Raw genomic sequence first — 71,072 nt, forward strand, 5'->3', positions numbered from 1 at the left:
TCAAATGCCAAAACATGAAGATTCTTTTTTTCCAATCCTGATAGAAAGTTTCCTTCCTGACCTCACCTTGCAGTCTCCACTGACACGCAGTACACGGACAAATCTGTCTCCTTCTTGCTGCTTGAGTTCCTGCTTTGACTCGCATGAAACACAGCAGATGTGAAGCGGTTTACTAACAAAGAAACATGGACAAAGTTCATATGGGGCAGTGTGTGCAGTGTCAGAGTGTAACACAGTCAGTGGTGCCCTCACAGTATCAGTAAGTGTAACTGTCACTATGAATTGTGGACACACTTTTCGTCAGCAACCTAAAACAAAACATTGTGTCAAATATAGTATTTTGGGGTGTTTGTTGAATATCAATGTTTCAGTTCTGCAGTGCAGATTTTTGTCTTTGAAAGGAATGTTTTACAAGTCACTAGTCAGGTTGATTCAGATTCAATCCCTGGTGCTGCAGCTCTGTCAAGTTTTAGGCCACCCTTACTAAAACATATGCACTACTAGTACTATGAGGCACATTAAAAATGTCAACCACCACGCACAATTAAAATATCACATTAACAAGAAGTGCTTCTCTTCTCTGTGACAATAAACAGTAAGCGAGTCTGACGTTACACTGAGTACTTTCTGCATCATTATCTACATTAGCATCTGTTTGGTCAGTGTCTAATTATTTTCATCACAGTCTAATGACTGCTGTTATTAATTTATCTTGGCCATCGGAGTGAACGAATAAGCGAGTGGCTAAAAAAACACCAATTACTCATGTGTCAACTGCTGTTAAATGTACTTCAGTGGGTATGACAGTCACAAGCTGTTATGCAAAATTATCAGGTCATTTATTCGTTTTGACTTTACAAATTGCTCAAACTGTGCATGGACTTTCAACACATAATTGAGGTAAATTAGTGTCTTTTAAATAATAGCAGGATGAAAGCAATTGAAGGAGCTGTTTATAGCATGTGTAAAATTGCCTTTCTGTCACTGTCAGGGCTTTATTTAAGGCTATTTCTATGGCAGTTACATCCTCATTTGAGTAAATTATCATGAGGAGTCCGGCTGTCTTTTTTATCCTAATCTCCTCTGGAAATGATAAGCAAGCAGAGAGCTAGAAAAAAAGCTGACTATTAAGTTGAAATGATGGCCTAAATCAAGAATGAAAGCTTTGATAGCAGGACTAGTTTGCAGGTGACTGATTCCCACTTTGCACACTTAAAAGAAATTTGGACCTATAGTGTTGCTTCAGTGGGACATCTGCAATGACCATTTATTCCCTCAGCTCTTTTGGAGCCACGCTGCTGAGCACAGAATATTAACGTTCACTGAAAGCTCAACTTTTCATCCTCCTCTGAGAAGCTTTTGGTTATCAGACTCCCATCCAGGCCAGTGAATTTACCCAGAGCCATGTCAGTCCCTCTATCTGCAGCAGTGCTTCCGTTACCACCCCACTGTCTGAGAATATTGGATTTATTAACTTATTCTGTATTTGATGGCTGTAATCTGATTGTACATACATGTAGTTGATTTAATTTGGCAGGGGTGTTGACAGACTATTAGGCTGTGGCGAGGGGGGATCTCTTAGATGTGTGTGTGTGTGTCAGATGGAGAGTAAGCTGAGAGGGTCTTCTTCATACTGTATTACACGGGGATGCAGTGGCTTTGGTAGATTGGGTTGCTTTGACCCAGAGTATGTGTACCCAGGGGACTCTGCTCTGCTTGAGAGAGACGATAACACAACCTCTCAAACACAGCTAATGAGCTCTAACAACCTGACTGATGACGTTCATGCATTAACCAGACCAATGAATCTGCTCTGTCCCTCTCTGCTCGCACCTCGCCTGAAACAGAATAATGACGCTAATGTAACTGCATTCCACGTTTTTTGTGTGTGTGTGTGTGTCAGTCATGTGCCACGCTTTCATAGGCCAAAACAAAAATGATGTGACAAACATTTGTACTGAGTTGTTGTTGTTGTTCAGGGGAGAATATTTTAATTCACCCACATCTGCTCGCTGGGTTGCCAGGTTTCACATTTAATTTAAAAGACACAATTACTTTTAATTTACAGCTTCACCTAAGCCAAAGCCTATTCATTTTAAGTTAATTAGCTTACACAGTATCAGCTTTTCTGTTTGTTTTTTAATTTAAAGTCAAGTGCTATAATTTCTAAATGGCTTAAGGCCTAAAAGGTTAGAATAGAATAAAACTTTATTATCCCACTACTCACCAATAAAAACAATTAAGAGGTCAAACATCAGCAGTACTGCAATCTACTGTATGTGCAAAATCCCATATATATGTTTCTGTGGACCAGAGGTGTCCTATAACAACATCCAGAAGGCATTAACTCATTTTCAGAATAGAGAGGACGTTTATTGTCATTAATTAGATGTAGATTTCCTGTATAGAGCAGTATTATACTGAGCATTTAATGATCTCGGTGGTGAGCTACAATTTCCCCAGCTGCTTTTACAATCCTTACAATTTGCTTTTATTTGTCATGTTAAACACGAGGATGCTCTTTCCACATTTTGACTGATTCCAAAACTTTGTAATTTCCTGATAAGAAATAATCTCTGACTATCTTTCTAATATAGTGTATCAACATTGTCTGTGAAATTCAGTTTGTTTGAACTTAAATGAATATAAAAAAGCATACATTACTGCTCTTAAAGTGCCTGAGGACAGGGTTGAAAACTGAATGCGAACTTCTTTTTTCAGCTAAATCCCCTCAATGCACACTTAAATCTCAACTCTAAAAAACACCACAGTGTATTAATGGATTTCATGGCTTTGCAAAGGCTACTGGTAGACAACCAAATGATTTTCCAGTTAAAATCATGTTTCTGCTGTTTTTGTTAAAACCTAAAATAGTACTGTAATGTATATCCAGATGCATTGGCTAACTTTAGAAATGATAAACTGGTCAATGCAAAGAGTCCAAAACAAGAGCAGCTCCTGAGACTGTCCCTGCTCGTTCAGTGTGGGTGGTACGGTGTGATAAATGGGAGCTGCCTGACTGAGAGGATTTACAAGACAATAAAAGAAGCTGGTAACTGATGACTCCATTCAGTGTACAGTGATCAATAGCTAAAATGAGTTAGCCGTTTAGATAAGCGCCTGACGTGATTGTTTCCAAACTGCAAAAATAAAGAAACTGTCTTTTACTTTTGGTGTCATTCTTCACTTCTTAGTCTCTTGGACAAACAGTGGCACAAAAAAGAGACCAAGAAAGAAAAGAAATAATAAGAATCTAGGAGTAGAATAAGACAGCATCAATATACTCCACACTGAGAGCAATCTTCATTTCCATTTTACCAGTATGATATCTGATACTTGCTTGCTTTTGAGCCGAGGGCAATGTCATAACTGTAGAGCTAAAGCTTGTTTTTTAAAGCTTGCCTCTCACACTTCAGTATTTCCAGTGAATGTGCCGCTCCGAACCAATATGACACGATCTCTTCTGCAAATGAGCGGATCAAATTAAGAACTTACTTTTTACTCATTTAGACATCAATATGTTTACAACAGCACTGATACCATTACCATTCATGAATATTGCTTTATATAATATGTGTAAATTATGCGCTGATGAGAGCTGAAGTATTTTTAAAAACAACACTGAATTAATCTCTTGTGGTGTAATAACTGCATTTGGCCCGAAGCAGTCAGGGTTCACTCACAGTATTAACTAATTTAGTAATATTTGCGTGCACTGCATTCAGACATAGAATATGAGTAGCTTGGTATGTTAAATATTCATTCACAAATGCACAACCTCTATGCCTCTCCAGCTGTGGCGTTCTGAGGTTCCTGGTGCCCTGATGATAGCACGAGAGCCACTCAGCGGCCTGGAAAGTGTGTCAGAAGTCTGAAGGTGGAGGATAACTCAGTAGATTTATAGCCCAAACACGCACAATTTGTTTTACCACATCAGGACACAAGCCCAGTTCAGAGGCCTCAGGGAGAAAACATAAACTCTACATCCATTGACCCCCCCAAATCCCCCCCCCCCCCCTTCAATATATTTACTCCTTGTGCATAACTGAGTGCAGACCAGATGCTGTTTCCACCACTTCCCATCTTCTTATACCCAAAGGACATTAAATCGTTCCACACAGAAATAAGCCCTGCAGTCTGCTCGATCAAATCGTGTTCTAGTTACTTATTACTTTTCTTAAAGGGCAGCAACCTTGCTAAACAACATCCTGTACATAATGAGTTGTTCAGGCAGACAAGGACATTTCAGCATTTTCCAGTAAATATACCTTCTTTGTCTTCTTAGTTTGTTTTTTGTCTGGGTGAATAATACGTCACACAGGACTCTTACTTTTGGTAGAGGTGTGTATAAAAACCACATTTCATCAGAGTTCAAACGTGCTTTTCTTACATTAATCATACACTGCTAAAAAAGCAGTCAAGACTACTTTACCAGGCTTTTGGAAGTGAAACATGGTCCTTGACAGCATTATGCTTGAAAGAAAGAGACATCAGTGGGATTAAAAGGAATGGGAGCTGAAAACCATGTTCAAAGATGACACCCTTTTCATTCCAGTGAAAGTTGCTCTCCTCAGGCCCACACATGCGTCTTAGTGTCCTTCTCTGGCTGAGCTGGCTCGCTTCCTGCTGGCTCGCCACACACATGAAAGCATGAAAATAACTCACTGCTACAGTCTGCAAGACTTTTTTTTCACATTTTATCTGAACTACTGGCCAAAATTGTGTTTGTGATGCTCAGAAAAATGTATCATTTTTCATTTTACAGCTCTTTATTTTATAACAGTCATGTATGGGAAAACATTTTTTGAGTCAGTGGATGTCATCTGATCTGCAGTTCCAACTATGATTACTATGTCAAAATGTCCTTACAATGCAGCCCCTGAGGGTTTGCTGCCTGCTGGCTGTTAAGAGATCGGCAGGTGATAATCTGACTTCATGTTGCTACCTGAATTGACACTATGAGCTCCATCATTGTTTGGATTTCTTGGATTTCTAAAACTAACTGTAAATATACTGTGTATATTATCAGTGTATTCAGTTGCAGTGCAATAATCCTGTAACACTATAAAACTCACTGTACCTACAAATTATTTGCATTTACATTAGTTTAAAATACAGAATATGTAATAACATGCATACATAACATCATTACTGTTATATATACTGCAGATTTGAGGGTGTATATACTGTACATAACCACCTACTGTATGCATATAAAGTAACTAAAGTAACTAGTAATTAGCAATCTCTGCAGTCTTTCACATATTTTTGCACTGTTTGTATCCTGTTTACAATTTATAAAAATGGGTTTACCTGTATATAGACATTGTATGTTGTTTTCCATTTGTTGTTTCTATATGTATGTATCTATATTTTTACCCGTACATAATAGTGATATGTTTATATTTAATTATCTTTGTTCGGCTTGTTGTCCTTTGCACATTGAGAGCCGCTAGAAACCAGAGTCAAATTCATTGTATGTTTAAACATACTTGGCAAATAAAGCTGATTCTGATATGGCAAATCTATTGTTACCATCTTGTCTGTCCTTTTAGTCTTTAGCTATTACACATGATGCCCTGCTATCAGCAACCACCACAGAGTTACTGCTAAGTTAAACTGAGCACTGTTAGCAAGTCATTGTGGGCTGATCCAGTGGCTCTTGGCCACAATAAGAACAGTGTGTGCTATCAAACAGCACCTGACCCTGGGGTAAAATCAATACTAACCTCTCTTATAAGCCAACATGGCATTCAGCCAGCTGGCAAGCCAGCTAACATCACCAACAAGCCAAGAAAGGTGATATGCACCTGCTTTCTCTTTTTTTTTTATTTTAACATTATGAATACCAAAAGAGACAGCAAGTTAAAACCATTTTTCACATACATTGTTATTTATTCTTTCACCATTTGGACAAAGTTTGCTAAGCGGACACAATATGTTATGAACTGTATACACCTGAACACAGTCAGTTTTCTACTGATTGGTTCCTCACACCAAATATACTGTACAAAACCAACTTTAAGAGAAAATAAAATGGAACATACTGATTTGGATCTTTAAAAGAATACATTCAAACAGAACCACTTTGGTCCAAAAAGGGGAGTGACCCAAGCTGCTGGCTTCAAAAACATACATGGTTATGGTCACAGCTTAAAATACATGTATTAGTCTGAAATAAAATTAGCAATATACTTTGACCATACTTATATAATCTACTGTATCCTATTTTACTCATGGTGCACAACAATCCTTTATTACCATGTCAGTATCCAAACACTTCTCCTGCTCTGCAAAAGAAGAAAAACACTGCAAATTCACCTCTGAGCAACAGCAGCACCAGTGTGTGAATCATACTCCAAGCTCAATTCTGAGTATTGGATATCTACCTGCTCTATTACAATCCTCAGCAGATGTTGATGAAAAATTTGCCTCAACACCTAGCTGAAGTGTAAATGCACAGAGCTATTATCTGAATGACAAACACGCCGCTGTTGTGCTCTAACCTAGCTCTGAGCGACAAAATGACATGGAAGAATCACACTGAGAACAGCTTCCGTGTCCTTCTCATGCCTTTATATGGGCATGACTTCTGAGAATGTCCTGTGGTGTGAGACTGTATATGCTAGGAAGGGACGACTTCTGACCTCTGCGCTCTGTGTGAAGCCGCTTGCGCTGGTTTATATCAACCCATTGCTCCTCTGGCTGCAGCCAGTGATTCATCCAACTGTAACACATCTGGAATACTGAAACTGCACACATTCATACCAACTTAAAAATATGCTTGTGCACACACACACACACACACGCACACATACAGACATCCATTCCATGAAATATATTGACAGCAATCAAATAAATCACCTGTATAAACACATATATACACACACAGTATTTACCAATTATAAATTAACATTGTGCAAATAGTCATACATACAAAGTCAAGTTGAGTTAGTTCTGGCTTAGAAACTCAAAGATGAATCAATGCTCTGCAGGAGGCAATGTGTTCAGAAGCAAATGTACCACTGCTAATTTAAGTTTCTTTGTCACTACAATGCTTACTAGAGAGATTTTGTTCTATTTTTAGGGTGCAGAATTTTGTTCTATATGTCCACAGCCCCTGCGGACAGAATCAGGCTGAATATTAAATACTGGAGAGTAACTGGGCGCATGCAGTCATTAGCACAGTCTGTCTGACTTTATGCACTGATGTAATGGCACTGTGCGGCACGCATCACCGCCGAATGATTCACACAACGTAAGCTCACTAAATCTGTGCAATCTGCATGCATGACAGCCTATATTTAACATAGCAAAAACACCCTTGTGCCAGAGGTGACATGTTATTTTGAGTCACAGTGTTGGATTCATACTTTATGCATGTGCGACTTTGCAGGTCAAGTCTACAGTATATTTTCATCCTTGATTTGAGTGCGCGGTTTCCCGTATTAGCTTTCATCTCGGGGGTAGAGCGAGCTGCGTAGAAGTTCATATACTACACAGAAGACGTGTGAGTCGCACAACATTTTGATGGCAAAGGGAAACAGAAAACATACTGTATTTAATGGCACAGAATTGCAACTATTCCCCTTTAAAACACACCTGGCACATTTACACAGTTACAGCTGTCGTACTGAACTCAGCAATAAGGTTGAGACCTATATAAAAATATTTACTTTTATCGGAAAACACCAAAGTAAGTCAAGCGATGATCATTTTTAGCTTATTTATAATTCATCCGATACCATCTCTTGACCTCTTTTAATGTCTATATGTAAGCCAGGAATGACCTGGTGAGAGCAGCTGCCAATTTCCCATGAGCCCTGGATGGGGCCACTTGAACAACACTGTTGTCACTTTACTGTATGAGGTACAGTCAACAGAATGCTTCTTCTGTACATGTTTCATCAAAATCAATATAGACAAGAAAAACCTTACAGATATCAGAGCAAAGCAAAAAAAGACCCCTGTGTTCCCTACCAGCTTGTTTTGTGTCTCTTATTTGGTCTCTTTTGTGTATGCAGTCCAATGTCCAGTTTGTCTTTAACCTCCAGTACCACAAAACACACATTTGATACTCAACACAAATTAAAGCAGAGGCTTAAGCAAGGACTCTGTGTCTTTTTTTTGTTGTTGTTGTTGTTTTGTTTTGTTTCAGTTGTTGCTATTTGAGGTTTCAGGGTTTTTTTTTTTTTTATCTGGTTGTCCTATTATTTTACACGGCTTATCTGCCTTGAGATGCTGTTGTTACATCATTCAACATGCAGCAGTTTCTTTCACTGTCTGGCAAACATCTACAGAAATCCATTCATGAGGCTTGCAGCACATTAGAAATTTCAGCGTGGATGTCTGCCGTATTGTTCTCCGTTCTCAGGCTGTGGAGAGGGCTGAGTGCCGCTCGGTCTCCCAGTGACACTGATCTCTGGGCGAAGACCACTATGACAGATGACTCTATCAGCCCAGCTCTTCACAGCCACCCAGTGCAGGATGTCAGAGCCAGATGAGAGCGGAAGGCCCTCCATCTTTCTTCACAGAGTTCTTGCTCTTAGTGCCTTTCAAAGGTGGCTCTCCACATTCTCTCTCTGAGCCTCGTAACACTGCCCCTTGTCCGAAAGGCTGATGTCCTCCACTAGGGTGCAGTTACTGATGGTCCCCTCGTGCAGCGGGGACGCACACTGGCCTGCCTCTTTACTGTGGATCACACCATTGTGGCAGCCAGCCACAAGCATGTGCCTCTCCTCAGGGCTGCAGATCGGGGCAGAGGTTTTGGCGATGTCTGGTAGATGAGGCGGCCGAGAGACGTGGTTCAACAGGCTGCCGGTCTTTGAATTGGGGGTATTGCTGTAGGTATGGCGGTATTCCTCCTCGATGTTCCTCCCTAGCTTCCAGCGTTTCCAATTCTTCAGGACCTCGGACTGCACCTGTGGAGACGACAGAGATGAAAGTAGATGTTATTGACGCCATGACTTGAGAAAAGTCAGGGGCTGACAGAAGTGTGTTATAGTGCAAATGAGGAAACTCACTTCTTTGTTGACAAAGCAGTACAAGATGGCCACAAGGAGACCCTGTAGAGACAATCAATTCTGGGTCAGTGCAGGGCAGCTGTAATATTCACTCACAGTATGGCTCTTTATATACCAGGTTTTGAAAATACAGTGTCTGAAGCAATAAAAACATGTAGCCTAGTATAGTGCACAAATCAGTGGATGGGGCAGTTTTAACTTCATTTTATAACCAAGCGCTGAGAGCAACACACACACAAGACTATCATTGACTATGTCAATGATACATGCACAAAATATTCTGTTCTTTGCTCTTATTCCAAAAACAGCAATATTCCTACTAAGCTGTTTACATGGCTAATGAAAATGAATATTCCTGTTTACATGCAGAGGGTTTTCAGGGTTGCTCCAGTGGGAACAGGAATCACAAGATCTCCGCAGGCAGTGAAGTAAACCAAAAAAGTGAAAATCATTAGTGAGCTGCTGCCTGATATTTATAATTTACATTGATATGATTGATGTTATAAATTTACAGTTCCAGGCACATCCAGTCCTTGGGTTGTCCCATGATGTTTACTACACTTCTGAGTGTTTTTGGTGCATCACACTGAGTCATCACCGTCAGTCCATGGCTGCATGTCAGGATAATAACCAATCCCCTCTGTCCCTGTCGTAAAGAAGGCACGCTCTGTTTTTCCAGCCTGCCCTAAACAGCTCTCCACTCTCCTCTCATTCCTCCCCTCTGTCTGCCTTCCTGCTCCAGTATATGTCATTTTGCCTGCACAGGAGTAAACTGGCCGGAGACATGTGACCCGTATTTCAAATGCACTGTATACCTGTCCAAAGAATGCCCCTAAAACCCAAATAATATCGACATATCCCACATGTCTAAATTCGGAAAAAGGCCTAATTCTGAATATCCAAAGGGAATATGCTGTTTACATGACCTGTATCAGACTCGGAATATTGTCACAGTCGGAATAATAGTGGAATATTAGTGAGCATGTAAACGTAGTGTCATGGCTGTCCATCTTTGACTTTAGGATTCTCTTTGCATCCTCCCTTCCCTCTGTCGCTTTCATCATCAAGACAATTCCCCTGGTGGTCGGCTGTAATCTTGACGCATGTCATCTGTGTCCTCGTAGCAGAAAGGTCACTGTCATTGTGTCACAGTGTCACACACCCGGTTAGCAGCATAGACAGCACATTATGTTAATGTAATCCCTCCTGACACATAAGTAAATACAGCATTTTAGAGCAGCATGCTTAACAAGCTCATCTGGCACAACACTTTGACTCGATTGGTCTCCTGTTGGCATGGATTTTTAAATTTGGATTTTATTAGAAGATCATTTTAATTCTCAACAGCAGTCATGTGTCTAACACCATCTTATTTAAGCATCTTATTTAACCCTTTACGTCCTGTGTTACTCAGTTCTCACATCTCTCTCCCCAAACACATTAAATGCTTTCATTTTCAATTTCTGTCTCAGTACAGGTACAACAGGGGGAATTATGGAACCATAAATTGCCTCATCAGTGTCTCAACTCTCAACCAGTTAATTCTCAAACCACTGGACCCCTGATTCACCACCCTGCTAGCCACGACCCAGGACATTCGCTGTCTGGTTGACATCTGGTTGATGATGCTGATGGTGTGGTCATAGATTGTGAAAATAATAAGAGATGCTTTGGTTGAAGACTGAAAGTTCTCACCTGGAAAGAGGAGAAGAAGAGGTCGATGAAAAGCTTGGTGAGACGCAAACCGATTGTGGTCTCGGTGGACTCATCTGTCACAAAAATAAAGACCACCTGATGGATACCCAGCAGTGGGATCAGGGTTAGAGTGGACTTAGCCAACCTGAGATGGACAGGATGAGAGACGAGCCAGAAAGAGAGAGAGAAAGCACAGAATACAGTAAGTTCAGAGAAAGAGAATACACAGCATACACATCAGAGATGTAATAAGCGCTTTAACATTTGAACTCACCTGAACTTGTAATCTGTGTATCTCATTTGGTGCGCTCGCAGTTTTGACACGAGAATTTTAATTATATGGATAAAGATAAGAAAGTTGATCTGTGAAAGACAGACACGAGTGTTAATGATGATAGTTTTGATTGGATGACAAACAGATGTTATCTTTAAGGGTCACTTTACCCAGAACATATTTTCTCACTTCGTAATTTGTGTAGTCATGCAGATAGTTTCGGTTTTATGGGCAAAGTTTTGGACATACCACTATGTTGAAACTTCTGCTTCCATCCAAATACAATGGAGGTGTATGAATTTTTGTTTGTTTGCTGTTCAAAGCACTGGAAACAATACTTGACTCTTTTTCAGAGACAGTGTTCCAGTTACACAGCGTAATCCACAGACCTTGCAGTTAGCTGTTTTCATGGACTATTGCTTCAGTGAAAATTATTTTCAACAAAAATCTCAGAGTTGGATATCTCCAAATATCTCTAAAAGTCAATAAAACCACAACTACCTACGCAGATTGAGACCTCTAGGGTTAAAAACCATGCTTTTTGTGATTGGAGTGAACCAATCCTTTAACCTTATTACAGACAGCAGAAGCACATTGTTATGAGGGAACACTTTCACAGCAACTGGCATTTCAAGAAACAGTGGGTGTTCCCCTGATGAAAATTACTTATGATGTGACCTTTTTAATTTACAACTAAGTTGTTACCAGTAATTTGCAGTTGCTTTGAAGAAAAAATACTGGAGCTAGACCCAATTTTTGCACACAATTATTGGCCAGGTTTTTTTGTTTCACAGTACAAGATAGTGTTCCAGATATAACCTTAACAGCTGTCTCCAGCTCCGTATCCTCAAAATTAAGCACACTCTGTTGAAGTTTTTATTGCTATAAGTGTTTCTACTATGATGTAAAACATTTTGAGATCAGAATAAAGAGGGAAACACTCAAGTGGGAACCAGCCCTGCTGTTCCTGCAACAACTCAAGCACAGGAATTCCTGTTAGATACAGGCCACTTAGCAGAACGATTAATGCATGGAAAATGCCTGGATGTCGATGTAACTGGCCTGACATAAGAGCCATGACAAATCCGACTTATATAAAAGCTCAGAACTGACCTTTGCAGAGCACAACTACAATTAAAGGCCTGGTCACAGTATGGATAGGGGGTAGCTAAACTGTGTATTTGGTCACAGTGCAAAAAAAAAAAAAAAAAAATCGTATTTCTTTAATCCAAAAAAACTTTGAATTTTAACATGTTTCCCAGATGTGAGGCAAAAAGCGTAGACAGCCTTTTACACTTCATGAATAAATTAGGTGTCTTTAATATTGTATGGTGTATGAATAGTAAAAGAAGTAAAAGAAGAAAAAAAAGTAAATGCAAGGGTGGCGGGTACATATGTAAGATTTCAGGGTAAATACACTTATAAAATATAAAAATAGTAAACAATTTACATGGCATGTGTAAATTGGCACAATGGATTATATGGATTCAAGTTTGAGGAATGATCATTACTTTTTAAGAAAACACTGCATGATGAGAGGCATAATGGTCAGCAAAAGCAGGTGACAGAGAAAGAGACATTACCACAACTGCCAGCAGTATTGGAGAACGGATGATCCACCAGTAATTCATGTTTATATTTCGCTCCCAGCACCTGTGAAAGAAAAGCATCGGAGGAAATATCATTAAGAGACAATTAGAGAATACAAGAAACACATGTCATATGCTTTCAAACAAGGCTCACTCTGTCTGATAGTCAAAAGTAGAAAGCTTTCATTTCCTTGTCTGACAAAATGTGAGAGACTGGCAGTCATACGGTTCCACCAGAGTGGGGACACAGACAGCACCACAGTGGCTTTTAAAAACTTTACATAACAACACAATGTGTTGGTGGTTTTGGAAAGTGCGGCCTTAAAATCCATTTCACCCCACTTGCTGCTGAAGTGTGTATGTTAGACACTAAGAGATTGCATAATAAAGTTTGGGTGCTGAATGTTAACATGAAATATTGAGAATGTGCTAACGCAAGTGCCAACCCAAAAGTGTTCTGACATGGTTCCCATATTGGGAAGATAAAACATGCCTGTGTATGAAGTTAAAGTGCATCCAACTCCTCATGTAGTAATTACATGTTAAATTGACCACGAGCTGCCAAGTATCAACATTCATATGTTTGGGAGAGAGACCATCTGCCACCCTGTTTTGATATGCTGTACTATTATTAGAGTGGAATCAACAAGAAAGTGCTAAAATGTTTGGCAGCTTCTGAGATCAACTGCAGAATAGAGAAGAGAAAAAGGGATGGAGAGCACTTTGGAAACTTACTCTTGATTTTCATAAAGGTATTTAGATATCACCCAGGGCACGACGAATATTAACGGGGTACCTGTGAAGAAATGAGGAAATGTCTAAATGCAAAACAGTCATTTTGCACACTGTTGTTATAGCCTTGTACATTAATCTGCTCTGACTTAATTTCCCTTCAAACAGCACATAATTAACTTGCATCCTTATTACTCCAGTTACAGACACACCTGCACAAAAACACACACTCACAAAAACGAGCCAGCTCACCCCAGCCAATGCAAAGGTAGATTTTAAAATAGTTCCTCTCTGTAAACACAGTGATGACCAGGAGGTTGTGGAGGTAGATGCCTTCCACCAGCAGCCAGTAGCTGTTGGCCATAATGCTGTACTGCATCATCACCACGGCGATGCGACAGCTAACCATTGTCTGCGAGATAGGAGGAGTGAGGTTTTGTTTCAGAGAATATCAAGCTGGTGGACGGTAAAACATTATTTAGCTGTGAATGATGTGAATGATGAGATCAGTGCTGCGGCAGATGAGAGCTCCTTCTGCTGACAGAATTCATGCTTTGTGCCTACAGCGATCAAATTGTACAACAGTAGCAACTTTAACCCCAGCCTCAGCCAGCTGTGACCCCCAACATATACAACCCAGCACACTGACCCTCCCCCCTTTTATGGATAATTAGCTGCTACAATTATCACTGTGGCTACCATAATTATTTTCTCTACAATTTGTACCACTATTTTTCCTTGGCCTCTTTATATACACAATCGTACTGTTACACAAGTCATAATTATGGCATTACATATCCTGGTCTGTTTGCTAGGTTAAAGAATTACATTTACAGGGTTTTGAAGCTTTCTAGTTTTGTTCTGTTCCCACTGTGTCAAATTCTTAATAACCACTGTAAAATGATGACCTTTATAGGTTATTATTTACCTGGAGATCACCACTGACCTCACTGTTGACCAGCATCTCCACTGGAGGCATAGATGTCCGTGTGAATCCCTGCTCCTGGTCTCTGCTGAGGTCCTTTGACATAATGTTGGCATCCAACAGAGCGTCTTTGATAAGGATAGACAGCGCTCGCAGGATAAAGGAGGCAAACAGATTCATATGGATGTTGTTCCTCATGCAGTGTAGTTTCCTAATGAATGAGAGGCAAATGATCATTAAGATAGAGCTTAATCTATCATTATAAGACACAGTAAACAGCAATTGCAATACAGCTTTCTACTTAAATGTCATTATTTCCCCTCCTTGCTGTGTCTGATGAATGACTTATACTTCGCTCAATTTCTTTGAAATGATTTCAACGAACAATCATTATTACCTGAAGAATATGAGGATGCCAAGTGCCAACACCAAAGCCACAAGTGATAAGGAATATCCCACTGTGTACATGATCCGAATGTGCCCATAGTACTGCTGCAAGTTAAAACATGTTAGATTTTTTTCCTTTATTTGACATTTCAGTCTCATGTTTCTAGTTTCTTTTAACCACAAGTATTTCTTTCCAAAGAAGAATTTGATATTTCTTACCTGACTTGTATCATTAGGGTCACACTCGGTGGTATTGTTCGTGGTCACCCACTGGCCGCTTGCATTACATTCCTGATACACCATGCCATGCTGAACTGCAGCACACACACACACACATACACACATACACAGCCTTTGTGATTTACTGAAAAGTCCAGTCATAATAGACAGCTGTCTTTCTCTGCAGCATATTTTGAGTTTACTCTGCACCAGCATGACTAACCCACATTGGGCTATTACCTTTATGGTGCCACGGCAGATACCACGGACATGGCACACTGACAGTTGTGTTGGGGAGTCCATCAGGCCAACAGACGTAATAGTCAAAAGTCCTGTTGCACACAAGGCCTGTGGATGAAAAACAAACAAACCATGAAATATGGGTGAGACGCCCTTACACACTGTCCCCTTCTGGCCATGGCCTGGAGAGGTTGAAGTCATGGAAGTCATGGAATACAGTAATATGTCTTTGAAGTGATGGCTGCTGGCGGCCATTATGGCATCTGTACACATCATGGTCTTTCATCTTGGCTTCAGAGTAAAGTGACCCTCCGCTTAATCCACATCTTTCATCTTCGCGGCAAAGGCATTTACTGCATGGATGCTCAGGTGTATAAAGTGGTGTGTGCCCTCTCTGCCACACCTGCTAATTCTCTATTACACATATGGGGTGACAGGCAGGATATAAGAGTGCTGCGGAGTGGGGTGATTTTGCGCGCAGCGTGGGAAGCAGCCTTTTTGAAAGTTCTTTCGCTCCCATATTTGCCGCTCTATCCCACGAGCATAAAACATGCTAACAGACCATAATGCAACTGAAGGGCAGCCACATAGTTAAGAGCCCTGCGATGGAGCGAACTGGAGCCGGTTTTCTCTCAGCGTGAGCAGAGCGAGTGCGGTGCAGCAAATAGAAAACTGGGAGCAGCTGCAAGCAGAGTGATTATACAATGGTTATCAGCAGGGAGCGGAAATTGCTGCTGCTCCATAGTCTGGTGACAGTACGACCTAACCATTACCTGCTCTACTGCATTAGATAGCTGCCACTGTGCCTCAAGCTGAGGGTAAATACTGATTTTTTTTATATGTATATAATGCAAATTATATAAAAAATCTCTTACTTTCATGTTTATGTTTTTCAGGAGTGTTGCACTCAGTGTTTTTCTGGATAAGACCATTACCTCAATGCCTTATAATTGTTATCATTATAGAGATATGTGTTGTTAAACATTGAAAATTACAGTATGTTCAGCTCACCGGTGCTCGGTGGGTCTTGACTGTTGTTGTTGTTACAGTCCGTCATGTACTTTTCCCAACTCTCCTTCAGCTTATCCAGGGTAGCAGCAGGAGACATCTAAGGAGGTGGTGGAGCACATGTGAGGACAGTGCAATGAAAAAGCTGGCTATTCATTGACTTATTGATGTAGCGTAAGCAGGTAGGCAAGAAAAAATGTTGAGAATGTGAGCCTCACACATACCATGAAGACACAATGAGTGCATTAACTAAATTGATGCCAATTTGTTTCACTTCACTTCATTTATACAGTAGCTGTAAACAACCCATCCTCATGCTGGGGATTTAATCCTTCAAGGTGATGCTGTGTCCCACTCTAATGTTTGTCAGTATGGGGGGGCTTGTGTTACTGTATGGACTTGCTGATATAGTGTACCCCTGCACACTCATGTCATTAACAAACCAGGGAAAGACAGTTTGTTTAGACATCCACAACAGGACCCTCTGGGTTGTTTCAGAAGACAGCAGAGCTAAAGAAACAACATCCTCCCCCGCACTGTAAAGGCCAGCGACTAATGGAAGTTCACAGAGTTATATGGAGGCTGTGTGTGTGCGCACGTATGTGTATATGTGTATGTTTGTGTCCTTGTGGGACCCACCTGGATGCTGCTGGAGACAATGAGCGTTGCCAAAAGGAGGAACAGCCGGGACATCCCTTATTCCTGCTGTTGGTGCTGGGAGGGGATACTGCAGGACGAGGAAGGGTTTTCACCTCATAAGGGGGCTTATCTACACTCGCCACACTACCTGGATGACACAGAGACACACAATCCATCAAAGCTCATTGCAAACACACCGCTTATTACCTCGGCTCAACTTGGCTGGGTGAAACAAGACGACCAAAACAGGAAAAGGCTGGGTCATATCTATCACAGTTCAGTTACACCAAGATTTGAAGGCACGAGAACAAAGAGGAAGAAGTAAAATAAAGAGAAAGGTCGAATGTCAGTTTAACTTGCATGCTAATCAAGCCCAGTTAAAGTAGAAGGAAAAGATAACCATTGTGAGCCTGACGAGTCCCATTTCCATCCCGGCCACTCATTCGTACCTTGCGACATGCTGCCAGGCTTAGCCACATTTAGCAAGGGATGGACTACCCAGAATCAGACTGTCCAGAACATCAAGCATGGGGCCAAAAACCTCCAGGAAATGCTGTTTGTACCATCAGTGAGACAGCTGCGGCTCAGCAGAGCTGCACTCACTCTGTGACTCACAGTTGGCTGCTGTCCACCTTAATCTTAAAGCCTGTCAGTGTTTGGTTGAGCATGTGTCAGTGCGTGCCAGGGGTTACTCACCTGTGTATCGATCGTTCCCTCGAGAGATTTGGTTGAAGCCGGAGAACGAAACGAAATCTGAAACGTTTCTGCAAAAAACACCTTGACCATGGAAACATTTTTGGCTAAAACGTTTCAAATTCCATTCTGTTCTAGTCTCATGGCAGGGAGGAGGACGGGTTCGTGTTGATGTGTTTGGAATTTCTTTTGTTTACCGAGGAATTTGCTCAAGAGATAAGAGCACAATGTGTCATGACAGATGTATGTAACATAAGTAGTCTCGAACAATTTAAATCAGAGAGATGTTCAGTCTGTGGTTTGACTGAACATGTCAACAAACTTCTAAAGTCTGGGTTGTTACAGCCAGTCACAATCTAAAGCCAGCCTATATATCACAAAGCTCTACTGGAAGTCAGACATCAGATAATATCTAAACCAAAGGGCCATATTTTCTAAATGGCCTGTTCAGTGTAATGACCACAGGATGCAGTTAACATTAGCTGTAGTACAGACTGACTGATTGTTGGGCGCCTGAGGGATCAGAGGTACTCTTGTCTGGCCTGACATCGGGTCAGGACTGGTCCAGTCAAGATCACAGCACTGACTCTTGTGCCCTTAACTCCATAAGAAACATTAAAGTCACAATCCTGTCTCCACAGCAATTAACACATAAACAAATATCTCTGGTATGAAATGCACCTATTAGATGATGAATTTACAGCTCAATAGGAATGTGAAAGTATGCCAACTACATTTTCTTCGTGTAAATGGCATGAACAGCCAACCAGACTGGACATTAAGCTTTTCTTACCGAGGAAAGTGATCAGACATCATTCTGGGAGTGCATGACATTTTAGCGTCTGTCCCGGTACAGTAGAAAGGCTGACATGCATATGGGCGAGCACATGCTCTTGCTTACGGCATCGAGTGTTACATGAGTGTGTAACAGTTTTTCAAGGGTTTCCCTCTCCCTCTCTCTCTCTTCCCACAAACACATAAGAGACTCATTTCCGAACACATCGGCCTGCCTGCACCACTTTCTGCAACTTAGCACCAAGTAGCAACAATGATTAACTAGACTCTGTAGAGTCCTGCAACAGGGATGATGAAAGAGAGAGAGAGAGAGAGAGAGAGAGAGAGAGCCAGAAAGAGGAAAAAATAGTTTCTCAACCATTCTTATGTCCCAACACTTGTTAACACCAGCCATTACATAGTTGTCAAGTTGTCATGAATTTGATATCTCTCAATATGTTTCCAAGAGCATTGGCAGAGCTCCAAATAGAATATATAACAATTACGACACTACCTGTCTCAGAAATATCCCAAAACTCAAAAATATTCAGAGCCTACATTAGTGTCTTTTTAGCTTGTCCTACATTCCATTCACTAATCTTTAACGCCACACTGAAGACTCATGTTTAGGCAAATTCCATGACCCTCACACCATCTTACCCTCCCTCAACAATTGTCCAAAAATGAACATTCATTAGTTGCTATGCACACCGCTCAACAAGAGCGCAAGGCCAGAACAATAGAGAGACTTTTAAAGACACACGCCCTGAAGACGTATACTTTCATAAATCTCTCATGCTTTATTTGTGCAGATTTGCCTTCGAAGCAGGACGACGGGAACCACATCAGCCATTTGGTGGGAGCTGGAGTGGAACTAATGGGCTTGGAGGTGTGAGGCTAATTAGGCTCCTATATTCTGCGGTTATGATATCTTGCCAGGGCTACAGCTTTGGGCTCCCACCGCTGTGGATCCAGACCAATCAAGGTCCTCTGAAATATGTGTTGTTTAGCCCCTTTAGCTCTCTGTTCTAGGAAATAACCTGGATTTTGTATCACTATTGTTGCACTTTGGATTTAAAAGGTGGAGCGATGGCAGAGCCAGAGGGACCTGTTGGGTTGTGTTTGGGCCTGTTTCCTTTGGTGTTTTTCATTCTGAAACAAGTTACTGAGCCAAAATGTTTCACTCCTGCCTGGAGATGTTTTCAGTGTGTGAAAAATGATGTCATGCTCATTTTGTCAGATAAACAAAGCAATGTTAATGTTTCGCCTTGGACTTAAAGTATCAAGTATTAAACTAAATAGATGCAATTATGCCTCAAATAATAAAGGTCATTGCTCCATTTGATTGATAGGACAGACGGCTATTAATTTAAATAACACCTGTTCATTTACTTATATTTGTGTAAAGAAATACACCAACAATCACAAATGAATGACGCAAATTCCCTGAATGTCGCAATATAAAAAACGTTCTGTGTTCAAGTGCACGTTGGATGGCTCAATACAATGGCCACTAACAATTACTGTTGTTTGTTGGAGGGTACTTACCTTTCATTTGATTACACAGTCTAACAAATAAAATTATAAAGGGGAGTATGCGCGCATGAATGCGGGCAGAGGGGAACAGCAAGGATTAAAAACAAACCTCTTGGAAAACACAATAACTGTCCAGTTCAGAAAGTGCCCCCGAGCAGCAATCTATCATGCAGCTTCCCAGATGCAGAGATGCTGCTAAGAGTAAAAACCTCCCTGCATCACCCATCGTATACAATTTACCTTGCCATTGATGAGGCCTAGGTGGCTCTATGAAATACTGAAGTAACACTCAATAATCTGGCTTTGATTCTGAAATATCCAATAGAGTCATTGATCAAATTAATGATTGCTACAGCAAATATGCAGCACCACTCAGGTTTCCCATGGTTTGACTAAATAAGCTGAGGCAAAGCATGTCACATTCATACCTTAGGGCTGCAGATGTTACAGTGCTGGATGAGAGTTCCACTATCTGATAACGGGGTGAAGGAGAGTTCAAAAGAGACAGAGCATCATGCTGCAACACGTTCCGCGACTTCACTGCTGCAAGGAAGACGGGATATCACTTAAATCTAGGCATCGCATTCTGCTTGACCAAACTGATCTTGAGTTAGATAGCACGCTTATCTGTTACAGTGTAAATGCTCCATCAACTTCAGCTATCTGACTTTTCTCTTTCTGACTTTCAAAATGCTTGAATGTGTATTTCCTGTACAGTATAATTAGAATAGAGTAATAAATAATGTTGTATGCAGAAACCTACAGGCCCACTGTCTATCTCTGTGGTGTTCTGCAACCATTAACATACCATAGATCGCATCTTAATGGATTAGCTCTCCCTTGGATACTCCGTTGACACATTTCAGCCGTTAGTTTCTGAGCAAGTGTTAATCTGATCTCCTGCTACCTGTCTACATTTACTTCAGTTACTCATTTCCTACATTCCTCAGAAATTCTTTTGAAAAAAAAACAAAAACAGCATGCTTGTAATTGCATGCATGGCGCCTTGTATTTGATCTGATTTCATTTATATTTATATTGATAATGGGCACCCATCACTCTCTGTGACCAGATATGCAAGGTGCAAAATTGTCCTTTAGGTGAATGTTTCAGAGAAATTTGAATCACAAAATCAGCAAAACCTAATAAAGATCAAGGCAAAGTTACGGTTCAGATCACTGTGATTCAACAGGAAATTCATCCTGACTCACAGCTTCCTGTTGATGCCCTACTTTACAAAGAGACGTATTAGCAAAAAATAAATAAAACCAGATCTATGATACTGTTTGATCTGAAGTTACAGCACCACACCAACATTTTACAAAAACCAAGCAACTGGGTTCTCCCAGGGAGTTCTTTGTAGCTGGAAGTCCTTCAGCTGAAAAGATAACAATTACACAAATCAAAGTGGAAGCTTTCACTCTGCTGCTCATTGAACTCAGACTATCAACAAAAGCCCTTTTTAAATCAGTACATGCTCTGTAAAGTTTGATATTGCTCAATAAGAGAGCTAGTAATATCATTAACGAATGGCTAAAGTCTAAAGGTAATTGACGTGCATATTTGCCAATTTTCCTCCCTTCTGAGAAAACCGAGATGAGGGAACAGACCAGCCATCCCTCTTCATCTTCAGCCAAAGTACCCATGTGCACCACATCAAGAGAATTGCTGGTTTTAGTGTGTCAACATCCTCCTGCAACCACTTTACAAGACTGAGAAACTGCTGCCAAGGCCTGAAGTTTACTGTTGATATTTTAGATCAACCCAAAAATGCATCATTAACTGACAGAGCTGAAGACATTTAGGATATATATATATATATATATATATATATATATATATATATATACATATATATATATATATAAAAGGCATAAAAATAAAAAACTGTTACCCCTACCTTCAACCTTCGCCTCCTCACCACCTATTATATAAAAGCTATTGCTTGGAGAACAAAATCAATACATACAGTATCAGTTATGAGTTTGACCACACCGAGTTCATGACACAAGGTTTCACATAAAACAAACCCAAACTCCTATGTTTCTTTCACCAAGTCGACATAATCCAGGACATTCCTGTGAAGGACATTATCCCCTGTTATATATGTTGTATATACATTCTGCACTTGCTAATAACCATGTAACCATCCTCTTCCGTATAATGGCCTAATTTGGTCAGTCTGGGGGTTTCAGTTGTCAGGCTTGTTGGATTTGTTAAGGTATATGACATGCACTGCTCAGCTTCTCATTTGCTGCCTGCTGGCATGTCTCTGCTGTATGGTGTTTGGAAAATGTGTCAAGTCTAAGATTTTTCTTGTCCTCGGTCTCTTGTGCAGACTTATATATTTTGCCTTTTCCATGCCTCACTGAATATGATAATGAAATTCTTGCTTGTGGCACAGAGCACTAAAGTGCCCTTTTCTTCCATGCTAAAATATTCCACAATTGGGCCTAAATTGCAATTACATGCATGCATTTTGGAGATGTGTTCAAAAAGTCAATGAGAAATTGTACTTCACTGAATATGCAAGTCAAATGTGTTAGTTGGAGCACTGGATTGCATTTTGTTAAAGGATCAACACAACATTGACTTGACTTGATTATGCAATGGTCATTAAATCTACTAATTTTAGTGATTTCTTCCATATAAGTATATTAACAACATCTATAACATAAAAACATCAGTACAAATACAGTGAATCAAATGTTAATAGCAACACACAGTAGAAGTGTTTTGATTGATCGGAGGTGTGATTATTCATCACCTTTTGTTTGTCTCCTTTCCACAGGTGACGTAGATTACAGCCTCCGGTCAATATGCAATCCAGCAAAAAAACATGACAGGAATAGTGCTGTGTGCGATATATGGTTTTACTGGTTAGTGTCTTCCCTCAACAACATACAAAATGGTGCAGATTTTGCAGCTGTGTAACGTGGCGAACCTCTGAACTGCTCCAAATGTTTGTCATTGACCCTGTTATAAAGCAGGAGAGCAGATCAGAGTGTGACCTATCGACAAAGATGCACACACATCTCCTGTGAACCATCGGCTGGATGCATCTGATGTACGTGGGCGGGAAACAATGACAAACAGTTGTGTAACATTTGAGATGTACCTGTATTGTATGAGAGAGTGTGCAGGGCCTTTCTGTATTGCACATCAGCATTATGTGTGGGAAGTGTTTGGCAGTGGCTGGATGCTGTTTCACACGCTCTTTGATGAGGTGTGTTGGACCAACAAACTGTACCTGCTGTGAAGCAACAACAACCCTACAGGGAGACTTTGATTAACAGCTCCTACACTGTTTCTGCTGCATCTGTGGCTTGATTGATTGTTTAGTTGAGTAGTCCTGTTTAAGGATTTCCATGTACATTACTTTTTAAAAAAGAAAGCTGGAAAACTGAATAAAGTGACTATTTGATTGTGATTTATAACAATGGATATGAGTAATGACTTCATCCTCTTGCTATTCAGTCAATAGTCATGACAGATGACAGAGATTTTTTCTGGCAAACTTGTAATTCTTTTGGCTGTACAGTTGTATTTTTTCTTCTTTCCTGCTGATTGTACTTAGTGTTTGGTAACAATAAAGCCTTGCAGTGCAAATTTGGTGTCAACGGTTACAGTATTTTCTGGAAAATGTCAAAATAAATTACATGGTGCATCAATTCCAATTTGATATACAGTAATAGTAATTCCCTCAATCAATCTCTCATTCCTAATTACATTGTAAGGCCACAGACAAACTGTCCCTGATGTTTGCTGCCAACTGTTAGCTGACCCATTATGTATTATTTTATCACCTGTCAATGTGATACTTTTAGTGATATTTCCATTAGCACAAGAGCCCCTTCACAAAGTTTCCTCCTGGGAGAACCTGTTTCATGGTGGAACCTACTGCGCTCTTCATCATAAAACAGCCATTACACAAAGCACTCTGCTTTTAAAAAAGGGAATTAAAGTGATCATGATCCAAGCATGGTCATGATAACAAAACAAAGCTTCTGCCATGAAATGAACAAAGACTAGTTGTCTGGCAATAAAATCTGATTTTCAGCAAAGGGCTGAAAATCAAACAAGGACTTAGCTTATTTGTCTGTGTCTGTGTACTTGCTGATTCTCACTGACCGAACTGGCACAAAGATGCGGGGGGGAAATATTTACATTGTTTGTATTGCTTGCACACACAGCTTGTAGCTGTGTGTAGCATCCATTGTTTCTGTGGTGACCCATCCACTCCAACTACAGACTTAACATTGAATTTGAATCTCAAAAGCCATGAAGTTTTCCCGCAAATGGGCCTCAACCACTGGCACTGCAGGTTACAAACATAATAGTCTATAATATATGCAAGAAAAAATATGCCAAATGACGCAGAATCAGAGACAATAAAATTAAATTGTCCTTAAAATTGTCCTTAAAATATCCTGGCCCTCTCATGCATGTAAATTAAAGTAGACAAAACTTGATTAGATGATTCAAGTACCCAATTAACACCAAGCCAGAGCGAACAACCTATGTGTGTGTAAGCAGAGGCCCTCTGTGCCTTCAGTCCCACCCAGGCACAGCAATCACGGGCCTCAGTGTGATAATGCTGAACCCACTTGTGCATCAAAATGAGGTCAAACGCATATCTTGAACTAATTCAGCTCATAACAACCCTTAAATCCATCATCAAGTCCAATCAATGACCTTTTTTTACATTCAACGACTGTATTTCTCTGGAGAATATCCACCATATAAAGCACAAAATATGTAAAGCATTTCAGAGTTGTCTCTTGAGAATAAAAGTGCTCTGTCATTGTAATTAATCTCTCAGAGACATTCGCACCAACTGTCTGAGATTTGGTATAAACATACGAGCAAGGAGTGAAGCGAACGCAGCGATTTCAGCTGTCAACACTTGCAGGTTAGCATGACAAGTCAAACACACTTACTCAGCTGTCTGCTAATAGAAAGCAGTGCTTGCTGCGACATTTACTAAAAGCCTTATCTCTTCCAAAAGTGTATGGTACAGCCGTTAAGTTTGTGGTCTCAACGGCCTCAATACGTGAAAGGATGTGGTTTGATTTCCAAAAAAAATGGTGACTATGTTCTTCTGACAGCGGTGAGATTTAATGACACTGTTTTTATTCTGTTATAGTAGAAGTCAGAATTAAGATCAGAAGAAGTCCAGACTGCCTTTCATTTTAGATGTGACTCTCAGGGGCTTTTTTTAAGATGCTCTGACACTGCACAACTTTACTTTTAGTTCTAATAAGGGTTTGAGCTGCTGTTTGACAAACAAACACTGTTATCAGAACCACATGATAAAACTGCTTAATTAAGTCCAATGGGGACTACATCTGTTAAGGGAAATAAATAAATGCAAAGCTTAAAGCAAGACCAAATAAGACCCCTTTCACTTCGTTCAAATTTGTCTCTGGACACAGTTTCTTCCCAAGCAAAAAAAAACAACCCAAAGTTACTGTACAAGCACAATCACACCAGGAAGAATGAAAGAAGACTTGGAAGAAACACAAAGCCAATCTGAAAACTTCACAATCAAAGAGTAATGATCAAACACTTTGAGGAGGCATGAGTACACCGGACACCAAGATTGGTATCGACTAATGAGACTAGCCCTGATAGATGGTGTCTGTACTGCATGATCAACTGATGAGATTGTCAGCAATACTGTAAACATAACATAGGGAGGTAGAAATGATGCTTGAGGACAAAGCAAACAACAGAGAGCAGACAGATAAAAGAGATAAAAGAAACATACACAAAGGATATAACTTACTTTGAGTCCCTTTCAGTGTAGTCACACACAGAGATATGCCCTTATTCACACACACAAACATAAAAAAAAACCTGTGAAGAGCTTTAGCATCATTACTTGATCTCAATATATATGAGCAGGAGAGGAACTCACACAAGCTCCTCCTATAATACTCTCTGTAATGTTTAATGTTTATGAGATAACTCCAAATAGACCTGCTGAATTATGAAAAGGCCTGAGTGATTCCTACGCTGTGTCTCCTCCACGCTGTGCGTATTGTATCCACATGGCTCTACGTTGAGCTGGCAGGGAGTGTTTATGTGCAGTAATCCCCGGAGCTCCTTGAGGCTGCTCTGTCAATCTCTGGAATTTTTCAAACACTCAGAGAAAGTGGAGGTTTGTCATACACAGCCAGTGGCAAAGCTGTGCAGCATAGTGAACACCGTGCATAGCACTGGATGTCTTAAGCCTTATTTAGCCAGACAGTTCAGCCCCCCCCCCCCTAAAAAAGCAAAACATTTTACATCATTTAGAAGGGGAGAGCTCCAGGGAAAGAGGCCATACTGTGTGCTCAGAGGATGCTTAGAGGAACCAAAGGAACATTTGAAGAATGGTAATTAACCCTAACCCTGGGCATTTATGATAATTGTTGACTTGAGAGCATTCATGATGGAGGAAATGCCATCAGATCAGGTAAAGAGTGTCAAAGTCAACAGTAAGGACAGTCAGTGCAGATGACGACTTCATATGTTTCTTCTACATTTTCATTTTTATCTCAAACCAATTGTGGTTGTGTTGTTTCCCCACATATCTCAGCAGCCGTACAGAAGGAAATTACACTTTAGGGACATTAAAGAACCCCTGAAGAAGCTTAGAACAGTAAATCTAAAAGCACTTGTTGGTTGAATCGCTACTGTAATAGAGAGGATAAGGCTGGAATTGTTTTGTTATTATTGTTATCACCAAATCCCCCAAGGAGACCAAAACCAAATAAATTTATCCCACTAACAAGTACTGTCAGTGTAGCTACAATCTGATGTTGCTTGCGTCTGTGTCTGAACCCAAAAACTACTTATAAAGTGCAATCCTTGCACTTGCTGACAAATTCCTTTAATGCAATGAACATTACCTGTTAAGTTTACTTTGAGACAAAACCACAATTTTCTTTCTTTTTCTTTCTCTGGAGAGTAGCTCCATGTCTGGCAGACGTCACAGGGATGACTATGTTCATCATAAAGACAGTCAACCAAATGCATTGTTTTGGCTCTTTTGGGTTTCACTGCAACTGCACAGAAACTACAATACATCAGGCTTTGGTTTAACACACAACACTTCAACAACAACAAGATAAATTCATTGTTGATTCTGTTCTTTTTGCAGTATTTATTGATAATAATAAAAAGATAAAATAACAGATGCCTTAATTTCCAGGAAAAAGTTGGTCCAGCTGGTTACTTTTTAACCTTCAGGCTACTACAATGATTTAGTGAGTATATTAATGTGTGTGTGTGTATCTGTGCGTGTGTGTGTGTGTGTGTGTGTGTGTGTGGGTGTGCAGCGGGTCCTTAAAATAACTGGTGAAGCTGATGTTCCTAAGAGCTGACATTAATGGCATCCCAAGAGGCGAAAAATGAATAATTTCATGTACTAGAAAATTCATATGACTGTTGTACAAAATAGAGGGCAGCATTCTGCCTCAGCAGATGATGATAATGACTTAATTGCCTTCTTAACTATAACACGGACACAAGCAGAGATCAAGGAGGTCTAATGCTGCGATTCTTAATGCAGAATTTGTTGGTGTAATGTAATACGGGGACTTCCATAAAGTAAATCAAGGTGATTTGTCTCGATTTCACTTGGCTCCCACAGCTCCCAACCTTCCTTTTCTGTATTGCTCATCCGCATCTGTGTTATCTCACTCCATTTCCCCCTCTCAGCATCTGTATTATCTTTAATCTAAATAAACTCAATTCCTTACTACCACTTGACAGAGAGTGCAAAACGACTTTATCTGCCGCTCCATCTTCTCAGTTATACACACATAATGCTCTGCCACTCTCTCTGGCTCACCTCTCTTAACACACCCACATACGGACACACAAACACGCTCAAAGCCATCATTATGTTAACTTCGCCTCAAGTACGTGTCTGTAATGCTCCCAAAATAATTTCAGTTTGCCGGAGGTGTCTCATTTGTGCAGTCTATGTGTTGTTTTTTCATGCATACCCAAAGGTGACCCACTGCTTACCCAGTTGATGATTTGTTATTGACTCCAGCTGCTTGTTAGCTACAAGAAAAAAGTGCCTCAGTGTATTTGTATCTTGAAGAGCCATCTGTGCTGCAAAGAGCCAGTGTGAGGCATGTAAGGCAGCTATACGCTAACGCTTCTGTTCTTTTCTGAGCTGCACAGATATCTAAATGGGCCTCAAGTGTTATTTATTCTCCCATGAAGAGCTATGGGTTCACTTGTTGCAGCTTTCCCCACTTGGAAGAATGAATTAACCACACAAACAGTCCGGGTCACCACAACAGACGTTATCTGCAAACATAAATCAGCTCACTCAGCCTGAAATACAGTAAAAAGCAAAACAGAGATCTGATCCACGAACGTGGACTGTACGTTGTTGAGTGCTTCTGGCCTGGTTTTGTTTTCAATCATCTCATTAGGCAGACAAGACCTACAGCGTTATCATTTCCCATGTCTGTACACTGGAGATACAGTTTATAGACTGTAAAATAACATATCCTGCCTCTCATCACCAAGGAGGACTGACATGCACTGTGCAGCATCAAAATCTTCAGTCATTCATGAGAAAGTGTGGTGCAAGGCAAACAAGATATTAACATGTCACGCAGCAGTGAGCAATAGAGTGAGCGAGGGAAGGAAAGCAGCTCAGTAGCTGTAGATGTAATGTAGGTCAAGAATGTTAAGAATAAACCAATCTACAGTCTCATCTGTGCTGCTATAATAAAGTCATGTCAATTTAATATACTGTATGTAGTGTGGACTTTCTTTACATTCTTAATAAACAAAACATAAGTATTTCACTAAATTAGTTCAATTACTTTTGTTTATCTTTATCTTCTTTTAGTATACTTTCACCTGTTCAAACCAAAAAATACTAACATGGAAAGTAAACTAGGGAGATTCCTCAAAGAAAGGTTAGGGTTAGGGTTAAGGTCCCTGGTATTTTTGGAATTTAAAAAACAGGTAAAATTGAAATGATGGGCTTTGGACGTAGTATAAGAGAGTCATAATACTGTAAAACAGTTGCGTCACAGCTGCAGTTATGTCAGCCTGCAAAAACACACCTGTTAGAAACGTTTCGGTGGCTATGTAATGCAGGTAATGTAATCAGCAAACAGAGGCTAATTAGGCAGTAAAACAGATGAGCACACAAATATACACACACTCGCTCACTCACACACACACTCTTGCACTCCTGTCCTTATGAGGACCCTTCACTGACTAAATTCACTCCCAATCTGCTAGCCCTTCACTTAAAGGAATAGTTTGACATTTTGGAGCATGAGCTTATTCGTTGTCTTGCAGAGAGTGAGAATGACTTTGCATGAAGAAGGCAACCTGCTGTTGAAGTGTAAAAACTATTTCTTGACTGAAAACAGTTTCCAGGCAACCAGCAAAGACTCCAGGAAGTTACTGGCACATATTCCCCTGTAAAACAGCAAATTTTGCACTTAAGCTTTTGCACAGATTTTACAAACATGATATATCGTTTTAATTAGTGAGCTTTAGAGGAGCTGTATGCGGATTTTGTTACCTTTAGACTGAGTTTCCAGTTAAGTTAAGATAAACAGCTGCTGGCTCCAGCTACACATTTACTGTTTACAGACATGAAAGTGAATAATTAAACAAAATGTCAAACTATTCCTTTAGCCATCAGTGCTTCAAGTCTAGTGTTACCATAAGTACTGTACCGTCTAATTCTCACTTTACTCATGTCGTAAACCTCAAATGTCGTCTTGAAGAACTGAGGACTGACCAGAAATAACCTCACTTTGCCAAAACAATTTAACTGCGGAAAGCTAAAACTGTCAAAATGGCTATGACAAACCCAAAAAGAATCACACACAGAAAGACTTTAAGCACATATGACAACACAGTACCTCTACTGTAGATGGATTTATGTACTTAAGAGAGTACAGCTTCTCTGGAGAAATGTCACAGCCTGTAGCTATAATAACCTAACAGACCAGAAAAGGGCATACAAAGAGAGGTGGGATTATGCATAAGAGGGATAGAATTTAAATGTGTCTGTCTTCCGTTTACTCGTATGTTTAAGATCTGTTATGCTGATAGCCAAAAGCCTGCAGTCAAACCTTCTGCAAAGAGCGGCTGGATGGATGTTGTGTGAGGTCGTCTTGAGCTCTCGATAGACCTTGAGCAGTTCAACACAGGCCAGTGGTGAGAGCATGAATATAATACTCCGTAGCACTAGTGTGCTAGTGCATAATGAATATTTGATGTGTTTAGTTTATGGCTCAGGGAAGGGAGGAGAGCATAGTTAATGGCAGTTCTTTAAAAGAGAGGAGGAGATGAGGTTTGACAGGAGAGAGCTTTAGAGCAGAGGTGATGAGCATGAATCACTACGCAGAAAGAAGCCAGCGACTCACTCAGCTGCGGACAGGTTCAGAGGGTCATGAGAGACATATAAAAGCCGTGACATTGCTCAGTTCTGCAAGCCTTTACACAGCACATGGTGATAAAATGCCAGCAGATGGTAAAAATTATCTGTCTCATATATCTCAGTACAAATTCAATTTGAGAGGAAATTAATGCATTTCACAGACTAACTGCTTAGTTAGTTATTATCAGAATAATATGAGGGTTTGATGACTGAAAACTGATGCTGTTTGATGCGCCACACCTTATATTTTCCTACTGATTATTTGTGATGTTGTCAGATATTTGCTCCTCAAACTGTTCCCACACAAAAAGAAACATTCACATTATGCAACATACAGTACAGTGACAATAGAGTCTATTTCCAGTGCATTGTACATCTATTTTTAATGCATGTTGGCCAAAAAAACCTACATTTTAAATGTAAAAGTCTTTCCTCAACTATTGTTTTTACAGAAACTGAAACATGAGGGGCAGAGTGTGATCCCATGTATCATCCCACTAAGTGCAGAAAACATTTGAACACTCAAGAGAATGCATTTAATGAGAGTTTTATCACATGTGCGCAAAACACCACTGACAGCTGGCAGTGCGACATATCTCAGTGATACATGCATAAATTATTTTGCTCTATAAAAATTGCTCTTGGCAAGCATTGTCAACAGAGGCTTTTGCACAGAGGGTTGATTAAGTCACTAAAACCAACAGTAAACCTTATGGGTGTTTCCAGTGTTCTTGTGACAGCCCTCAGCAGGGAGTGTGAGTCTGCATGTGTGTGTGTGTGTGTGTGTGTGTGTGTGTTACATGTGGATGGAGGTCAATGTCTCCCGCTGTGTACACAGTATGGAGGCCCATGTCCAGCCATCCCAGGTCAAAAACACACCGACATCAGCAGTCTTTTCAGTGACGCAGGAGGACATGTTGTTTTTCAACTCTAACAATCCACACCACTGTAAACTGTACGGAGAGGCTTCATTCATTTGAAAGGTGAAACAGACAAAGACACTCCTCTGGAAGATATTAGTCTGACACGGTCTGCAATTCAAATCCGTTCATTTGTGTGCGGCACTCATTCCAAGCCGTTTACCTGTTACAGCACTAACAACAAGCACACACTGCAACAGTGTTGACTGCTGCAGTTGCTTTTTATTACATTTGGTTCTGTGGAGGTAGATGAGTGCTGTGTTGTTCACTCAACACTTTTTTTTTTAAATATGCACATCCGATTCTACTAACGGCAGACAGGAAAAGTTGAAAATAAGAAAATTAAAAGCTGATATTCAAAACTGCTTTGAGATGGTTGAAGATTTTTATATAAAATCAGGACAGAAAGAATTTTATTAACAGTATCATGTGAATGTTATTCTATATTTAACACTCTTTGCTTTTCTGTATCAGCAAAACAAAGCTTTTTTTCTTCCTCATCTTCCAGATGTTCTTGTATGTCCTATATTCTCATGCCTGTAGAGCAGATATCCCAAGTTATTACACGGTATTGTGACTATGAGCCTCAAAAAAGACACTTTGTACTATTTCTCCCAGTTGTGGGAATAGTCTCCACTCCTGTGGATACTGTATGCTGCAGTAGCTCATCACGCATGAACTGCACTGACTCTACAGTTAGGGGAATTATATCTTGTATCAAAATTCACATACTGTATGTTAATCCTGAAACCAATGACTACTTTAGTGTGTGGACACATCTCTCCCACAAAGCTGTACGCCAAGATTCCCTCTGTGGTTTCATTGTTTTAAAAGGAATAAGGGTGACCCTAACTCTATAACAAATACTTTGAAGTCAAGATTCATTTTTGAAGGCTTTGTGGATAGGTTGTTTGGCTTTACAGATTTCTGAGATGATGAAGACTGAATAAGAAACATAGGACATGTATCCACTGACTAATTTTACCTTTTACAGTTATACAGCCTGTTGGTCTTTGAGATCCCAGATGCGGTTGAGCCTTTGCAGTCAGAGCCCCCAAAATATGTCATTAATCTTGATATGTGACACAGAAAATGTCTTAAACATTCCTTCCTACATTTTTATGTAAAAGATTTGGACAGATATAAAACCATTGCAGCTCATTATTTTAGTTAGCAGCTCATTATTTTTATTTTAGAAACTGTAAAAATACCATTAGCACCACAAACACTGTGCAGCTTAATATTGCTTTCTTTCTGACTTTGTTTGTTTTTTTCCCTGTTTTTCACTTCACTTTCTATTACCAAAAGCAATTTCTTGTCACATGAGGACCTCATTTACAGTAAACTAGTGATTTCTTCTTTCCATTTTTTTCAGACGGAAATATAACAACATATGACTCCCTGGGGACATAAAATCTGTATCAGTTTGCTGTTTTTAATGTGTGTTTTTATTCACTATTATTGCTTGTCTTTGCTTCTGCCTTTGTTTGCATGTTTTTTATTCCTCTGAAGTCTTTGTAATTTAAAGAAAAGAGCTTTTAAAATAGAGATTATTATGATTTTATATACATGATGAATGATTATAAACATAAAATAGTCTAAAGAAGATGTTTTAGTCAGACATTCACAACTTTCTCTCCTCATATTTGTTTAATCAACTTGAAAAAGGAGAGAAAAACAAAACCTTTCATACTGTAATGACCGTATACTTACTGACCGTTTGTTTGTGGCTAAAGAAAAGTTGTTGTGTGCAGCCCAAAGGCCACGGCAAAGGCATGGTTGCGACAGTTTCCAGTTGAGCAGTTGCAGAGATAAAGTGACTGTTGTTTGTGCTCTGTACTGTGATAATAGGCTGTGTTGGGGAGCAAAAGGAGCAACACTTGACCCTCGACCCACACACGTTGCAAGGGAGGAGGGGGTATTTTTAGTGCCTCACCAACGTGGATCTGCACAAACAGAAAATGGCTCAATACCGTTAACTCCTCTAGGGGTTTACAAAGCAGTTCAGAGAAAAGCAAAACCTTGTGTTCTTTTATCTCTTCAATCCTTTGCTGCACCTCTACTGGTATTGATTCTTTTGTGATAAAGCGTTTTTTTTGCTCCTGTCTCCACCCTACATGAAAATGAGTGCACTGAAGAAGAATTTACTTCCCACAGGACGGGCAGGTTAACTCCCCCACTGAGTGAGATGTGAGCCAGACATGTCCACAGCTGCCACCTTTCAAACTCTAAAAAAAATCTGATCCACAACTTGTCCAGCAGTGACCCCCGAAGAGTCACGTGCACATGGCCTCTGTTCAGTCGACACTGGAGCGTGTAGGTTGGTCATTAGTGAGTAATCATATAAACCACATTGAGCCTGATTGTGTGATTCATCTTGGAGCAAAGCAGCACAAGTGATGTGTTTCCATCATCACAACCCACTGATTTCTCTCAGGCCGACATGACTTATCTGAGCCCTTAAAGATAATTCCAGTCACGACCTTCTGAGAACATCTACAACACATGAGCTCAGACTTAATTTAATGGGCAGATTGATTGTCTGTAAAGCGCTATTTACCAGTGGTCCTTAGAAGTTAGGTTAAGTATTAACATATGGGAGGGAGCACTAAATTATTATTATGCCACATCTGTTGAGCTCAAATATCAAAGACGGTTGGCTCTCCACTCTCATTCCCATACCTTGTTCATTTTATATAATAAAGGGTGTTGACAGCTTAATATATGTGACGTCAAAATCAAAATCTGGATTTTGTTTAGGCGATATCTGTCAAGAATAGACAACAGAAAAAGTCTGGATTTGATTTAGACGAAATCTATCAAGAATAAAAATCCCCGCTGGCTGGTTGAAATCATGCATAAGAAAGTCACTGTTTTGATTCAATCTAACTAATATTTTATGCCAGAGACTTAGGAGCATCCTGATACCTCTTACGTGTTACAGTATCTGAGATATTATTGTTTTCATATAATAATAATACTATAAAGTGAAAAGGGGCGTTTTCTGCAGAAGTGCATTCTCTGTAACAGCTATTTTAAACAGGATTTCATTTTGAAGGATCAATGGGTTGGAAAAAAAAGTCATTATTAATGACACCAACAACAACAGCGAGCAGGTATTGATTTCAAATAATGAATGAATTCTCTCTACTTCCCTCCACAGAGCCAGCTCTAACTATCAGACAGTCGTCTTTACGTGAACCTTGTAATCCTCCAACTATTTCTTGTGGGACTTTCTTGAGCTGATTGAGTGAAGACAGGAAGGATATGATTTAAGTATTTCAGTGTCTGGCTGATACCCAAAGGGAATGTGGTGAATCTCCGTGCTGTGAGGCTGAAATAGCAAAGCTCTTACAGAACCAAGAATGAAATAACACGTTGGGTCTCTCCAGAGCGCTGCTTCTCTGGTTTTGCTTTATTTACTATTTTATAATAGATTTCTTATGTCCAGTGTGTATGAAAGTGGAAAAAGGAATGGCGGAATGTTTTCTGACCATGGAAGGACACACACTTATTAAATAAACCAAACAAAAACACTTTTCTACCATCTTTGTGTTGACAGCAGCTGAAGCTCAAGTGCAGATCACTCTTGACCCGCGCTGCAGAAACAATTCAGTCTATCCAACTTGAGGGGACGTACGATTCTTTTGGCATGTCAAATTGATTAATGTCGCTATTTCCCCACTGCAGTGCAGGCAACATCAAAACATTGTCTGGATTTGTTCACAGGGGCAGGAAGGTAAGATATTGGCAGCCACCCAGACCGCAGAAAGTGATGGAATGTGCGGCACTTCATATCTGATTCTGGTCATGGTACTGAGCGGAGAACGTGGAGGGAAGGCAACAGACACTACCCAGAGACCAGAGAGCCACATCAGGACGCGGCTCAGATGGGCAGAGAAGTTAATGGTTTCCAGCAAACACATTAGGTGTGCACACATCCGCAAAGAAACAAGAACACAATTGCTCTGAGCTGTCACCTATATGATGAAAACTAAACGACAAAAACAGGCAGCCATGGCTGAAACAACGAAAACAAACAAAATGGAGAAGCACTGATACTTTTAGCCATATTCATAACGTATCTCAACAAAAAAACCCGTCAAAATATGGAAGAGTGTCACCAGTTGCAAGTGTATCAGCTTATTGCTCTATAAAAAACTAACAAGTAATTCAATTTTCTTGTTTGGAAGAGGTTTCATTAAAGGAAGAGACAGTTGCTCTGCTTCTGGCACACTGTTCGGTGTACTTGGGAAGATGTAATAAACTCTTAACTTATCCATTTAACTCAGCACGTGCCTGAAAGTTGGACAGCAAAATTACCCATCAAATTGTGACTCGGAGCAACATGGGAGTCGATGTCTATTCAATAAGCAGTAGATGTTTCCTGCCGCTAACAGGAAGGGTTAGGTTGGTTCTGATCCTTCCCGTTAAATTGTGTATATAAACACTGTGTATGTGTACATATACAGTGTGCGTGTGTGTGTGTGTGTGTGTGTGTGTGTGTGTGAGAGAGAGAGAGAGAGAGAGAGTGAGAGAGAGAAACGGAAAGAAAAGGAAAGAGCGCACAGTGTGTATCCAGGTGCGTATTCTGTATGGTTGCAATGCAAAACATTTTTTTTCAGCAAGTCGTTTATTTTAGTGAAACAAGGATATATTTAGGCAGTTTTAAACTTATTCCTATAGTGGGTGTGCTTGTTTTATATTGTATAATTTTATATTGTGCTGATATTTTAATAGTGTAATATACTAATGGTGTGGTAAGCCTCTTCGTGGGCAATATTACATGATTCAAGAAGCCAAGCTACATAAAAAAACAGGTGAAAATATCTATTTTTTTGTCTCCCCACAACAGAAACTGAATATGAACTGCAGATTGGCACCAGTTTCATTTTTATAATATAGAATATCTTTGATACTACCAGTTGGCTATTTACAAAACTGGTGAGAATGATGTGTATCATTGCTCTTCTTTCTTTCAATCTTACTCAAACTGCCCTAAGAGAAGTACTAGATTTTCTTAATTGCATATACAACAGTCACAGAACCTTGGTTGCTGCCGATCTGATTTTCTTAAGGGAACAATACCGCTCACTGCTCCTTATTGCTTTTTTTTTTATTATTTTTTTTTTTTTAGAAACTGCACAAATTGGCCTAAGGATAGAGAGACAGTACAATGTTTGTTTACTTGTTGGTGTTTGGCTCAAAAATGTGCTGTTTGTATCATTTCTGACATTTTTTGCATGTCTTATAAAATTAGGATTTTGATCTCCTGACCAATTTTTATGCTTTTGCATCCGTGTGAGTGCATGAACGTGCATGAGTGTGTACATGTACGTGTGTGTTTGTGGACAAGGTGTTAGGAGCTAGATGGCACACAGGGCTAAGTGGAGCCCAGCGGCAGTATCCAGACGGACCCTTATCGTCGCTCTGTTACAATCCAGAGTGACAGCTCTTTGTAGTGTGTGCTATTCTTAGTCCCCCCTGGGTCCATCATGGGGGTCCGTTTGAACTGGAGCCTGTAGAGCCACATAGGGCGTCCATGGTCACCTGATGGGTGCTGACATCTACACACCTTCTCACATCTGTCCTCTGCACCCCTCCGGGCCGTCATCCGGCGGAGGATCTCCTGATCATCTCTATCTGTAGATCCTTCTCTTTTGTTTGCCCGCTCAGTCTCTTTGTCTCCATTTTAGTCTGCCTTCTATTTCTCTGATGGTCTCTCTCTCTTCTTCTCTGTATCTTTATCTGCACCGCTGCCAAAGAACTTTGTGGAAACATCTAGAACCACATAAATATAAGCAAAGCCACTGTGTAATCTCTCTTTTCATATATCCGTCTTTCTTTCTCACTCGCTCTTGCTCTCTCTCGTTTTGTGAGGTGACACTTACTCAGGAAACCACAAAAGACAAGAGATATGTATGATTATCCTCTCTCTTCCCCTCTAAGGCGTTACATCTTTTTTTCGCTCACCTCGTTTTAACCTCATTCCTACAGCATGTCAGCTATGTTCCATGCTTTTGACCTACCAAGTGCATTTCAAGTGCTAAATAAAAGTTTCTTTCAGCATTTTTTCAGCTTCCCTCTTTTCAGCATTGAATACTTGACAGTCTATACTGAAAACATCAATCAAAAAGGACAAAGCAGTTGGCGTCATGTACAACGCATCTAATGGTGGCAATTTGTTTTGAAGATGTACAGTACACTTGAGTCCAGAGAATCAATTTATCTCCATCATGTGTCCTCCCCATCTTTGATTTACTCCTAGCTGAATGTCTTCACCATATTTCTGCAGCAGCCACAGATACCACAGACAGAGAGCTGAAAGTTAACAGGCAGAATAACTCTTGTCTTGGCAGCCCGAGGATCCAACTCAGCAAGTTACAGATCAAAGTCATACAGGATGAGCAAATGTTTGTGAACAAGGAAAGCCTGAAGTGTTTTGCAGACAGCACTGTGATATACTGTATGTCTGTTAGACCTGGATCTGAACTGTAGCTAAAGACGTTTCCTATTATTACATTTTCATTTTTCTTCCATTTTTGATTTGTGAATGTTTTCTTAAAAGAGTTGAAAATCTAGCTGCTGCACTCCGCTCCAATATAAATCAACGTTTCTTCTATCAGAGACAGTTTCTTCTTTCCATTTCAGTGCTGTTCTTTATGATCTTACACTCACTTCTAGACAAATTCCTGAAATATGTGTGTTCGTATAGACTCTTTCTTGCTTTACCGTAGGGTATGATATACAGTTATCTAAGTTGCCAGCTGTACCCACCTGTCATCATGTCTGTGACTGAGATAACTACGCGTATATCTTGCTGCGACCACAAAGCCTCATCCAGATAAACCACAATTCCAAAACACAGCATGGGCTCTCAGCATTGGTTTGCAATGTGATAGAACATAAAAGGTAAAATAGAAAAAAAAAACAGCTGAGCTTCAGTTTCCAGATAAGTACACTCAAACTATGATAACAAATTGCAGCGGAGATGATATGTGTGTAATAATGCTGCTGTCTTGCTCAAGCGACAAAATGACATTGCGGACACAGAGAGGAAGGAGTTTAAATATCAGTGCTTCATTTCACACACTCTGATACAAATCCTTCTACAAGACCGATGAAGCCATGAAACACTGAAAAAGCCCGTCTCTTGTGCAGACCTCAGGATGCTGGAGCTGCGCAGTCTCATGTGGTGTACAGTACTGACATACAGTTCTCTGGGGTGTGAAAAGATCAGAAAGCACTCACCGCTTTCAGTTTTCGCCCCTTGAGGCCAGATCACAGTCTGGCGAGCCTTTCAAATGCACAATGTAATGCATGCATATGAGGGTCAAAGATATATGCAACCTATAAACAAGAGCTACCCCAAACCCTGTATTATTATTCAGCAATTTCATCCACATACATAATGGAACTTGAAACCACGAGAAGTTCACCCTGCTGATTGTAGCACCACTTACAGAGCAGAAGATTACTTTATGCAACAAGAGTCTACACTAATCTGTATTTTGCATGCATTGAAGCACCTGTACTGCCCACTAATGTTTTCAAATTACCACTAAAGACAACACACACCGAGGCATCACTCATTCATTGAGTGCACCTGTATACGCAGGGCTGATGCCACTGCTTCACTGAGGAGCATGCATCTCTTATCGCTGCAACAGATGTGTTGTCTTAGTAATGAATATGTTTGTTTAGTTATGTGTGAGTGGTGTTTGCCTAACAATAGGGGCATTTATTAGCCACGCTCTGTGCAGTGGAATACAAGATGCACAAGGGACCAGGGGCCCACATGTTGTTCTATCACTTGCGTGATGCTGCTCAAGTGGGTCTAATTAGGATCAAAATCACTCCTGGACAATTAACTCCCCAAACAATTAAATTCTTATGCGATCAGTGTGAAAACGGGTTTTGCAGACACAACTGGAAACTCTCTAATAAACAGCTGATGTTGCTCATGATTTATCTGCTGCTGCTAATTTGCAGTCCTTTGTTTAGATAAAGTTAAAATCGTCATGTTAAATATTTATTGTACAAATACTTGTCCCAGGCTTGGAATATGTCCCATTAATTTGTGTAAGAAATGCATGTTTTATACAGTGAACAGGGTGGACGATAAGAGAAACACTTTAACGCTTTAATAATGCAGTTACACCACATTTTACAACATCAGAATTTCGTTTAAGTTCTATCACCACAAATAAAAATTGTACTTATTTGCTTATTATGTTCACCCCTCAACAGCTTGATTAATTCTTGCTCTGAATGAAGCAACTACTGACTATAAAATTAAGTATTGCACAAAGCAGAAAAGTGCTTGGACTTTTGTTTCTCTCACAAGTATGCAGCAATAACTAAACGTCTAATTTGAATCATTTAGGGAATTAAGCAGTCAAAACTCTGGATTTGCATTTCACAGTTAATTTGTAATATAAAACATATTACTTGGGGGAAACTGTGTCATTCTATTCGTGCACAGCGCGGGTCACGTTTACCTTGACGTCCACTTGACACACTTGTGGGTTTGACAGACTGGTCAGACCAAGTGCAGATAGGGGATGGTTTAGATAACACGGCATTTGAACAGAGCGATAAGTGACACTAACTACAGTTGCTGGAATTCAAAAATGTAACTGTGTCCCAACATGTTCCTCAGGAAAAATCACAAGCCCTTATTGACTAACAACATGTCTCTGATCCTCACATAAATCGCATTTCGAAGTAAATCATAATCTCCCTCTAAAGTCACAGTTTTATTGATATTTGTGCTGAGATCTTATAAGACTCACAGCAGCCTGTAATTGTGGGTTTTTCCCCATGTAAGTGATGCCACGGCTCAAATGAAGCAAATGTGGAAAAAACATTCAATTAGATCAAATAAACACAAAACAAGTTACCGTTGACAGCACGGGGCTCCGCTGATTTGTCCTTCACTGCTGCTCATCTTCTGAGCAACATCTGGCAGACACAATATTTCCTCTCAGCTCAAGCGGCTCCGCTGTAATCCAACTTTGAAAATAAATTACCGCCTGCCCTCAGCTGCGGCAGGAAATCATCTGTTCTGTTAGCGACTGCAGAGAAGTTGATGTTGCTAGTTTTAAATTTAAAAAAATGGGAAATTAAATCAAAAAAAGCAAAAGTACGCGTTCAGCTCTGCGTGTGTAGTTGCTGTTGGCTTTGTGAGGGCGAGACGCACCGCTGCATGCGCTCCTTGTACCCGTGTGACGTAACGGGGGGGGTGGTAGAGGGCTATCTAAATTGAGGACCAGGTGTGTGTGTGTGTGTGTGTGTGTGTGTGTGTGTGTGTGTGTGTGTGTGTGTGTTATTATCTCTGGTGTTATTATGTATTGACTGTCTCCTTTGTTTGTTTATGTTTTTGTTGTTGTGCTTACCATTTTCATCATCATAGTTCAACGTGCTAGCATGCTCATTTGCAAATTAGCCCTATACACAAGGTAGCATACACCTGCAAGCAGATTTTGCAGGTGTATGCAATGTAAATATTGGACAAATTCAAAAACTTAACTGATAATAAAGCTAGATAAAAAGTCAGGGGATCAAGGTTTGGTTTTTTTGTTGTTTTTTTTAGGTTGTTTTTTTCTTTTTCTTTTTTTTTTTTTTTTACAATATTTATCATCTAGGAAAATGAATGTAGGATTTTCACTGCAATCCATCTATTAGTTATCAAGAAATTTCAATAACGATCAAAAAATGTCATCCTGCTGGTGGTGCGAGAGTCAAAGTAAAGGGATCACTTAAGTCATCTGGGAAACATGCACGTCAGTTGGATTCATCCTCTGGGAAACATAAATGTCTGAACAAAATTTCATTATTATCCCTCCAATAGTTGTTGAGATATTTCAGTTTGGACCAAAGTGGTGGACTAACTGACCAACGACTGAAATTATTATTCAAGTCATGCAACTGGCACGGCTAAACTGAAATAGAGCGATGTTCTTACTGCCATATTTGTATAATATTCCTTTAGGGACTCATAGTGTTTGAATTTCGTGACTTCATTATACCACACTTCCTTTGTATTAGTGTATTGCTATTATATTCTGGGACCTATTGCGTGTGTGTGTGTGTTTCTGAGAGACAGGGATCACTAAACTTTATTCCAATTTCCTAAATAGTTTAGTGGCTGAGTGAACTTTGTCCTGCTCCCTCTGGATGCCTTGTATCTCTGATGCGCGGTTGTCGTTTTGCAAAACTGTTGGGCATCTTTACCCTTGGCAAGGCCATTTCATTCTCTAGACTGAGCAGTGCTCATGATTTTATTAAGGGGATTTTGGGCAGGAATAGTTCTTTACTGCAAATGAAGCATGAATTCCATGTGATCACTGCTAAAATGTCAAGCTGAAGTAATCTATGCATATTCAAACTGACTGCAGCTCAATTTATGTTTTACTCAGAGGATCTATCTCGTGAGAAATGCGGACTGCGTTGTCGGGTGAAGTCAGATGGATGTGTTCACAATGGATTCGTCTGAGCAAGCTATTGAAAATACTGTCATTGTTTTCAGAATTAATTGGGTGATTGTAGTTTTCCCACTATGGATCCTTATATTAACACTCACAAGCTCTTGACTTTCTTGGACTCTTAAGCAATCAGTCAATCACCTTGTCTTGCTATAAATTTGGCTACATACACGGTAAATAACATCCCTTCTATAATGTCACTTAACTGAAAAGAAGGTAGACTGCTGCGTGCTGTTGCACTAAATGCCTGAACAAAACACTGTGTTTCTTCTTGCAAAACACACACAGACACACACACACACACACACACACACACACACACACACAGAGAGAGAGACTTTTTAACATGAACTTTGCCCATAAACAGGGTTCAAGGACCTTCTGAATGTGGCAATAAACTCTGCATGTCAGCAATGATCTGCTAGACAGAACTCTGCCTCAAATATAATGATATTACACACAGTATTCTGCTATCTACAATATACATTCTATTAGTTTACACCATTGTTAATGCTTAGAAAAACTATGGTGCATTTAGATCAGTCACACTTTGTTATTATTCTGTCATCTTATTGCATCTGAGTTATTGCTCTTGACCCATTAACCCTTTCACCTTTTCTTTATTTTGTTAAATAATCTAATTTCTTTATTACTGATAAGAAAAGTCATAAATTCCCAGTAGGAGTGGACAGAATCAGCAGATCAAATTTCTCCACCTACACATGTATTTTTATCAGTCGCGCGCTGTGACAGCTGCTGCTGAAGATGCTTGACTTTGAAGAGGGCAAGAGATTTTGTGACTTTTGTCCTCTTGACATGAAACACGAGACATGCAAGAATAGGACATGACGGAGCTGTGATACTAAAAGAGCCTTGAGCTTTCTGAGGCTGCAGTGTCACACAAAATGAGAGCTTCCGCCAGACAGGCGTCATTGCCTCGATATTGAATTGCTTTTAAATCAGCTGGAAATAATGTTAAATTGTAAATGGACTGCACCCATATATCGCTTCTCTAGTCCTATAGACCACTCAAAGCACTATACATTCACACATATATTCACACACTGATGGCAAGGGCTGCCATGCACGATGCCAACTTGCCCGTCATCACTTTCTATCCAAAGTACATCACAATGTATCTACCAGGGATGTGCAGAGAGCCCAGTATTTGTATTTGTTGAGGCAGCAAAATTATTTGTATTTGTATTTGTATTCAAATAAAATTGGAGAGAGGCTTAAAAATCCTGTTTTTGTACTCATTACGCTTTTAATTTTAGAAAATTAAAGTGTTACAATAAGTGTTCATGAATAAACTACCTTACGGAGGAGGTCCCCAAACCAGGTCTCGAACTGGAGTCTCCTGGATCAAAGATGACTGCGCTGACTACTGAGTTAAAACTTTACTCATCAACTCATTGCAGACAGACCTCTACCTATTTATGCAAAAACAGAGACAGCACACCATGTAACATGTAGAAGAACTTCAAAGGTGATTCTTGCTTTGCACTTTTCATTTATTGCCTATTTTTTACAACCTAACTTTGTGGAAAGGAGAAGAGGATCAACAGGTTATGGAGAGTCCATTTGGGACTTACCCCCGATAGATGTAACAGTGGAGCAGAGGAGAGAAACTGAGATAACGATGTAACCGACCTGCAAACTGGTATTTGACATGTTGGTTTTTTTCCTCCCAAAAACAAATAATTTTTAAAATATTTGTATGAAACAAATATTTGTATAAAACCTACTATTTGTTCTTTGCCGAATAATGTATTTGTATTCGGGCACACCCCTAGTTTCTACGCTCACCTATTCACACACACACACATACACACACCAATGGTGCAATTTAGGGTTCAGTATCTTGCCTAAGGACACTCGACATGTGGTCTGGAGGAGCTGGGGATTGAACCACCAACCTTCTGATTGGTGGACGACCCGCTCTATCTCATGAGCCACAGCCGGCCCTTAATAATATTGAAAAGTTCAGTCAAGAGCGTAATGTACATCTTTCTGTGCCTCTCCCCTGAGATATTATATATAACAGCATCTGAATTAGCCTACTCATCTATTTATAGGCTCTATTTGTCTCTAAATAGCAAAGGCCTCTTGCTCAACAACAATTTGATCATAGCACCATCTGTATCTTTTTTTATAGAGGCACTCTATAAGCTATAAAAGAGAGAAATGACTGATAATTTAATACCAACCGTGAGACATATTCCTTGTTCTTTAAAGCAGACTCCCAGGGCACAAAATGGAAAACACATTAAGTCTATTCACATATGCAAGAGTGTTCTGGCTGAAAATAGAAAAAGCCACATAGTATTAACCAAATGACAGTGAACGTGTGTGTGTGTGTGCGTGTGTGTGTGTGTGTGTGTGTGTGTGGTGATGTGTACGGGGGGGTTTGTGGAGGTGAGCAGTCCTTAGACCATCCAACAGAGGGAGCCAGGGCAACAACACACAAGTGAGACATGCAGCTCTATTAATATTAATAACATGACTCATACCCTTATAAAATATTAAAATATGGCCAATGGTGCATAAATAAGATACACATACACAAAAATGTTGTTCTGATTTCCCTGGTGTCCTCCTGTAAACTCACCCCTTCTCTGTTTTGTCTCTGCAGGCTGCTGTCTCCATATTTTCTATGTACACTATCTAGTCAGATTAGAGCACACATCTGTCAGCAACTGTATACAAGGTAAATATCTGAACAGAGATTAGCCCCACTGCAGAAGCAAAGTAAACGCTGGATATATAATCAATTAATTCAATCACAGAGATAATTGGAATGTTTTCTGGTTTTGGAGCATGACAAGGTTACGAAAAGTAACTACACATAAACACAGAGGAGCTCTGTGTTGTTGTGACGCACATAAAAAAAAGCTTTGAGCCTAATACAGTCCGAACACACCACTGTACACCTGCTGAGATATCTAAAAGCAAAAAAATAGCTTTTCCATTTTGTCAAGATACTTTGTTTACATCAGAATAAAGTGCATATGAAATTTCACCCGTGAGGCATACGGCCGCAGAGACCAACTCTGCTCAAAAAACATCTCAGCTGCACATTTTTTGACTACCATGAAAACGAACAGTGGAGGGAACAGTTGGCGCTGAGGTGACAAAGGTCTACGCTGGCAGTGGGAATAGACAGGTGAGAGTGTGGTAAGTAGCAGTATGGTGTGTGTGTGTGTTTGGGTCAGCTGCAGCCTGGCCTCTGGCTCCACCGAGCCCTCGGACGCAAGCTTGTTTTCATCGTCTGGTCACGCTCTTTGAGTCTGACCATTCAACTGTTACTTGGCAGGATCGTATTTTCCATGCCAGACAATGAGATCAGTGCTCCGTGGCACGAAGAAATTCTCTCAAGTTTTGGACCAGATTGGAGGCTTTTGATGCATGTGTTGGCTTGGTTTTGTTCATAATATTCAGTGATTGGTCAGAAACTTCTGGGTTTACATTCCAGTTCATTTCAAAACAATTACTGTACATGAAGTATATGTAGGTCATGTAAAGAAACAATAAATGGCATTCTATGGATAGTTTCACACTTCACTTCCTTGTTATTCACCGCATTATCTTCCAAAGGGGTTTTAATAGAAGAAGAAGAAGCAATTAGGGCTTTGTCAAAGATCATCTAAGGGAACTGCAACATAAAAATACAGTAAAAGTCTACAATATGCTGTTGTTTGATTAACTATTTTAAAAATGGGTCTTTGCAAAGTTTGGAAAGGAATTCACAGTGTATAGTGCAATATTGTGGATAACAGATACTTTGCAGAATACAGCATCCAAAGCAATTCCTCTTTGCTCACAATCACATAAAAGCTCACTCCAAGTCCTTCATTTTTCAACACATAAGGTTTGAAGAAGAGCAGAAGAATTATGACCAAAAAATGGCATAAAAAAACCCAGGTCCAAGCATTCAAAGTAGGTTTGAAAAATAAAAGGCCTTTATTTCAGTTGGCTAGAGTCATTAAAAAACACACCAACGGGTGTCAGCTTGCACCTTCTTCAGGTTCTTCCATGAACACAGGTGGTTTAAGGGACACCAGCAGCGCTCCTGTTACTTCTCTCTTTTACATAAGGTTCGAGTTCAGCTCTTGTCTTCTTTAAAATAAACTCACTTCCTTCTCTTTATAACAGTCTCACTTATTAATAGGCTTTATGAGATAAAATAAGCAGTTAACCAAATTAAGTTATTAATCAAGTTAACCAAGCAGTTCACCTGTTTGACTTTGGAAAGAGGAAGTACCTGAGCCACAGTGATGGCATGAGGAAAATAGTGTGTTGGGGCAACACGTAATGGAACAACATACATACATTTCCAAACCAGTCAACTTGAGGCAACATACAACAGCCGATCTCTGCATGTCTCCATTCAGGCATTCGTGTGCACTCCTGTGAGTGTTCTCCGGCCAGATCTCCATCAGCAGTAATGGCAGGGTGTTCAAAGACAAGCTGATAGATGTACAGTCATGCTGAAAGGCTATCTGCTCTGTTGTCACCCTGCATCCGCCGACAGGCAGCTGGCCAGAGAATGATTCCCCTCGGGGAGGCCACTACAGAGACCAGAGTGGGCAGTATCCACTATCAGACCTCACTGCTCCCTCCACTGGGTCAAGTGAAACTACAGCACCCTCTCTGAAAGCAGGCTGGGTTCATGGCACCTGGGAGAGCTTTTGTTAAGGATGGATCACAATTATTTAATAGTATCTTTCAATTTTGCACGTACGCATGAGGTAATTGTGCTAAAATGCTTCTATGTAAAATGTTAAAACTAGAATGAAGAAAAGCATTACTTAAAGGTTGACAATGATGCATTTTTCTGTTTATCTAACAGGTTTTGAAATTGTTTCATAACTCCAAGGACTGACCTTTTTCCACTCAGAGAGGAGCTTTTAATTTCTATAATTTAAACTTTTTTTAAACCTATTTTGTTAGCGTTTGCTGCCATGCATCAACTATAATCTATTCTTTAAACCTATTCTTACCCAACCATGGCTACACAAGAAAGTCTTCCTCACTGACAGGGCAGCTCAAAAAGTGTGTATAATTATTCTGAGAACAGCGGCAGCTGTTTATTCCTTTGGACTATGGAGATACAATAGAGCCCAGCAGCTCATGTCACAAAGTTGGACCATGTCCCTGAGTGTAAAAATAGCCATTTGGCAGACGGTGTTATCTCTCTATTCACACAACTACTGACCAACAAAGACATTACTCTTTTACTCCCCCCACTTCACTCCTTCACGTCGTAAACTCAAAGCCATGCCAACTCTCACGTACATCTAGTTTGCCATTTTGCCCAAAAATTACTGTGAGAGAGGATCCAAAGCAGAGTCAGATTCAGTCAGAGAGTTGAATAGCGATAAAATGGTTTATTAGTGTCCAGTAAATACTTCAAACAGACAAAAGAGCAGCCCAGGGGGATTTCCCCATCTCTCATGTTCATTAAAGAATGCTTTCTGGCAGCATTGGAGATATTTTGAAATGTATTCAATGATTCAATTTTTTTTTTTAAATGTCTATGGTTTGGCAATGTCGAGCTAGAGTTAACATCGATTTAGAAACCATAATTCATACGGGGTAAGCTTTGTTGTGTATTCATAAAGCTCCCATGATTGAATAATTCAGTCTACCTAATACATCTCACAGTCCATTTCAGACATCCCAATGTAAGCAGCTAAGGAAGTGCCTTTGCTAACAAATTATTTAGCAAAACATTAGGAAGCTTATGTACTTTCGAAAATATGAAACATTAACAGCCAGACACAGTTTAAAAGTGCATTTAGTCCTTTAATATGCGCCAATGTGGGATGTATCTGATACTGTTGTATTCATGTTGGTTTGTACAATATTGATATTTATTGAAGCTCTTCTGTTCAAAAAGCTCAAACATTCAACAGCAAGAGTATGTGAGGTTTCTGCTTCCAAAATGTGTTGTAGTGGTTTGATGGAAACTAAAACAAATAATTTATTCATTCAAAAATGAAGTTTAAGAACTGTACATGATATTTTAAAATGAATAATACTTGTTTTCTATTTCCACTCATTTATTCAGCAGTGTTACCAACAGTTTTTGTTCTGTACACAGCTGAAAAGTACATTAATACTATGAAAACACGTCAAGAGTTTCAGATTTCAGTGCATGCTGGAACTCTTCAATCCCACATTGGTGTAAATTTAAGAATTGACTGATGGGAGTTGGAGTGGTTTATAACATATTAGAGTCTAGACAAAAAGCAGTTCATAAAAATAGATACACATGACATCTCATGTCAACATTCTGGAAGATTTCTGAGTCTCAAATGGATGAGCAAAGTAGTTTTTGTGAGAGGTAACCACTCCTACCATGTTGTGCCGCTTAAATGCTGACAATAAAACAATTCTGCAAACAGTTGCAAACGGCTATTGTGTATCCAGTCATCACAGGAAACTGAAAACAATCAGATGCTCAGTTAGCGGTAAATGTTCTTTGTCAGCATGATTTTTGTTTAATTTTGCTCCAAATTACATTATCCAACAGCTATATTATCCAACATCAAAATAGCTTTGGAAATGATTCCAGAAGTACTGTGTTGACTCAAATTATGAACATTAAGTCTCTTATTCTAACTGGCAATTGACCTGAAATTCCCCCACTTGCCATAACACAGTGTGGCTTAACTGAGACACTGCTTAACCTAACTCCTGTGTAAATGGAATTACTGAGAATTTAATTATGTGTGAAAAGTGGAAAGAGCAGATAAAGGCGCAAACAAATACAATAATGAACTGATTGTCCTTCAGAAATGTTATTACTGACAAAGAAGATGTATGCATGGAGTACAATAAAATCCCCATTTCAATACCTGTTTGACAACAGTTTGATACCACACAGCTCTGACTTAATGCTGCACTTGATTAAGATATTTGAACAATTCTACTCTCCCACATCAATTTTATGTTGTAAAACATTGTTGTGGTCCCTGAATTCTCCAAAGCAACTGAGCGCTACTGACAGTAAAGCAGTAAATCATCTCTAAATAGATCTCACGTTCTATTTCTTAAAACAAAAATGTGCATGTCCATATTGATCTGACACGCATCAGCTAATTGGATTCAGGTTTGATAAACCACAAAGCACCTGTTATCATGAGACACTGAGACAAATTTAGCAGCTTATATTGTCTTGTAGCTCCTCACACATTTAATAAACTGAAAAATGCTTAATCACATCTTGTTGTTTGATTCCATAATTAACTCCATTAAGAAATGATTGCAAAATGAAACTCTGGGTTGTTTGTTTGTTGGTTAGCCGCCCCTTGACTAAGGGGCCATAATTATGGTGATTACTGCATATTTAGAGTGGCATAATTGTAATAATGGGTGGAAAGCTGGTGGGCTGCCCATTCTTCCTATTTTGGCTACAGGCCATTCAGTTAGTTCCACTGTATACGTCCATGTCAAAATCCCATTAAAAGGAGTCAGCTCAGTAGCTGCTCACCCTGCACAAATGTCCTTTCATCCAGTGGAGCTCAGCGCATGCAGTTAATGCTGACATTTATATTTGTACAGGAATGGAAACAAAAGCGACACTTTGCCACAATTTTCTGCAAATAAATAATAATGGCATTTCCTGCAGCCTTGACGGTCATGCTGTTTGATCAAATATCATGCACAAAACATCAGTCAAACTTTAGAGCTCTAATTGCTCCCCAGGGATTAATTCTTCTTCATTAACAGAATTTATTTAAAAAGAGGCGTTGACCTGTCTCCTGTGCTTTTCTATCTCTGTCTCTGTCACGCTCTCTATGCTTCTGTTTTGCACTTTCATGCGTCTGAGGCAGCAGGGTTTTTGATTGATGGCGGTTTCTCCAGGGTGTGTGCTTTTGCTTAAGAGTTTCAGTCCTGTTTCTTATTCCAACTCTCTCTGAGAGAGATGACGCACGAAGGTTTCTGTTACAGCCAATTTAATGTCTCACAAACATCACAGCGAACAGACAGAAAAAAGGTTTAAAAAACAGAATAGTTGTGTAATAGTGTTTTCCACCTTTCTGTTATTCAATCATTGGATTCTTTTTCACGTTTAAACATATGATTTCAATAAACACTGGAAAAAAGAGAATAGCTCCATGAATGAGCCACATATTGTACAATGGAAATATTTTTTATCTTTTCAGGTTGGATTCACTGCCACAATATTCCAAAAACATATAAAATCCATGTCTCTACAAAAAAAAATGCCATGGCTGTGCAGGTCCTAAAACAATTATTTACCATAATATATAGTGTTTCCAGGTGTTTGTACAACAAATGCTGTTACACTGTGTACTCTGCCCTGCTCTCATGTTTGTGTGTTTATCTACTGTATGTGTTAGTGTGGGAGTCAGAGTGGGTGGGAGCATTGCAGAGTGATAAAGGGATGGAAGTCACCTGTCTCACTTCTTTCATCCTGAGAGACTGGAGGCAGAACTCTGCTGAATATCTGAAATGCCTGCACTGTGAAAAATGTATTGAATGCTAACAATGTAAACACAAGATATTTTCACTTTTTTTGACCTATTATGTGCTTTCAATTTTTAGAATACCGATGATTCATTGACACACACACACAGCCTTCGAGAGACATTTGCAAGCATGTTTAATTGCATCACTGGTGTTATCATTATATGTTGTTGTTTTTTATGTCTTAGCTAAAGTTTTCAATATGTGGATTTCCAGTGTGTGCTTAGGGTTTCTGCACAGTGTCAATAAGGACTCAAACTCTAATTTTGGTTTTGGTTTTGGCATCTCAAAAGACCTCAGCAAAATGTGTGTGAATGCCTGATCTTGAATGGTAACACATACGGCTCGTTGCCTTCTCCAACAGCGCGCCTCTGCTGACATGAATACATTTGAGACAGGAAATAAGAGAAAAAGGGAGAGATTTCCTAACAGTACAATTTTACAATGTGTTTATGTAAGACATGACTCAACTCTCTTACAATTATGTGAATCATTGAAGCAGCCCAGGATATTTCCTGTGTTCCAGTGCCTTTTTATATAAATAGATTTTTCTTGATTTAACATCAAATTGAAGTAGAAATGTCCAAGATTAGATTGTGCAAGTTTTGGGTGTTTTGTCGTATATTCTTGATTCCACATGAACACACTTTACTTCAAACTGTGTTAGTCGTTGTATGTTCTTCCTTTCTCTGGCACCACTAGCACTGTTTTTTGTGCCAGACGATCATCTTGAATCGACATTTTCAATTGAAAAAACAGAAGTAGAAACAAACACAGTAAGCAGATGAATAGTTTTGGGGTTTTTTTTGAAAGAAATGATAAAGGGATTGTACAAAATAGCAGAGCCCAGAAAGTATTACCGTAATATACTTGAATGTCCTGAAGTACCTGTAGCAGTCACTGCTAAGAACTAAAAGTACAATCCAAAATGACATGCACACTTTGAGATGTTTCATCTGGTTGGCAGTACATCGCGGAATTTGAAAAAAAGATGTTTATTGAATAGAAAGGAGAAAGTAGACCTGAGGGAATTTAATACAATATAAATATTTGTAGTGTTTATATGTCTGCAAAAGCTGCAAATTCTTCTAGTGAGACTCTTCTGTCCTCTTCAAGTATCTAGTATGAAATGCAGACTGCTACTGCCCCCATAGACCAAACTGCAGTAAAGCAAAGCAGTATTTGTTCTTTGAGTCCGTTTGCCTCTCCCTCTCTCTCTCTCTCTCTCTCTCTCTCTCTCTCTCTCTCTCTCTCTCTCTCTCTCCCTCTCTCTCTCTCTGGTAATTTACACATCAATAAGACAATGGATCAATGTGGATTTTGTCTTTGTGTTCACAGGAGAACAGAACATTGGGTTCAACACACCCAAGCAGTGGCTCAAATGCAATTAACCACCCAGTGAAGCAATCAGTCCCAATACACTGTGACACATACTCACACATGGGCGTTACACACTTACAAACGGTGTCTTTTTCCCCCTGCTGTTATTAAGTGATGACTACTTCAGAGAGAGTCTTCACCACCTGTACTCATGCATTGTAATTTTGTTTAGATGCATATGAGAGGCAGAGCATGTATGCATTTGTTTCACTTAACAGCGTTGAAAATGCACCGTAACAAAACAAGCTTAGACAGCATTGACATTTGCTCCAAGGCTGTTGATATTGTTCTTGTGCACCTGTGCTCAGAGTCTCCAGTACCAGAAAGAGAGGATGAAGGGCTGAGTGGGGATGACTAATATGGCTCCAGGAAACCCACTGCATCACCAGACCAGTCCCACAAAGCCCCCTGAATCCACATATCCAGCCCAGACTAGCAACCCAGGAGAGTGACAGAGTGGCAAACACATCTGTAACCACTGGCACAATTCAATACCACATCTTCAGTATCAGATCCCTAAACATGTCTATTTTTTCAATACACTGCCACTGAGAACACGTGGAGGCATCTTAATAAAGAGGTTTTGATTGGAAGAGTTCCTCAAGCTATCAAAAACTCCAGAGGGTCCTCCCCTCCTGGTCAGCGTCAGATCTACGACACTTCAGAGAACTTATAAATATATCCCGAATGAATCCCACAAACAGATACACACTTAATACACTGCACAGAAGAATATTCCACTCTGGTGAGTAAGAACAATCTGAACTTTTACAAAGCTCCAGTAGGTCAATGACATTTTGTAAATTGGTTGCAAAGTTTAATCTCTTTTCCAAGCGTTTCAATCAATGTGTGTCCCTAAATAAGTAAATAATATATGCCTGTTGAATTCTAGTTATCATCATTATGTTATCTTCATATATTGTTAGTTGGACCAGTTTGATATTATTTCCTGTAATTAATACAATTAATTTGTCTACAGATCAGCCTACAGTAGTAACATACTAAAGGGGTTAACTCCATTTTGCAAAATAAATAAATAACCAGATGAATTGAGATTTATCGGTTTCCCCTCATCATCTTACATCCCCCACAACTTCAACATTATGATGTGACTTGAAACATTTTAGACTCTTAATTGATAGATTTAATTTCTTCCTGCCTGAAATTACTATGTTCAGCAGCAAAATAAAGTATTTAAGCTGTAAAAGTGTTTTCCATTTGAAATCTTATGTAAGAATATATGTAATTTAAGTTCAAATATAGATATACTGAAACTCTTTTTTATTATAAATCAGACTGATCAGTGATTTAAAGCACATCAAATGCAAATAAAACATAATTTATAGGACAAAAAAGTATAACTAACGAATAAATGTTTCTCTATGTATACTCAATGATCACAATTACAGATGGGAACATAAATGTTACAAATTAGTTACAAATACTTTCCACCTTTTAATGAAACATACTTTTAAACTTGTAACAAAACATACAAAACATCACGTAAGTTGAGTCAAGTCCCTTTTTGTCCAAGTCTAAACTTAGCTTTGAAATTTTACATGTAACAGTTCATTTTACAGTAAACAGTTCATTATATTGTAGGGTATTCAGCACTTAATTAAATGCTCCAAAATAATATTTAATATTCTGTTTTGTTTATTTCATTTTCAGTAGATATGCCTGCAGAAAAAACACAATTGAATAAGTCTGCCATCTCCAGGGACGAGCATCTTAGGCAAAGAGCTTCACTCCTCTGTCAGTGTGATTAGTCCCACAGGAGTGTGTTTGGCCTGAGGTAGAGCCGACACAAGAGGGAGGCAAGAAACACAATCCGCTGAGGGAACAAGAGAGAGAAAGGTCCATGTTAAACCAGAATAGGCCCCTTGATGGCTGTGCAAAGAACAATCACTGCCTCTGGCTCCAAAAGTCCATTTAGTGGAGGGACCTCAGGTGTACTGCATGTGAAGACGCTCACGTTTTCAATGAGGTTGTGCAAATCAGCCTGACTCAGAGCCGCTGCAAATAGTCCCAGAGTCCAGAACAAAACCTGACATTAAGCGCCTAACATTAGAAATACTGAAGAACTTAAAAAAAAAAAAAGCTTCCATTTGTCGTCTTCCTATGGGGACCAAAGATGGAGACACAGAGCTCAAGGCCCAGGACCTAATGATAATGGCTGTGGTCGTGGTTTTACTTCATGTCTGACTCCAGTTATTATGCCATCAATCCAGCCATTATTAAATTCATTTTCCAGGTTATCCTCCTTTTCTGGTTAGAAATTAGCTTTAGGAATTGCTAAATGTCAGAAACAGGCTTTTAAGAGCTGCAGGAAATGACCAAATTTCCACTGCCCTTCCCAACAATAGTCTTAAACAATGGTCTACGTGCAGAATACTTTGCCATTTTAATTTGGGAATAGCTGCCCTTTTATTCTGCTGTGAAAGGGTTGTGCTTTTATCATGACTCCCTTAAGTATGTTAGATGTCCCTTCATACAGAGCCATGGTTCCCTCGAGGAGCACTTTTTATAACAAGACAATAACAAGATAACAGCCTGAGGAGAAGCCCTGACAGTGTTTGTAACGTGTTTTTGCTCTCTGGAAACTGTCTTGCTTAACTCCGCAGCTAGTTTAAATCTACTGAGACTAAACTTCTCAGCAGATTAGAAACAAGGATTCTAATGAGCAACAGTATATTTGACTGTATTATCAGTTCTGAGCTAGAAAACAAGATTAAGTATTAAGCCTCTTGAGAAACACATGACTTTAATAGGAGACTGTATCATTTGCTATTGATTGAGTGAGTGCTGACTGAAGATGCTAAACCCTGATCATCACTATATATTCTTACTCTTCTCCCATCAGAGTCCTGGTTTTTGCAGAACTAGAAAGATGGAGAAAAATGTATCCTCACCACTCAACTCAACCTTTCACCCAACTCAACTCCCTCTCAATACCACCGCTGACATCAATGCCACAATAAAACCCTTCAGTGTGTTTGATGGGTGCGATCATCAAGTAGAGGGCATTCTCTTTGACCTGACCCTGCAGTCCATCAATGTAATCGTGGGAATCCCTGCCAATGTACTTGTCATTGCGATCCTCATCCATAATCGCAAAGAACCCTCCACTTCAGACATATATTTGGGCTTCCTGGCCTTCATGGATATCTACTTCAGTGTCATGACCCCCATCATCTTCCTTAACCTTTACTACTGGCAGAGCAAGGAGGTGTGGTCCGCCGCTAAGTTCTCCTACGGTGTGAAAGACACCAGTGGTCCGCTGTTTTTCTCCTGTATCTGCCTGGATCGCTTCATGGCTGTGCTCTTTCCTATTTCATTCGGGCAATTTAAACACATCAAGTACAGGTTAAGTCTCACAGTGCTGGTTCTCTGCCTCACCTTTGCCTACTCCAGTGCTAAATGTGTGGGAGGCCTGCCCAACTTTGAGAAGGTGTTCACAGGTGAGATCCTGGCAACATTTGCCTGGATGGTTGTGTGTAACATAAGCATCCTGTGGACCCTGAAGAAGTCCCGTGGTGCAGGGAAAGACGAGATGCACCCCATGAAGAAGAAGGCCTTCAAGATAGTGCTCTCCATCCTTTGTATTATCGTGTTTAACTACCTGCCACCTGTAGCAATGTTCCCCTTTGAGGACTACTACTCCCCAGATGTGTTTCGCTGCTACGTGCAGCCCGTTGGCTTCGCATTCATCAACATCAGCAGCACCATCCAGCCACTTGTCTACCTGTCTCGCCTGGAGAAGGTGCTTTTCTTCTCTGACACCTGTGTCAAGAAGTGTTGCACCTGTGTCACTGCAGAGAACAACAAAACCCCACCTGCGTAGGGTTCAGAAGATATAATAAACATATTGAACCTCATGGATGTTGAGTCCACTTGTCTCCAGAGAAGAGCTGTGAGAGTAAGAACTGGACACTAAATCCAACTGTGGTATTTTTATTTATTTCCCTTTATTTATTTATCTTCCAAATGTATGTTTTTATGGAATAGATGTTTATGCAGAGTAAGGGAGAGCAATCTTGAAAATAACATAAACGTGTTTAGATGAAAATGTTTCTATCTTACATTCATGGATTAGTCTTCACAACAAGTACACAAGTGGAAAAAAATCAAGAATTAATTTCCTGTTTTGATTAACTGATAATGAATTGATTATATTCTAGACAATGATTTTCTCCTACCCCCATGAGATACATGTGTTCAAAGAAATGACGTCCTTTAAAATATTTGTTTGACTTTGGCGCCATCATGTGTACAAAAGAGAGAAATAAAAAGTACCATGTAACCCCTCCACAATAGGCAACCTTTTGATCCACTGAATTTTCTTCATTTGACAAATTAAACATTACTTTATGAAACTGTCATTTAATTACAAAGTAAAGTCGCCTTCACTGTCCAAATTTACACAATAAGCAACGTTTTCTAACAAAAAAAGAAACCTCTCTTTTCTATATGTGTATTTCTTAAGGTGCATGGTGCTGGGTAGGCCTCCATCCCAGTCCAACATAATATGGATGTCATCAACAGTAAAATCAAACACCTTCACAGCAGTATAATTTATACAGGTGTAAGTCAAATGCAGGCAGTGCAATAGAACACAAAGAAAGGTCTTGCAGCAGACCGAACATCAGCTCTAGAATAACCTAAACCTAAAATGAAATAACCAAAAACTTCTTCATAGTTATTTAAACATTTAAATCAAATGCAAATGTCCTCTTCTCTCAGAGAGCAATGCATATTTAGCTACTTATTTTCATATATATTTAGATACAGCTTGTTTTAACAGTAAGAAGATGCCAAATTCAGCAATAAAAAAGAGGTGACAAAAACATACAAGATGTTTTTGAAGCAGCAAAATGACTTGGATGAAGAGTACTTTCATCCATCAAAACAGGATTGAGATTAACTTTTTTTACATAATTAATAAATCACTCAAACACTTATTGACGCAACATTGTGACAAGTACCTTCTCTGGCAGTATTCTCAATGGATGACTGCTCTGTGTATAAAAGTAAGGTAGTAACGTTTCTCTGAACGTGTCTGTGAATGCATAAATGAGTGTGTCATCAGCAGAGTCAACAAAAGACACAGTCCCTTTGTTGTAATCCAGTTGCACTTTGACTTGTTGGGGGGTTCTTGAAACAGTCAGTGGGGTGGGTGGAGAGGTCATTGCCCTGAACTCTCCGTCCCGGAAACACAAAGTCCAGAAGCCGTTCTCAGGCCGAGCAGAGATCTCACAATTCCTAGGTACAGAGGAAGAGGCCACGCCCAGGAGCCAGTCCTGATTGCTTCCTGTTTCCACGACCCAGTGGTGACTTCCTGAGCCTAGTGTTGTCATGCCTACCACTTCAGCACTCATGTGGAAGCGCTCTGGGTTGTCCGGGCAACAACTCGGCTCCTTTGAGTAGTGGAGGGAAGTCAGATCGTCTGACAGGATGAGGCAGGGGTGTGCTGTGTTTGGGTCCAAAGTCACAGGACCTAAAATACAGGAAATTAGCCAAAGAGAAAGATTTATATGTCACACACAGTTTCGTTTACTCTTCCAGCGTATGAACATGAGGAAAATTACAAATAAGCCTATGTCGACTCACTATAATCAATGTGATCCAGCATTTTCTCCCAGATTCTATGCTTGAGGTTGCTGAGATGCTTAGTCACATCAATCAGTAACCCGGACATGATGTCTGAATTCAGCGATGTGCTTTGGCTTCTGTGAACACAACAGATACCCTCCACTCAGAATATGTCACAGTCAATACAAAAAAGTGTGCAAATCCATCATTTTAACATACCTGTCCTGAGTAGCTTTAAAATTCTAGAAAATATAAAAAAAACTCAGTCAAATGTGGATATTTTTTGGAAATGTTTATTTAAAAAATGATAAAACTGGACTGTACAGACCTTCAACAAGACCATGTCATCTTCTTTCAGCTCCTCCTGTATGACTGCAATGGTCTCTGTGAGGGACAGCACCTCTGCTGAAAGTTCTTTAAACTTATCCTTCATTCCTGCGATCTTCTCTTCTTCTTCTTTCTTCACAGCTGCCAATCTGGCTGATTCTTCATGGTAGAGGACTTGATGGAGCTGCTCAAACTGGCTCTTAATCAGTCTCTGTGTTTCCAGCGTCTGACTCTGAAGGAGATTATTGCAAATATTGGTTTATTTGAGCTTTTTTTTTTATTCATAATCTAATATGTAAGATCTGTCATCTCATACCGGGTTATCTTTACCTTAATGTGATTGAACATATCTGTAGAGCTCCTGTGAATTCTTTTGAGGCAGTTCAGTTTATCTTGCAAGGTCTTGAGGGATAAAGCAAGTTCATCCTGGAAATAAAGGACATCAGCAATAAACAGCAGAAATCTGATATCTTAATGGAATGATGTTTCAGTAGTTTGAGTATTTGGAATATTTTAGGCCTGGATTCATCACTGAAAGATAACATTAGGACTGGGCAATATATCGATATTATATCGATATTGTGTTATGAGACTACATCGTCTTAGATAATGGATATTGAAATATCATGACATGGCAGAAGTGTTGTCTTTTCCTGGTTTTAAAGGCTGCATTACAGTAAAGTGATGTCATTTTATGAACTTACCAGACTGTTCTAGTTGTTTAAATATATACCTTCACCCATTTAGTCATTATATCCACATTACTGATGATGATTGATCAAAAATCTCATTGTGTAAATATTCTGTGAAAGCACCAATAGTCATCCCTACAATATTGTCACAATATCGATATCGAGGTATTTGGTAAAAAAAATATCATGATGTTTGATTTTGTCTGTATTGTTCGGCCCTAGTTAACAGTGTAAACTACATTCAGGACAAACTCGTGGAACAGCATTCTACCTTTAAGTGATTAGGTTGAAATAACAGGAGTCAGTTAATCAAGTTAATGTTACGGTGCAATTGGGAAGTACATTGTTATGTTTATTTCCCTTACCTTGCAGTCCAGCACTGCCTCTTCTAAAGGTGAGCAGTCGTGGGTTTTGTGCAGTTTGGAGGACTGACATACCACACAGATGGGCTGTTTGTCTACGAGACAGAAAAGTTTCAACTTCTCCCCGTGGAGATTACAGTTGTTCTTCTCTTCCACTGAACTCTGCCTCCTGGTCTGCAGAAGAGTTTCACAGACATTTTTCAGTGCCAAATTGGAGGGAGGACTGGACTTGGCGGTTCTTTTCCTGCATACTGGACACTCACGCAAGCCTGTGTCCCAGCAGCGCTTCAGACAGCTCCTACAAAAGCTATGACTACATGACAGCAGAACAGGGTCTGTAAAGATGTCACAGCATACTGGGCATGTAAGATCCTCCTCTGGGAGTGACATGACCACTCCAATAAAGTAACTCCACAGTTCAAAACAGCCTAAGTCCACGGGTTTAAGAACTAAACGATTCCCCTGTCAGCAATAACAACATGATTCAGTACACCTCGTTAAATCTGTCTCTTGAACGGCTTCGAACGCACCAACTGCCTATCTATTGTTCTTGACATGAAGTAACAAATGCTCTTTGCTTTCCTGTGCATGACTTCTGTGGGAGTAACTTGAATCATGAACCGTGAAAAAAACACTGTAGCAGTGCTGGGAAAAAGGAAGTAACGCCCTATTGGCCAGATGTTTAAGAGCTTAAACCTGGTTGGTAACTTGCCTTGTTTGGAATGTAATCATTCAGGATATGAATGTGAATGCTTCAGTGTTAACATCCATGTTGACTCCTCAAGGCTGCGCATTAGCAAACTTTCTAAATATATCAATTCATTGCGTAAGTCACTTTGCAACTGACCTTTTAAAACAGTTGTCGCCCGTGAAAATATGTTTTACTGCTAGTAATTTCATTAATCAGAAAATTTAGTAGAATTGTTGCCCAACCCTCTTGTTGTTTGTTCGCAGTATGTTTTACATCTTTTAGCAGGTGAGGTTTGACCCAAACTGGCTGAACCAGCTCAGAGAAGTCAGAAAAATGTTTACCCCGACAGAATTTTACAACACTAACCAACAAGTCACTTATTAAAACTTAATAGGTGAGTGATTGAGACTTAAAACTGTTAACATACTGTAGATAAGACAGGTTATTTATATAATTTGTCATAGTAGACATTTATTGATGCATTATCTATGTTTATTTATCTACTATCTCTACTATGTCTAATGTGCGTTACATAATTTGTGTTTGTCTTGATTATTTACACAACAACACACAACATTTGTGCCGTAGGTCAATATTTGGAAACCAGAGGAAACCTTTTTCTTCTCTGAAAGAAGACTGCATTTCAAGGCAGTAAAGTAGGAGAATCAGGTGCCAAAACAGTGAGCATTCTGAAAGCCTATACTTTAGTTTAAAGAGAGGAAGCTTTGCATTTATGTGTGTGCATGCAGGGTTTTTAGGTGACATACTTTATATTTTAGGTGTGTGATTCTGAATCGAAAAAAAAAACAAACTTGACAGTGTGCAGTATAGTGTCTGCCTGTCCAGTTCCTCCAATAGTTTTGTATTGTTTGGTTTGTTATATGTCAGTATTTTGCTCTTTCTCCCATTTTAATAATTAAGCTACTGTAATTAAAGGTGGCTAGTAACAGATTAAGTGGGCTAAAGCATACCTTTGATCGGAGGAAATGAACCAGCCAGTTGAATCATACAGTGAATGAAATGCTGGAGACACACCCTACATGGCAGCACACAGCCCTACTTGACATTTTCATCGTACTTTTTGTCCTATTTTACAACATGCAGGCCTCGAGGCACCAAGTGTCAAGCTGATACTTCTTAAAAACATCAAATAGTCAATAGTTGATACATTTTTATGTTACTGCTCTTGTCCTTGTCATAATAATAATAAACTCATGATGCATTCCGGTGGACTACATTGTTACACACAATACTGACCTTGATGCTAAAAAGTGTGTCTCCTTCTGTGTGTGTGTGTGTGTGTGTGTGTGTGTGTGTGTGTGTGGAGGGTGTGGTGTGGGGTCACCCGGTCCATTAGGATGAGGATCTTATTGATGACTGATGCAGCTCTTCGCATCCTATCCGCCATTTCCACGGGTCTTGGTTCCTCCCTCTCTCCTCCGGTCTTTGGTTACCATGGCGATGACGTCAACTTGCACCACCGATCCAGCCCAGTAAAAGCTCTCAGAGGCGGCGCAACAAATCCCGGACACTCGACCGCAGGAACCATCATCCAGTGAATCTCTTCCTCTCAGATACGCATCTTCTTACTCGGTCATCCTCGCATCCATCTGTCCAATATGCGCGAAATTGTGCATTTGCAAGCCGGTCAGTGCGGAAACCAGATCGGAGCAAAGGTATTCTTCAGATTTTTATCTCCGTTCGTTTTTGCGTACGTGTGAGGTTTGTGCAGGTTTTCATCCATACACGTCTCGGTGGCGCTGAGGAGCTCTCTAATCCACCCTCCACGAATTCTCTAGAAGCACCACAACGCGGTGCCTTTTCTTCATTAAAGCTCTGCGCAATTAATCAAATTTCAATCACAGCCTATGTGCTCATTAATATTCTCTGCAGGGCTGATATTAGGCTCAAGATTAGTGCTGCTGCGTCGGTTTGCGTTGATTTGTGCAACAGACAAAACGATTTATGCAACATACAGTAAATTCTCTTCTATTCTAATAACTGCGTGCCAAATTGGACTTTGATTTTTCTGCCTTTTTTGTCGAGTATTGCAGCCAATTATATGAAAAGCAGTAATAATGTAGTAACCTTGTCATTGTAGGAGCAGCCTCCCCTCCCCCTCCACTTGTATGACCTATTTTTACCTCAGATTATTTTCAACGCAGTTGTGAAAATGTCTTATTCCCCACCTATTAAAAATGTTACTTTTTGTTTGAACACAGGAAATAATGATATCTTTCGTATTTTTAGGCTCGTTGACCCTTAATAGTACAGTGTGTTTTTGTAAGACACTGTTACTTATCAGATTATTGCCATCTGCTTGATTACTCCTGAGACAGTCTGCATTTCAGACTAATAGATTGCACTTATGACCTGCTTTCAATTAGAGAATTAAATAGCCTTGCAGCTTTGTATGTTTAAAAGGCTTCCTATAAAGTGGTTACATGCTATTTTTATTACTTAGCTGAATTACTCATCTGTCTCTCCCTCCTGTCCTACCACCCTCCCCCCTTTTTTCCTCAGTTCTGGGAGGTGATCAGTGATGAGCATGGCATTGATCCCACTGGTACCTACCACGGAGACAGCGATCTGCAGCTAGACAGGATCAGCGTCTACTACAATGAGGCCACAGGTAGCCTACAGATTAAGCTTCAACACATGACAGAGCAAATTTAACCACCTACCCAGCTCTACTACTATGCAAAATTATTTGCATGCTCTTCCAGGTTTTTACATTGAATTCATTATGATTTAACAAGCTCCTAAAATTCACATGTAATAACATTGTTGATCTGTTTTGCCTGATTTCAGGTGGAAAGTATGTACCCCGAGCCATCCTGGTGGACCTGGAGCCAGGCACAATGGATTCAGTCAGGTCCGGTCCCTTCGGGCAGATCTTCAGACCCGACAACTTTGTTTTTGGTAATCTAATGTTATGTGAATTAAGTAAAGATGCACATTGAGTGATTTTAGTTGTGGTTTTAGCTTGTTTTCTACATCTGCTCAATTAATTGTGATACTCTTGACTACAGGCCAGAGTGGAGCTGGAAACAACTGGGCAAAGGGCCACTACACTGAGGGAGCCGAGCTTGTGGACTCCGTCCTGGACGTAGTGAGGAAAGAGGCTGAGAGCTGCGATTGCCTGCAGGGCTTTCAGCTTACTCACTCCCTGGGTGGTGGTACTGGCTCTGGCATGGGCACCCTGCTCATCAGCAAAATCCGCGAGGAGTACCCTGATCGCATCATGAACACCTTCAGCGTGGTGCCTTCTCCTAAGGTGTCTGACACAGTTGTGGAGCCCTACAACGCCACCCTCTCTGTCCACCAGCTGGTAGAGAACACAGATGAGACCTACTGCATTGACAATGAAGCTCTCTATGATATCTGCTTCCGCACACTCAAACTCACCACCCCCACCTACGGAGATCTCAACCATTTGGTGTCCGCCACCATGAGCGGGGTGACTACCTGTCTGCGTTTCCCCGGCCAGCTCAACGCTGATCTCCGTAAACTTGCTGTCAACATGGTGCCCTTCCCACGTCTGCACTTCTTCATGCCAGGTTTTGCCCCCCTCACCAGCAGGGGCAGCCAGCAGTATCGTGCTCTGTCTGTGCCCGAGCTCACCCAGCAGATGTTTGATGCCAAAAACATGATGGCTGCCTGCGACCCACGTCACGGCCGCTACCTCACAGTGGCTGCTGTGTTCAGGGGACGCATGTCCATGAAGGAGGTGGACGAGCAGATGTTGAATGTGCAGAATAAGAACAGCAGCTACTTTGTCGAATGGATCCCTAACAATGTGAAGACCGCCGTCTGTGACATCCCACCACGTGGCCTCAAAATGGCTGCCACTTTCATCGGCAATAGCACAGCCATCCAGGAGCTGTTCAAGCGTATCTCCGAGCAGTTCACCGCCATGTTCCGTCGCAAGGCTTTCCTCCACTGGTACACCGGTGAGGGCATGGATGAGATGGAGTTCACCGAGGCGGAGAGCAACATGAACGACCTGGTGTCAGAGTACCAGCAATACCAGGACGCCACCGCTGAGGAGGGCGAGTTTGAGGAGGAGGGAGAGGAGGAAGTCGCCTAAAACCTCCACCCAACCTCATTTCACCTCACCCATCCCCCCCAACTCCATCCCCTCTCCCATCCCCCTCCCATTATGAATTGAATGGTCTGCCACACTGAAAAACTGTCACCATCTAGATCACTGTTGCTCTGGTGTTAGACATTGTGTTAACTGATGCTAGTAAAGTTTCTGGTTCTAATGTTTTTGTATGTTGTGAATGCACTGGATTATTGACATCCTTACATCTTCCCGATCATTGCCTTGCCAAATTTAAACGCAAGTGATTTTAACTGTGAAGCCTTGACATCAGAGAATTATTAAAATCTGATTAAATGGCCACTGTTACTGCCTCTGAGTTTTCATTTATTCAGTTGATGATTGATCTGATATTATTACAGACCTTACAGCCCTTTAGTGTCTGTCCAGCAACATCCTGAAAAGGGACGTTCCTCAAAAGCAGAGGGTCACAACATTTGAATACAGCCTCCAAAAAGAGTCACAAGCATTTTGCTAACGTATTGAAAATTAAAGCAAATAAAGCCTAGTTTACAGCAAATATTGTCAGCGACACAGGTACTAATCTTGTACTGAGTATCAAAGTGGTCTCACCAATGTTGTCAGTTTAAGACTAGTGATGAAAGGTGGTCTACGCAGTCCTACTATATCAAACAAAAGTGCACAATGCAGTTTGAATTTTGACACATGTATCAAGGCTGAGCAGTAGTCCAATAAATGCAAAACATAATTCATGATTCACTTAGTTAAAATTTATACCAGTTGAAAGACACACAGTCAGGAAACAGACTGTGCTGTAATATAAATTAGTCAAACACAGTATGGTAGCAATAAACCTATTCCTATAATGTTTTATCATGTTTCATAATGAAATCCTGTTAAAACACACACTAGGATGTAATCTTGTCAGTGGGAAGTCTCAATGAATAGGATGAATGTTTTCCCCAAAACTCTGCATCAGGCAATCCAACATTAGTATGTGGATGGAGCTAAAAACACTTTATAATCCTGCCTTGACTTATTCTCTAATTAACAAATAAATAAATGACTGATAGCACTTTGAGAACCAGCAAGTGTTTGTGTGTACACTATAAGTTAAATTAAGTTGGCCACCTTTCTTCTAGTTTCCAAATACTTGATAAATGTAAGTCCTGTATATTAAAGATTGTACTCTCTCTACAAGTTTTGATGACATTTTAGATATACATTTTTTTTTCTTCATTAAGCCACACAATGACTTCAGTGTTTCAGTGACTTTCTCAGGTACTTGGCTGAACTTCTCACTCTGCACTACCAGACTCCTTATCTGTCAAGCTGTTTCATCATCCTAAGACTCATTGCGCAAATACATACTTTTGGGCTTGTTTACACTTTTCTCAGCGCCGCCTGGATTTTTTTGGCTCTAGTTTTGGCTTGTTGCCTATGCGGCCATATTCATGTGTTAAGATATGTTTGTCTGCTCATACCCAAATCTTATTTTGAGGATTGAATATGTTTAACTTCTACCTTTATTGACATCATATAGTTTTAAGAAAAGTAAGACATTAGAACAGAAAAAAATATATATTTTGTGAAGTTTAATTACTCAACTGTTTTACAAATTGTTTATTTACTTGATAAAAGTGTAAATAAACATGCAGTGACTGTAAAACATGTTTGTGTGGTTACCATGTGATATGCACTGCATGGTTGATCTATTGAATTGAGAAGTTTTAAATATGTGTCACTTTAAATTAAAATGATTACTAAAAGAATACTTCAAGTGTAAACAGTTGCTTGCTTTTGCTCAATATACTTATTCGTGCAGCAATATTTCTACAATCAAGAGCTTTTGCACTGCGATAAGATGTTGAATTACACTAATAATAAGACTAAAGCAAACATCTATCTCAGTTTAATGCAATGAACTAATGAGGAGTGAAAATGAGTTTGAGGTAAAAGATCAGTGTAAATTTTGCCAGTGAAAGTTTTTCATCATAGACAGAATCAAATCAAGCACATGTATGATATACAGTATTAAGGCAGACGACAAAGGAAAACATGTCAAAACTAAAATGATTGGTGGTGATGAAATACTGCAGCTCCTGTTTCATTTGTGCATAAGAAATGTTCGAAACCACCTTGAAATGTTTAATTGTTCTTAAAATCCATTGGAAGATCCATTCATCCAGGTGCTTTTCCTCATGGTGCCACGCAGGCTAGATTCAGTGCTTGTTGAAATGAAAAGAAGTGAATGCATCATGTTACGATGCCTCAAACTTGTCAGTCTGTTGTGTCTTAAACCTGGAGATATTTTTCTTTGAATGATCAGCTCAAGGTAATGAGCATCGTCACATGGGAATGCCGCCATGCAAGCACAAAATCTCAAATGAGTCTTTCCTCCTTTGGTAGCTTTAGCGCATCTGGCGTGGCGACGCTGCGTGCACCAGACTGTTCCTCAGCGCTGGGTCTGTATGTCCCCTCAGTCTGCCTCTTCTTTTTCACCACGCAGAACATCCAGCCGAGAACAGCTGAGACTATGGCCAGGACACCAAGGGTGACCACGGGGGCCACGATAGCTGCAACTGTGTTTGGCTGCAAATGGAAAAATGCAGAACAGTGATCAATTTTTAGTGACATTTGATACTTTCTGGTGGGATTTACATACAGTAAAATACTGTAGAAGCAACATTTTTTACTTACATCATGAGTGTTATTAGAACGAGTGTCACTTGCACGAATGGTATAATTCCCTGTGAAAAAAGCAGAAGCATCAAGACCACTGAGGTAACAATGCAAACTCTTTTCTGGCTCAATCTCACTGTTAATAAGCTTGTGCATGTAACATACAACTGAGTATAGGGCTCCTAACTGCTGGTAACCTAATGGGGCTATCCATTAACTACATAACTTCTTAGTTAATTACTAATCTAAGATTTCTACAAAGATTTCTTCGACTAGTTGCTTTAATTAATGAGCACATATAAACTTGGGATTTTTGGGAAACCAGGTTAATGCTGAATGTCAACTTTTGTCGTAATCTGGTTGAATTTAAGTGCATGTGAATGTAATGGAGTCAATGAAAAAGAAATTTTATTAATTGTCCAGAATTAATTCCCTCCACAGATGAATGCAGGCAAGCAGAGGGATCTTTCAGATGTAGTGCATTATTAATGTAAAGTCCCAAATGTGTTTGTGAATGATGCTAGAAAAGATCAATGCCAATAGGACAAAAAAAAAAGTTTAAATGATTTAAGTTGGGTTTTTTTTACCAGCTAAGTGAATAACATGAAACCTGATATGACCCACCTTTAAAACTGATTCATTCACATCAAATATAAATTCCTTTTTTATGCAGTGTTATGCAAAATAATAACTATTTTGTCTACGATTAGAAAAAAGAGAAACAGCACAACACTTTCTAGGTAAGAATACCAGCTATGCTGCCAGTCCTACTCTGTTTCCAGCCATTTCATCCATGACCACCCATGTGATCACTCAGTGACATCACGAAACTACATAGTAACTTCTTGATCAGGAGAGCGAATAAGGAGGAGAAGCTCAGGAATGTAGAGTGTGCTGCAGCAGTCCAGTCAGCTGAGTCAAACAAAGTGCTTGTTTGAAATATGGAAAAAAACAACTCATCTAAAGCTAATCTGTTGCTGATTTGTTTGTTTGTGTTATGCCTTTTAAAGCTACTTACAATAGCTTTCATGAGAAGGTTTTATTTTAGTAACTTAAAACCCTCTTCTTGTATTTTTCTGAGTCAATAATTTACCAGGGCAAATAGAAAACTTTGCAAGGACAAAAGTGCAACTTGATAACAAAAAGCAGGGGTTGCAGGAGGGGGCGGCTGTGCTTAAAGGAGAAAGCCTAATATATTATGAAATGGAAGTATTTTGCATATGTAATTACTGATAACTAAGAATAAATATACCTCTTTCTCACACAGCAGAGTGTGTTACTCAATTTATCCAAATGTTATTACAACATATCGACAAGCCCATGCATGTGTCAGATTTTCTCTGTAACGTCTCTCCCATGTTTCCTTTATCTGTTATCACTGCAGGATAACAAAGCGTGTATCTGTGTATAGGTGTGGTCAGCGCTGGGAATGAAAGGATGGTTACTGACTCACCCCGCACAGGATTACTGCTTAGTACCAGCAGTAACACACTCCTGACCACAACTCCATGTATGGCCAACACATCCGGACAGACTGCCATCTCTATACCTGTGACCAGCAGGGCCAAGCGTGGGCAGACTGGGACTTTGGGGTGTCAGCTCGGGTCCATTTCATTAGGTCCAACATTTACTTTGTTGATTTATTGCATCCTTGAAGATCTGAAGACAGAATATTATCACTTTGGCACTCTTATAGACTCCTTTAATTTGAGGTTGAGTCAGGCGCCACCATGCACCAGTCACACATTCAGCCTGATGTTGAATCACCATTAAACCTACTCAGACCACAGAAAATAAGCTATTAATAGTTCTACTGAAAACTAAATACATATTCTAAAGTTACCCCCCCCCCCCCCCCCCCCCCCCACCCCACATACAACAATAATATTGTTATTACTGACAATAATATAGGGAACATGTTGTAAAGTAAATTTCCCAAAAGCTCTATTAGAAACACGTACCATTGATCCAGCTGTTTCCAGGTGATCGAGGCAAAACTCGAGCAGGTTGATCCCTCACGAGTGAACCATGTTGCTTCCGCCTCACCTTGTCATGAAATGAAACTGCCACTAATGAAAACGTCCAATGAAAACGACAGGTAACACATCTTATGACTAAAAACGTTTGCAGTGCCGCTGAAATACTTGAATGAATCCTTAAGTTTCAGATTACATCATCGACTGCACCACCAGTTGGTGTTTTATGTAAAGCAGTTTTTTTGGAGTTTTTTTTTCTGTTCGCCTACTCTTCAAATCGCCATAGGTCACATGATTCAGTTTCGTGTTGCATTACCTGAGAGCAGTTATCTACCTGCTGCAGAGCGGACAGATCCTCCTTTGTACACAGTCGAAGAAAAATGCAGTTTAGTGAAGCAGAACAGACTCGATTTCTCCTTTTCCCACAAAAACTCCTCAAAATAGTCTCATATCTGAAAAAAAACTTTAATCACTTTTGCGGCATATTATACCTATTTAACCCGTAAGCCTCTTATTTGATTTAAACTGCACTTCTCAGTCTAAATAGCCTATGATGTCAGGTTGCTCTCACTTGCTACAACCTGCTGGAGTACAATGTTTTACTGTCCTCCCTGCGCCTGCTCTTACCTTAGCAACCTGGATAATAGCTGTGGCATGAAATAGCGCCTCCACCAGGTTTCATGTTTCCCAACATGAGAAAGGATATCAGCATTCCTGAGATATTTTAAGGATGAATTCGGCTGCCAGCTGGTCCACTGGGCTCTAATCCTTGCCTAATCTCCCCTTCTCAGACTCAGAGGGGCAAAGAAAATGTGGGCTGCTTCAACCCTAATCTGTGGTGGTCAGATAGTTTTCATTTGCAGTTTGAGAGCATTGAGGCGTTTTTGAAAAGCAAGTGCTGCTAATGGAAAATCACTCCTGTAATATTACAGCAATGAGTCAGTCTGTACGTGCATCCATACGACCATACAATTTTTGGATGTTTTCTACTGTCTTATCTACAGTAATGAGTGAATGATGCAGAACATTTGTGAGGTTAGACAGATATGAGTCAGAGACAAATTATCTAGAATGATAAAACCCACATTTTAATTGTGTCTTTGCCTGTGATTGTGTAAACTTTACTGACTGAGATATCAATGATGAATGATGGTAATGCAGAAAATATGGAGAGATGAATTACATTGAGTTATATGACATTTTATCCAGCTGTGTCAGAGAATATCTACTTGGGCATTAAATTCAATGTAGATTTATATAATTCAATTGGGAATGTTATTTGCAAATAAAGCATACAGCATAGATATTAGCAATTATTTCCTGTAGAAAAGTTGTAAACACATTGTCTTACTTTATTATTATTTACATGTGGATATGTCTTGTATGTTTTCATACATATGTTTACATACATATGTGCATATGTTTGTTGACTGGAGGACACATTTTCTTGTTAGGCCTCTCCAAGTTTGACCAACTGAGAGCACAATAAATTTAAAAAAACAAAAAAAAAAAAACAATACATTTTTAGTCAGTTGACTATCATTCTTTTCCCTGCATCTCCTCTCAGCTGTTTAAAGCTATATAGACATTTTACTTCATTATCAGTCACTTGCAGATATGACTGTACATATAAGCTATGGTTTACACAAGATATGGGAATATCACATGTACAATGGCATGCAATCCAGTAATAATCCTGCAAAAAGTATTGCCCTTGTGAAGCATATATGGCTATATCAAGTTTTGATCAGCAGAGAGCTGTTTCAAGGTTAATTTTCAAGGTTGCGTTGTTCTGGATTGCATTTGACTATATTGTGAAATGTGTCTGTTGCCACCCTTCCTGGGTCTGGACACGATAATAAAGTTGATTTTATTGTACTGCCAAACCAAGGTAATGTTATTGAACTACTGCTAATCAAAACTTGCAACATGGATTGACTTTAAAGGCAGGTCAAAGGATGTAGGCCACGTTATAATGCTTGATTTAGTATCTACTTTCATCAGTCAGGACATGAATTATGTGTTTTGTGGTTAAAATGATTACAGTTAGTGATGTAAGTAATTACTCTTTATGAATCAAGGCCTCCCCTCAAGGCCTCTGCTTACAGAGGTAATATGGGCAGCAGTGGTGAGTCATCAGACTGGGGTCAGTCACAGCAATTGGTCACAGCAACCTGAATAGTACACTTTTTTTATCATTGGAAAACACCCAACTGGCCATTGTAATCAGTGCCAGGAAAAAAAGACAGTGGAGCACGTCCTGATTACATGCAGGAAATATGAAGAGGAAAGAAGGGCAATGATTATGGGTCTACAGAGGCTGGGATGAGTGGAGGCCAGGGTTAAAGATCTGCTTGAGTGTAGGGACACGGTGAAGGGGGGAAAAAGATATTTAGATTTTTGAGAGCAACTGGACTAATTACAATACTGTAATAGAATCGGACAACAGTGGATGATTAAATCCAGAGGGAGGCAGTAATGCGATTTAATGCCAACTGCTGTGAAACCCCAAAGAAGAAGAAGAAGAAGGCCTCCGCTACCATGCCACAAGGAGGCGAAAGAGGCGCTTTGCCTTTCCTACAGACACTTAGCGCTTGCCGTAGGCGCGGATAAACCTCGATACAAAGCGGCGGGAGAGCGGTGGTTATATACTCAAATTTAATTTAAGATAACCACACCGAACATATTTACTTAGGTCGTGTGCATTTAGTCATACAGATAAGGCTTAAGTTGAGTAAAACCACTACAATACTGTTAAAGCTTCTGTTAACTGTGTTGTTGTAGTGTTGCTTTTAAAGTATTCCCCGGGAAACTGCTTTGCGCGTTTGTTTTTGCCCCCCCTCCCCTCCTCCTTTTTTTTTTTTTTTTTTAGCGCTCTAGCAACAATGGCGAAGGTACAGGTGTTAAATGTGGCTGTCCTGGATAACCCTAGTCCCTTTGGAAACCCTTTTCAGTTCGAAATAACATTTGAGTGTATGGAAGACCTCCCTGAAGGTAGGTGACGTTTACCATCGCACAATTGCTGTCATTATTGTGTGTCCGAGGCTAAAGCGGGAGTCTGTTGTCAGTTCAGTCCGTGTACTGGAAATTGCTAACAGCTAACGCTAACGTTACGTTACAGGGCTGTAGCAAAGTAACGTTAATGTTACACAACTTGATTGAATGTGTCCCCCATGGTGGACACATCTCTAAGTGATCTTATGTAGGTCAAATCCGTGAGATATAACTTAGAAATATGTGACAA

The 71,072-nt window shown here is 39.9% G+C and overlaps 6 protein-coding genes across 13 annotated transcripts in view; 3 read left to right on the forward strand and 3 right to left on the reverse strand.

Moving 5' to 3' along the window:
- Positions 1–5,815: 5,815 nt before the first annotated feature.
- Positions 5,816–40,495, reverse strand: gcgra (glucagon receptor a). Of its 2 annotated transcripts, none has more exons than XM_044332482.1 (14): positions 39,978–40,495; positions 16,732–16,879; positions 16,096–16,192; positions 15,085–15,192; positions 14,845–14,939; positions 14,636–14,730; positions 14,242–14,449; positions 13,566–13,725; positions 13,317–13,377; positions 12,576–12,645; positions 10,993–11,081; positions 10,719–10,863; positions 9,024–9,065; positions 5,816–8,921 (listed from the first exon to the last, which is right to left on the reverse strand). In XM_044332482.1, exons 2-14 carry the CDS (start codon positions 16,783–16,785, stop codon positions 8,556–8,558), a joined length of 1,590 nt encoding a protein of 529 aa, XP_044188417.1. In that variant the 5' UTR covers positions 16,786–16,879; positions 39,978–40,495; the 3' UTR covers positions 5,816–8,555. The 2 variants fall into 2 exon arrangements, with proteins under 2 accessions (XP_044188417.1, XP_044188418.1); XM_044332483.1 differs by having other exon boundaries at positions 14,260–14,449; positions 39,978–40,493.
- Positions 40,496–54,330: 13,835 nt separating this feature from the next.
- Positions 54,331–55,284, forward strand: LOC122966966 (psychosine receptor-like). Its single transcript, XM_044331311.1, has one exon. It carries the CDS (start codon positions 54,331–54,333, stop codon positions 55,282–55,284), a length of 954 nt encoding a protein of 317 aa, XP_044187246.1.
- Positions 55,285–55,384: 100 nt separating this feature from the next.
- Positions 55,385–60,525, reverse strand: LOC122966636 (zinc-binding protein A33). 2 transcript variants are annotated; one of them, XM_044330891.1, is made up of 7 exons: positions 60,450–60,525; positions 58,417–58,587; positions 57,690–57,785; positions 57,361–57,591; positions 57,252–57,274; positions 57,051–57,169; positions 55,385–56,937 (listed from the first exon to the last, which is right to left on the reverse strand). In XM_044330891.1, exons 1-7 carry the CDS (start codon positions 60,510–60,512, stop codon positions 56,399–56,401), a joined length of 1,242 nt encoding a protein of 413 aa, XP_044186826.1. In that variant the 5' UTR covers positions 60,513–60,525; the 3' UTR covers positions 55,385–56,398. The 2 variants fall into 2 exon arrangements, with proteins under 2 accessions (XP_044186826.1, XP_044186825.1); XM_044330890.1 differs by lacking the exon at positions 60,450–60,525 and having other exon boundaries at positions 58,417–60,437.
- An 89-nt stretch (positions 60,526–60,614) lies between these two features.
- Positions 60,615–63,512, forward strand: tubb4bl (tubulin, beta 4B class IVb-like). Its single transcript, XM_044330892.1, has 4 exons — positions 60,615–60,780; positions 61,628–61,736; positions 61,916–62,026; positions 62,137–63,512. Exons 1-4 carry the CDS (start codon positions 60,724–60,726, stop codon positions 63,192–63,194), a joined length of 1,335 nt encoding a protein of 444 aa, XP_044186827.1. The 5' UTR covers positions 60,615–60,723; the 3' UTR covers positions 63,195–63,512.
- Positions 63,513–64,750: 1,238 nt separating this feature from the next.
- Positions 64,751–68,474, reverse strand: crb3a (crumbs homolog 3a). 6 transcript variants are annotated; one of them, XM_044330898.1, is made up of 5 exons: positions 68,163–68,474; positions 67,814–67,898; positions 67,306–67,511; positions 65,867–65,920; positions 64,751–65,758 (listed from the first exon to the last, which is right to left on the reverse strand). In XM_044330898.1, exons 3-5 carry the CDS (start codon positions 67,391–67,393, stop codon positions 65,553–65,555), a joined length of 348 nt encoding a protein of 115 aa, XP_044186833.1. In that variant the 5' UTR covers positions 67,394–67,511; positions 67,814–67,898; positions 68,163–68,474; the 3' UTR covers positions 64,751–65,552. The 6 variants fall into 6 exon arrangements, with proteins under 6 accessions (XP_044186833.1, XP_044186832.1, XP_044186830.1 ...); XM_044330897.1 differs by having other exon boundaries at positions 67,814–67,921; XM_044330895.1 differs by having other exon boundaries at positions 68,145–68,474.
- Positions 68,475–70,426: 1,952 nt separating this feature from the next.
- The window catches only part of asf1ba (anti-silencing function 1Ba histone chaperone), a 5,280-nt gene continuing 4,634 nt past the window's right edge, over positions 70,427–71,072 (forward strand). The window contains exon 1 of the mRNA XM_044330329.1: positions 70,427–70,822. Coding sequence (XP_044186264.1) covers positions 70,714–70,822 — 109 coding nt within the window. The 5' untranslated portion in view covers positions 70,427–70,713. The remainder of the gene's footprint in view (positions 70,823–71,072) is intronic.

The sequence above is a fragment of the Thunnus albacares genome, chromosome 17 (genome assembly GCF_914725855.1).
Source record: "Thunnus albacares chromosome 17, fThuAlb1.1, whole genome shotgun sequence".
In the NCBI taxonomy this organism is placed as follows: domain Eukaryota; kingdom Metazoa; phylum Chordata; class Actinopteri; order Scombriformes; family Scombridae; genus Thunnus; species Thunnus albacares.

What these genes read in the sequence shown, in the direction of transcription:
- crb3a (XM_044330898.1), bottom strand. Translation starts at nt 67,393, where the DNA reads ATGGCAGTCTGTCCGGATGTGTTGGCCATACATGGAGTTGTGGTCAGG. An exon ending in AAGCAGTAATCCTGTGCGGG is followed by an intron (nt 65,921 to 67,305) that starts GTGAGTCAGTAA and finishes CTTTTTTCACAG; the next exon opens with GGAATTATACCATTCGTGCA. An exon ending in TAATAACACTCATGATGTAA is followed by an intron (nt 65,759 to 65,866) that starts GTAAAAAATGTT and finishes ATTTGCAGCCAA; the next exon opens with ACACAGTTGCAGCTATCGTG.
- gcgra (XM_044332482.1), bottom strand. Translation starts at nt 16,785, where the DNA reads ATGTCCCGGCTGTTCCTCCTTTTGGCAACGCTCATTGTCTCCAGCAGC. An exon ending in GGCATCCTCATATTCTTCAG is followed by an intron (nt 14,450 to 14,635) that starts GTAATAATGATT and finishes CTCATTCATTAG; the next exon opens with GAAACTACACTGCATGAGGA. An exon ending in AGGTCAGTGGTGATCTCCAG is followed by an intron (nt 13,726 to 14,241) that starts GTAAATAATAAC and finishes CCTATCTCGCAG; the next exon opens with ACAATGGTTAGCTGTCGCAT.
- LOC122966636 (XM_044330890.1), bottom strand. Translation starts at nt 58,803, where the DNA reads ATGTCACTCCCAGAGGAGGATCTTACATGCCCAGTATGCTGTGACATC. An exon ending in AGGCAGTGCTGGACTGCAAG is followed by an intron (nt 57,786 to 58,416) that starts GTAAGGGAAATA and finishes CTTTATTTCCAG; the next exon opens with GATGAACTTGCTTTATCCCT. An exon ending in TTTAAAGCTACTCAGGACAG is followed by an intron (nt 57,170 to 57,251) that starts GTATGTTAAAAT and finishes TTGTGTTCACAG; the next exon opens with AAGCCAAAGCACATCGCTGA.
- LOC122966966 (XM_044331311.1), top strand. Translation starts at nt 54,331, where the DNA reads ATGGAGAAAAATGTATCCTCACCACTCAACTCAACCTTTCACCCAACT.
- tubb4bl (XM_044330892.1), top strand. Translation starts at nt 60,724, where the DNA reads ATGCGCGAAATTGTGCATTTGCAAGCCGGTCAGTGCGGAAACCAGATC. An exon ending in CTACTACAATGAGGCCACAG is followed by an intron (nt 61,737 to 61,915) that starts GTAGCCTACAGA and finishes GCCTGATTTCAG; the next exon opens with GTGGAAAGTATGTACCCCGA. An exon ending in ACCCGACAACTTTGTTTTTG is followed by an intron (nt 62,027 to 62,136) that starts GTAATCTAATGT and finishes TCTTGACTACAG; the next exon opens with GCCAGAGTGGAGCTGGAAAC.